The sequence below is a fragment of the Sciurus vulgaris genome (assembly GCF_902686455.1).
Source record: "Sciurus vulgaris genome assembly, chromosome: 5".
Taxonomy (NCBI): domain Eukaryota; kingdom Metazoa; phylum Chordata; class Mammalia; order Rodentia; family Sciuridae; genus Sciurus; species Sciurus vulgaris.
The window spans coordinates 122,863,899-122,935,987 of NC_136465.1; positions in this window are offsets into that span (position 1 = coordinate 122,863,899).

The following is a 72,089-nucleotide window of genomic DNA, read 5'->3' on the forward strand; positions in this document are numbered from 1 at the left end:
AATATGAAAATTAGAAAATTTTCTTTTTGAGAATGAAAATGTTATTCTCATATATGAATCTTGCTTTTAAATTAATGACTAAAAATACTTTCCTAACCAAAGTCATAGATTTTCTTTCATGATTTCTTGCAGAAAGTGTAAATATTCAGATCTGTGATTCATTTTGAGTTATTTTTACATATAGTGATGGGTACGGGGAACCAAACTTTTTTAAAAATATGCCTATCTGATTCAGCAACATATTTTAAAGAGAATAACTAGTCTAACTGAATTATCTTAACAACTTTATTGATTACTAAAAATTTCCTGTCTCAAAATCAGATACTATGGGTCTCTGTTTTGCTTTTTATAGTTGCTTAGGCTATTTCTGATCCCTTTATTTGAATGTAAAAGTTTTAAAAAGCTTTCCAATTTTTTAAAAAAAATTCTTTTGGGGATTTTGATTGACTGTGAACTCTAACTAGTTCCCTTAAACTATTGAATTATATTTAAACGTATTGAAAATACTGAATTTTCTTAATTATAATCACGATTTATCTTTCTATTTATCAAGAACCTTATTGCTTTCTCAGACATTTTTATTGTCAATTGCAGTATCATCATGTTGTGATTTTTCAGATTGTTATTAGTTATGTAGAGTGTAACCTTCTGACATTGCTCTTTTGCATTCTGCTTAATACCTTTGATATCCATCCAGGTTGTATACATCAATAGATTTATTCTTATTATTGAGTAGTAAGTCACTATATGGATATATCAGAGTTTGTTCATTCTACAACCAAAGATCATTTAGTCTTATTTTCAGTTTTGAGCTAATAAAAATAAAGTTTCCATAGACACTTCTTTATGTAAATATAAGTTTTAATTTCTCCAGGAAAATAGCTAGGTTGTGATTGTTAGTTCACCTATTAAATGTATATTTCACTTTATAAAAAAAGTCTAATTGTTTTCCAAAGTGGTGGTGCTATTTGACATTGTACCAGTGATGTAAGAGGGATCATTTGCTCTAAATTCTCACCTGCACTTGATACTATTGCTATTTTTAAATCTCTTTTGTCATTTCATTGTGACTTTAATTTGCATTTTTTAATCACTCCTGAAGTTGAATATTTTTTCATGTGCTTATTTGCCATCAATATGTCTTCTTTCAAAGTGTGATGGTTTGAATGTTTGTCCCCTCTCAAACTCATGTTGAAATTTAATTACCATTTTAACAATATTAAGAGGTAAAAACTTTAAGAGCTCATTAAGATAATGAGAGTTGTGCCTTCATGAATGGATTGATGTTTTTATAGCAAGAGTGGGTTTGTTATACTGGAAGTGTTTTTATTATAAAAAGAGGATGTTGGCTTCTTCTATTCCCAATCCTGTTTCCCTGTTCTTATATCAAGGGATGAAGCAGCAAAAAGGCCCTTGCCTTTATCTTGAACTTCTTGGATCCCAGAACTAAGAGTTAACAGATTTCTGTTCATGATAAATTACCCCTTCTAGTATTTTGTTATAATAGCACAAAACAGACCATTTTCTATTTGAATGGCTTTTTTCTTGTCATTAAGTTTATATTCTTTATATGTTGTTGATTGTAGCCCTTTTTAAAATATGTAACTAGAAAATATTTCCCCCCATTTTCTTCTATTTTTCATCCTCAATAACCTTTTTCACGTAGAAAAGGGTTTTAATTAAAACAAATTCCAATTTTATAAATTTTGTTTTTATGGATTGTGTGCTTTTGGTGTCATTTTTAAGAGCTGCTTAATCCTAGACCACAAAGTTTGTCTTTTAACTCTTTTCTAGTCTTACATTTTATATTTAGATCTTGGATTCATTTTGGGTTAATTTTTACATAAAGGGGAAGATTTAGGTTGGATTCATTGTTTTCTACCTAAGGATATATCATTTTTCCTATCAGCCCTTATTTTAAAATGAAATTTTCAGGGGACACAGAATTCTAATTTAATTTGAGTTCCTTTTTGTTGTTGCTCTTTCTTTAGGACTTAACACATATGCCATTTATGTTTACTGGCTTGTGTTGTTTCTGACAATAGTGAGCTGTAATTGTTTTCATTATTCCTTTGTGCACGCCAAAATTTTCTCTCTCTTTCTGATTTTTAACACTTTCTCTGTTGTTTTGGAATATTAATTATGATATGCTTATGCAGTTTTACTATGTTTACTGTGTTTGGGATGTGTTGAGATGCTCAAAACATCGACTTACAGAATAGTTTTTTAAAAATCTGCTTTGGAGAATTTTTAACCATCATTTAAAAATTTTTATTGTTGTTTTGTTCCTATCTTGCATCCTTTCTTGACTACAGAGAAGAGGCTGTATGAAGCTGTCCAACATTTTGCTGAACATGTCTAACTTTTTAATTACTTTCTGTGTTTTTTATAGTGTCTACAATTATTGGGTTTTTTTCCCCCCTTCCTAATCAATTTTTCCACAGTTGTTTGGTAATTTTTCTATTCTTTCTTTAATGTAGTGTTAATCATAGCCAATATATTTTTCACCTCCTACCTCACAGTATTTATCTCAAGAAGTTTAATACAATCTTTTTAAAATACTCTGTGAGTCTACTTAGCATTCTGAACATATGGGATATTGTTATAATGAACAACTTAATATGCTCACCTGTTAATTCTAACACTTGTGTTAATTCCGGGTGAGTTTATTAATTGAGAATTCAAGTCTCATTATGAATCACCTCATCCTACTTATTTGTATGCCTGGATATTTTTAATTTTATTTCAGCTACTGTGAATTTTGTCCTGTTGAGTGCTGGATATTTTTGTCTACCTACTCTTTGGCTTTGTTCTGGGATACAGTTAACTTGGAAACAGTTGTATTCATTCTGATCTTGCTTGTAAATGTTTGGCAGAATCACAGCCGTGATTAGTATAGGCTAAATAAATCCCTCTGATTGAGGCATGGATCTTCTCTGCACTCTACCCAATTCCCCATGAATCATGAGAATATTCTTTCTAGCTGGTGGAAAGAGTTATTATAGCTAGACTTTTAAGAAAATAAGGTGTTATTTTCTCTAATCCTTCTTGATGGTTCTTTCCCTTGGGTATTTTTCCTCAGTGTTTGAACTTTGTTGAGTGTTTCAGGGATCCTCTACAAATCTCCAGAGGTCTTTTTCTTTGAAACTCTCTCCTATATTATTCTCTGCCCAATAAACTCCAGCTTATTTATTCTCATTGAACTGTAGCTTCACGTCCTCAACTCAGGGAATATGCCAAGCCCTGCAATGACTCTTCCTCCATGTGTTAAGATCCAAAAACTCAAGAAAATCAGCTGGAGCCATATTAAGATCCATCTTATTTGAATCTTTTCTTAAGTCACACTGTCCTTTTATGCCTAATACCCATTTTCCTGAAGGTCTTTGTTTTAGACTTTGAACCGATGCTTCAGTTGTTTCAGGCAAAAGGATGATTCTTGTCTTGTTATATTATTTTGGGCAATATTGCTTTTGTTTTACAATTCTGCAAAGAGAAGAAAATTCTAGAGCTTGCTTTTGCCTTTTTGTATATAATGGGCTTATCGTAATTCCTTTATCAGAGTCTCAATGTGAATATTTAACCATCTGTGGAAAATGACTTCCAATTTCAGCATAGAAAGATTTCAGAAAATTTATTGGGCTCAAATTTCACTTTTGTCTTACCTCAATTTGCCCCCCCCTCAAATAACTGGTGCCAAAACTTTTGAGGTTTTAAGGGATTAACAAAGCAATGGTTCTAGAGATACTCAAATATTCCACATATTTCTCTCTACCTAGAGTAGATATTGTTAAATGGTTATAGGCAATTTGTGGGAATCTTTGATTGAAAATGTATTGTCTCTACTTTAAAGAGTATTGCTGTGTTTTCTCTCAAATGGACTCAACTTCTTCAAGGGAACAATTTTTCTGAAGATTGGTTTGGTTTGGGAAATTTAATAAGAGCCGAAACTCTCCATTGTTTTGACTCAATTCATATTTCTGTTTGCCATGTCCAGGAATTTTTCTGAGTTTAAATAATATTTTAGGGGCTAGGGTTGTGGCTCAGTGGTAGAGCACTTGCCTAGCTTGTGTGAGGCACTGAGTTCAATCCTCAGACCATATAAAAAAATAAAGTTATTTTTAAAAAATGAATAATGTTTTAGTAGATAACTCATGTATTTTATTAAACACACAAGGTGATTATTTAGCTAACACTAACGATCCCTGTGGGCAAAATATTCTAATTGCTATTCTAGTCCTTTTGCTCATGTGGTAGCCTCAAACACCTGACTTTTAAGCATTGCCATGTGGCTTCTAAATTTGTATTTATATATTTATTAATCAAAACCAAGGAGATCATTCAACTTAACAACTTCTTCCATCTTTTTTGACACTGAGAAAATAATAACCATAGAGCTTCTCAAGTACTTTGCTATTTCCCTGAAATAAGGCTTTTCTCAATGCCTGAGTTAAAGAAAAGCAGCTCTTTTTTCCCAAGGACATAGTCATAAGGGGAATCTGAGGGGCACAGACATTTTTATGAATTCTTTAATGTCTTTAGATTCCTTCACTTACATTATTTGATGGAAGCTCTGGCTTCTCAATATTATTGAATGAAGATCACAGTGAATGTGGGTTTTAGTCAGTCAACAAAGAAAATTGTTAAAATCCCTCTCAGGTGCTCAAAATAGTACAGTATGTAAGATCCAAATCTCTTCTAAAGGATCTCTTATTGGTATATTTGATTCATTAAAGCAGTTCATTTCACTTTGTTTGGTCTAATACTCTTTATCAGCATTTACATGTTCACAGTGCAGATTATAATATATGTATCACATAAATAAGTAATATCTTACAAGTTTTTTCAAAGAATATTAGCCATCTGCTTTAACGTGAATTTGCAAAGAGAAATGCACTTATGAATATGAAGACATTGAATGATATTAAGAATGGTGATTACTCTGCTAAAAGCAGAATCACTAAAAGACAAGGCACAATTCAGTAATGCTGCTGAAGGAGATGGTAGATGAGCAAAAGAAAGAGGGAGGAGGAGAGAGTGACATGGAAACCAAGCAGAAACAGAATCTCTTAGCTTGGGTCCTTTTTCCAATTTCCATTCTTCTGTGTGTGTCTTCTACTGGAAAATCTAATAGTAAGCCATCTGACCAGAAGCATAGGAAATACAGCACCAACATGATAGAACAGAATGCAGGAAGCTAGAAGGGAGGGTATGGAATAGAAGGACAAAAGAGATCAACAGCCTATTGGAGCCAATTGTAGCAGGCTTGTGGTCAGTTGTGTCTCATGCTATAAGAAAAGTCCAGAAGACAAAATTGTGCGCAAGTCTAAATAAGCCATATATCAACTTTTATTAACATTGTTACAAAGATTAGCATTAAACTGTCTGATAAATCTTGTTGAGTCCCAATTATAGCTTGGCAGTAAAATTGCCATGCCATTGATTATGAAACTACTGAGATAATGAAAATGATTTCCTAAAGAGCAAACATAAAAAAGCCTTGAAATTTGATCTCCATGGTACATGTAGTTTGATGTAAATGCATTTATAATTTTATAACTTTTGTGTGGGCATGTATGTGTGGATATGTGTGTGGTGTTGGGGATCAAACCCAGGGACTTTTGCATGGTGGGCAAGTACTCTACCACTGCACTCCAAACTCAAAAAACAATTTTTAAAGATTTGTAAAGATGCTGCTTATGTCAGGACTTTCCATGAAATTTTCAGTGTACTGGAATTGTTTTAGGTAGTTGGGAAGTATTCTGCTCAGTCTTTCTTTCCATACAGTTATATAATTTACCAAATATTCCACATAGTTAGTTAGTTATATATCTGTGGGAAGACACCATCCTTTTGTCAACTCTGTTTCTTCCCAAATTCCCAATGCAGCATTTTGCATGACATAGTGCCAAGTAATATTATTGAGTCAATGAATGCATAGATGAATATACCGTTCAAATTTTTTAGCAATTCTAAACATATTTGAGAAATTCTGAAGAAAAAGATGTTTCTATTCAAGTATAGCATGGGTGGTATGGAATGAGGTGGAAAGAATGTAATACATGTAGAATTATTAAATGGGTTAATTCTATGGGAAGATTAAGTTTATTTGAAGCACACACTGATTTTTAATGGACTAAGGATGACTGACCATTCTGTTATTACACATTAATCAGTTATTGGTTCTATGTGAACTTGCTTCTCAGAGCTCAATTTCTCCTCTTAAAGATTATATATTTAAATAGCATCATAATATTATTTTCACACCTATTTTTGAATCCATTTTTATTTCTACTTCTAGATGTATTTGGTGTCTGTCTTAGTCTGTTTTTTTTTGCTTGTTTTGCTTTTTTGGGTTTTCTATTTTGTTTTGTTTTGGGGTTTTGTGCTATAACAGAACCCTAAAGACTGGGTAATTTATAACGAACAAGATTTTTTTACTTATAGTTTTGGAGACTGGGAAATTCAAGATTAGGGATTTGGCTTCTGATGAAGGATTTCTTGCTGAATTCTCCCATGGCAGAAGGGCAAAGAAAGGGTGAAAGACAGATCAAGAAGGAGCCAAACACATGCTTTTGTGAAGAACATACTGCCATACAATGGCATGAGTCCTTCCATTGTTGGGAGAAATCCTAGTTCTTGGCTGGCAGCAGTGAATCTCAAGTGTATAAGGAAAACCTTCGCACATACAGGCCTGACAGGAAAACCTGTGGGGAGGAGCGTTCTACTCTGACCATCTAGAAAAGTATACAACTGCCCCAAATTGAAGTCAATGTGACTGAGGGAACCCATAAAGGAACTTGGTGGTCTGATCCCCCATGGCACATTATGATTGGGCAAGAAACCTATAAAATGTATAGCTGCTCCCACAATAAACGAGTTTGCAGGCTGCTTGCCACATGTCTCCTTCCACCCAACACCTGGAGTCTGGGTCTTGACCCCATGCCACTTACCCCGTGTCTGAGCTAGTCTGGCACAAGTAAAGCAACATTCCATGACAGTGGAACCTTCACAGCCTAAACTCTTCTCCACTGATTCTGAACTGGGATCAAGATTCCAATATGTGAACTTTGGGGAACACACTCAAACCATAACAGTATAATTTTGCTATATTATAAGTAACTATAAATATCAATGTCTTAAAAGAAATACTTGATCGAAGTCAGGGAAGATGGTGGAGGACAAAACAGCAGTTCATCTCTTCATCTGGATAATTGTTCTGGCAGAAATAGTCTGAAGTGACTAAAACTTTGGAGTTTATTTGAACATTCCAGCTTCTGTGGATCAGTTCTGGTGATAAATTTTAGTTAATTTCTGTCACTTTCACCAGTCGGGTTGGGGTGCTGGGTACCTGTTTCACACCCTCAGCGCTCTGCCAGGTAGCTGTGAGGATTACAAACATAGATGTTGGCAATTCACTGGCACCAAGGTGAGCAATAAAGGACTTCTCTTCCAAATACTGAGGTTCTGGATTCAAGTTGTGAATTGCTGTTCCAATGATGAAGGTGAGCTGTCATTGTTGCCCTCCCATCAGCTGGAGCAATTTTGAATAGTTTTTTAGTTTTGTTTTAGACAATCTTAAACAAACTACACCCAGGAGACCCTAGAAAGCAGCTTATATTTTGGGAGAAGTGACTGAATGATGAGTTTTGAAACTGTCCTGTGACAGAGGCTATGTCCCCCTGGGAATATTCTCGGTGTTAGGGTGCCAATTGAGATGGCCCAGTTGCATAGTGACAACCTGTTGTAAAGGTGGTTCTGTGTTAGCCACAGAGCCATTCAATTCTTTTTTTTTTTTTTCTATTTTTTTTTTATTGTAAACAAATGGGATACATGTTGTTTCTCTGTTTGTACATGGCGTAAAGGCATACCATTTGTGTAATCATAAATTTACATAGAGTAATGTTGTTTGATTCATTCTGTTATTTTTTCCCTTGACTTAGATTTAAAACACCAGCTCCCAGGAATAGAGGATTCTGAACAAGCAAGATATCAACAATGGTTCATCAGTTCTGTAAACTTTGAGACTGCCCACTGAGGAGAAACTTTGAACAATGGGCTTCCTGGATGCCACAGGAAGCCCCAAGCATTGTAACAGTGAAACAACTACAAGAATGTTTCCAGCCCTGTAACTTTCTAGTGCACAACCAACAATGCCTCTATAGTCCTTTACTTCTTGATTATGAGACCCTGTATAAACAAACTTGCTGGGTCAACTCATCTGACTCTGTTCCTCCATCAGAGAGCAGTGTCCCCACCTTATCCAAGTCGTTTATTCTTTGTTTGTGTTTGTATGTGTGTGTGTGTGTGTGTGTGTGTGTGTGTGTGTGTGTGTGTGTTTCTGAATTCACTCATTGCCCCTTGCTGGTTTCTCAGGTTCAGCAGTACAGGTCACTGCACACATGTCCGTAAAAATGTGCATCTTGGAAAAGACCTGAGAAGATGTTAGGCTTTTACCTCAGGCTGATCTGTAAAGATGTCATACTATGATTACAAATAAATAACAGAAAACTATGGAGATGAGGAATCTGATTTCTGGATTTAATGTATTATAAAATTAGATTTCCAGTTTTTACCAAGTCATACAAAGGAAAAGGAAAGAATGACCCACTCATAGGACAAAATCAATCAGCAAAGACCATATATCTATGAAAATCCAGACATTTGACTTATTCCAGAAAGATTTTAAAACCAATGTATTAAAGAACCTCAAAAAGCTAACTGAGGGTAAGGACACAGCTAAAAATGTCATGTATAAACAAAATGAGAATATCAATAAAGAGAAGATAGTTTTGGAAGTGAGCAATAATGGAGATGAAAAATATACTAGAGGGGTTTTAAAGCAAACTTGAATTAGCCAAGGAAAGAGTTAGCTAACTTAAAAGATAGCATAATTAAAATTAAGGTCTAAGCTATAGAAAGAGGATTGATTCCAAAATGATTATAATCTGAAGGACTTGGGAGATACTTTAAGCAGACCAACATATATTGTGGGAATCACAGGAAAAGGAGTAAGGAAAGACTGCAAAAAGTGTATTTGAATAAATAATAACTGAAAGCTTCTCACATTTCATTGAAGACATGAATCTGGGATGGGATTGTGGCTGAGTGGCCCTGTGCTTGCCTAGCATGCATGAGACCCTTGGTTTGATCCTCAGCACCAAATAAAAATAAAATAAAAGTATTGTGTCTACCTACAATTAAAAAAAAAAAACAAAATATTTTTAAATTTTTTTGAAAAAGACATAAAGCTACAAACTCAAGAAGCACAACAAACTTCAAATAGGATAGTATTTAAAAAAAAACCCTCATTGTAACAGAAACGTTGGAGGCCAGAAGGCAGTGAGGTTAACATATTCAAAACACTTAAAGAAAGTCTATCAGTTGATAATTCTATATTCAGAAAAAAAAATGTCCTTTACAAAATAAGAAATTATGATATCTCTAGATAAAAGTCAAATGAGTGTTTTGTTACTAGACATCTCTGGTAGAAATGACAGTAGTGATCTTTCAGGTTTAAGTGAAAAGGACTTAGGCAGTAATTCTGAGCAATATGAAAAATAAAGGCCTCCTGTAAAAGTTAATACATGGATAAATATTAATGTCCATATGAATTTAACAGTTTTCTAGAATTTCACTGTTATGGTTTAGGTCTTTAATGTCTCCCAGAAGTGTGGTTCCCAACACAGCAAGGTTCAGAAGTAGGCTTTCAGACATTGATTAGATCAGGAGACCTCTGCCCACAGCAGTGGATTAACCTTTCGATTAATTATTCCATTAATAGTTGAATTGACTACTGAAAGGTGGGATTTATTTGGAGGTACACATTCCTAGTTGGGAGTGTATCCTGAAAGGGTTTATCTTCTCCTCTGCCATGTCCACTCCTTGTCTCTGCTTCCTTCCTGATGTGAACTTAAACAGCTTTCCTCTGTGGCTTCCAACTACCATGTTTCTGCTTTGGAGATAACTGACCATGGACTGATTCCTCTGAAACTGAGAGCCAAAATGAATCTTTCCTCTTCCAAACTATTCCTGGCAAGTAGTTTGGCCTCAGACATATAGATCAATGGAATAGAGTAGAATGAAAAGCTAATCATCACATCTTTATTTATTTCTGCATGATTTTAAAAATCACATAAAATATATTAATTTATTTGAAATACAATGTAGAAAGATGTAATATGGGACCTCAATAATTGAAAAGGCAGCAAAATTGCACAGAAGCAGAGTTTTTGTATATTATTGAAGTTATGGTGCTATAAATTCAAATTATATTGTAATTTGGGGACTTAAAGTATAACTCACATGGTAACTGCATATATTTAAAGAATATGCATAAGAAAATGAGAAAGGAATAAAAATGTTTTACTATGAAAATCAACTAAACATAAAATAAGACAGTAATGAAGGAAATAAGGGTCAAAATGCTACTATACATATAGAAAACAAATGGTAAGAGTTAAGTTTCTCCTTATCAGTGATATTTTTAAAGTTAATGAATTAAACTCTCCAAAGGATAGATATTGGCAGAATGCATTAAAAAACATGGAATCCACAAAAGAGTCAGTTGGATTTAAAGACAAAATTAGGTTGAAAATGACAGGATGGAAAAAGATATTCCAGGCAAATAGTTCCTAAAAGAGCAACAGTGGTTATGCTAATATCAGAACAGTTGAATTTAAGAGTAAAAATGTTATGACATAATAAATATAACAACAGTATATACTAAGAAATAATTCAATATAGAAATATTTAAAATGTTTACGTACCTATTAGAGTACTATTGAAATAAGTGAAGTAAAATTTGAAAATTTGAAAGATTAAATGGAGAAATAAAGTTCTATAATAAAATCGGAAATGCCAACAATATACATTTGATAATGGAGAGGACATCTAAACAGAAGTAAAGAAATGGAGGATCTAAACAACACAATTCTTGTCTATATCCACTATGCATATTTAAAAGACTTCCAACAACAGTGAATCCACCTTCTTCCCAAACATACATGGACATTCTCCAGGCTAAATCATATTAGACCACAAAACAATTTTCACTAGTTTTAAGAAGATGTGTATCATGAAAGTGTATTCTTCAAGCATTATGGGATAAAGTTAGAAATTGATAACAAAAGGAAAAATTCACAAACATGTAAACATTAAACAATACTCAAACTTTGATGGGTAGAAGAGTTAGTGAAGGCAAATTAGAAAATACTTAGAGATGAATGAAAATGAAAACATATAATACCCAATGTTTGTGGTTTATTGAAAATAATGCTCCTGGGTAAATCCATAGCATAAATGCCTACAATAATACAGAAGAAAGACCTTGTATTAGTCAACTTTCCATCATTGTGACAAAATATTAGTGACAAACAATTTCTAAGGAGGAAAGACTTATTTTTACTCAGGATTTCATGGTGTCCATCTGTGATCACTTGACCCTGTTTTAGGTTTGTGGTAGCACAGTACATTGTAGAGGAACTTATGGAAGAGTTTTTAGACAAGAAAAAGAAAAACAAAGCAACCAAATGAGATACACTTGTAAAAAGATCCTATATATAAACTGCCTCACAAAAACTAACAGCTAACAAATTCAGCCAAGCTGGACACAAAAATTATTTCTGTTTTATACACTGTAAATAATCTGAAATGGAAATTAAACAGAGAATTATATTTACAATATCCCATAAAAGAATTAAGTAATTCACAATATGTCTAAGGAGGTGAAAACACTTGTATGTTAAAAGGTACAAATATAGATTTGAGGACACAATAAATGAAGGACATTTTATATTTACAGTTATGTGAGTTAATATTTTTAGGATATCAGTTCCACCCAAAGCAATCTACAGATTCTACAAATATCTATCAACATTTCCACAGCTTTTTTTTTTTCCCCCACAAAAACACTAAACCAATCCTTAAATACAAAGAGCTTTGCTTCCCCCTATCTTGAAAGTGAAGAATAACATCTGAGGGTGCAGTTTTTCAACTCCAAACTTACTAGAAAGCTACAGTTTTCTTTTTGTTTTAAGAGTACAGTACTGACATAAAAATAGACATAGACCAATGGAATAGAATAGAGTACTCAGAAAAAACCCTCACATAATTTTTAGTTGAGTTTTAATAACAGACTCAGATCTTTCATTGGAAAAGACAGTCTTTTCAACAAATGGTGCTGGGAAAACTAAAAATACACATTCTAAAGAATTAATCTGAACTTTGCCTATAACATATAAAGTATTAATCCAAAAAGATCAAAAACCTAAACATAGAGCTAAAAACTATAACAATTTTAGAATGAAATATTGGAGAAAACTTTCACAATGCTGGAGTTAGCAATTACTTCCTGGAGATGATATTAAAAGTAGAAAAAAACAAAAAAAATTCATAAATTGGACTTTTTCAAAATTGAAAACATAATTTCCATGAAAGGATACTGTTACAAAGGCAAAAATATAAAAAAACTGAATGAGAGAAAAGATTTTCAATTAACATATCTGATAAGATTAATATCTAAACATATAAAGTTCCTAAAGCACCAAAACAAAAATACAAATAACCCAAATAAAAACTGGGAAAATTTCTGCAAAGAATATACACAAATGCTTATAAGTATATGAAAAGATAGATTTTCATTATAATTAATTGTAGTGGTTAACTATATTACTAGTTAACTATTAACTATATTAACTATAGTTAACTATATATAAGCATATGAAAAGATAGGTTTTCATTATAATTAATTGTAGTGGTTAACTATATTAATTGTTAACTATATGGTGGTTAATTATATGAATAATTATAATATAATACAATTATATATGAATACAATTATATTCATAACAATTAACTATAATCAATAATTATTAATTATAATTGGTTTAGTCTGCTTTTTCTCTGCTGTTACTAAAAGACCTGACCAGAACAGTCGGAGAGGAGGAAAAGTTTATTTAGGGATTCACAATTTCAGAGATCTCAGACCATAGACAGCAGACACACTTCCTTGGGGCTCAAGGAGAGGCTGAACATCATTGCAAAATAATCCAGCAGAGGTAAGCAGCTCACATGGTGATCAGAAAGCAGAGATCTCCACTTACCAGAAACAAATATGTCCCTCAAAGCCACTCCCCAATTCCCCACCTCTTCCAGCCACACTCCACCTGCCTTTAGTTACCATTCAATCCATCAAGTGATTGATTAACTGATTGAGTTAAGGCTCTCATAACCCAATCATTTCTTCTCTGAACCTTCTTTCATTGCCTCACACATAAGCCTTTGGGGGACACCTCACATCCAAACCATAACAATAAACCTTATAAATTATTAGGTATAATTAATTCTAATATAATACAATGTGATTATTAGGGAAATGCAAATCAAAACCATAATGAGGTACCACTTCATGCTAACCAGGGTGGTTATAAAAGATAGAGGAAACTAGAAAATTAATGCTGGAAAGGATGTTGAGAATTTGGAACCCTCAGACACAGCTGCTGGGAATGTAAAATGGTTCAACTACTATGGAAAGCATTTTGACCATTTCTCAAAAGATCAAACATAAAAGCATCTTGGGAATTAGGAGTCCATTCTTAAGTATATATTCAAATGAAAGCAAGTACTTGAACAGATACTAATGTTCACAGCAGCTTTATTTATATTAACCAAAGGATGGAGTTAATCTGTGTTTACCCATCAACAGATAAAGGGTAATCCATTTGTGGCATATTCATTATTCCTACAAGAGAATAGTATCTATACCTCACAAAATGGAATTTTGATGTATGCACAATATGGATAGGTCATGAAATCATTATGTTAATTAAAATGAGAAGACCCAGGGCAAATATTTTGTAAGTCCACTTATATGAGCTCTCTAGAAAAAACAAATTTATAGAGATAGGAAGTAGAAGAAAGATAACTACGGACTTATGGAAGAAAGGAGAACTTACTATTTAGTGGTTACAGCCTTTCTTGGAGGATGATAAGATGGTTTTTGGAATGAAGAGTGGTGATTCACAACACTACAAATATATTTAATACTGTCGGTACACTTATAAATGGTTCAAATGATAAATACTTTACCACAATAAAACAACAAAAGCAACACCTGTATATTTATTATCTTCCAGTCCCCGTGGTTCAGAAATATAGGCCAAACTTCCATGGGGCCTCTGCTTCAGAATCTCTCACAAGTGGTGTGTTGTCCAGAACTGAAAGGTCTCTGAAGATTCTTTTGGGAACAGTCTACTTTCATACATTGTGTGGTTGTTGGGTACTGCAGGGGCTTGGGGATTGCTGGACTGAGAGTCTTGGTTCCTCACTGGCCAGTGACCCACTCTCATTCCTTGCCACATGGGCCGTCTCCACATAACCCACTGCTTCATTAAAATCAATAAAAATTGGAAAGCATACTATAAAGTCACAATATTTTATAGTGCACATCTTTTTTTGTGTGCAGTGCTGGAAATTGAACCCAGGGCCTTGTGCATGTGAGGCAAGCACTCTACCAACTGAGCTACCTCCCCAGCCCACAATATTTTATAAACTAATAACACAAGAGATATTTCTTCACTGTTGTTACATTACAGGACAGTGCAAAAATGATGCAGTGGTCTAGGTGCTAGCTTAGAAGTCTACTTGCTACAGTAAGATTGCATTAAATATGCCAAAATACCTGGATGCAAAATGTTAATGTCACACAAATATATCACTATGTACACCAAACCAGATATTTCAAAATATTTGGAAACAAGCTGGCAAAACTTTGAATGATTGTCTTGAAGATTCGCCTTTATTCTGATTTTTTTTTCTGACACTGCCAAACAATGCCAGGAAGATAAATTACTTAGTTTGCTACTTCCACCATTTGTTTTCAAAATATGGGAACATTTTGCATGTCAGCTTAGATAAATGACAGTTTTTGAAAGACGTTCAAACTATCTGGCCTTCTGAGAATCTGATTGCTTTATTATTGAACATCAATACCTTTCTTCCAACAATTTGACATGCCATTAATTGTGACTATAAATCTGTGCTAGATCCTTGTAGAATTGTAATTGATGCCCAATGGCATCTAGCTAGTGCCTAAATTGTTTATCAATAAAGTTAATCCTGGCTGACAAATTTATACATTAACATAATTGTATATTAATATATGTATAGATAATTTGTGCATGTTAGCCCAAAATAGGCTGATTCTTTTTAAGAAAAACAATGATAAATCCTAGAATTCTGACTTATTCTTAATAAACTAAAACATTTATCAACGTAGCTGGTCTCTCAGCTTTGAGTAATTGACTGATTTACTCATTCTCATAAGAAAGAAAATATACTTGGCTTAGCTATCTACCAAGAACCTGAACAACTCTCAAGTTAATTTGTGACTAAGCCCTGCTTCCTACATAAGAACGTTTAACTAATATTTAAAATGGATACCAAGAAAACATAAAATTATAGGAATTCACTACATTCTGGTGTGGGGCTGGGGTGGGAGTAACATGAGCATAGCAAGTTTGTTCCAAACATTTTAACTTGTCAAATAAACATGACTGTAGCTTCTGGTTTTTAAAGCAAGTAACAACAAATTCTTTCAGGTTAAATCAGTACCTTCTGTATCATTGCTCAGTCAATTTAACATTTAAGCTTCCTTTTACAGCTATTTTTTTCTTCTAATCACCCTTTTATTTTTTTTCTTTCCAGTATAGCTTCTTGAAAAAAAAAATCTATAACAATAGCCCTTATCCTTACAGTTATCTTGGGGACACAGTGATATTTTTTTTCTCCTGCTCTTCTGATAAGGTAGAAAGTTTTAAGGAGCTTCCATTTAGTTTTTCCTAATTTATAGTTCTCATGTGATAGTTCAAAGATCTAAAATAAGAATTTTACCAGGTACTGAATGAGTTTGTCTACTTCAACTCTGTATTACAAAATAAAATGGCAACTGGTATGAAGTATTAATAGTATTAATTAATGGTGGCCCATTAATCACATTTAGAGGCTGCTTTTCATAATCTTGAAAACCTTGGAATTTCCCTTTTTCCAGTATAAATCATTATAGCAAAAATCTTTTATTTCCTCATGGGAAATTTGAGAGAAAGATTTGCAATATGTGATTGTCAAGGATCTCAGGGTTCTGCTTGAAATAACCAAATCTTTCTTTCCTTCAAGGAATTTCAAGTCAATGAAGTGGCTCGTTCTCATTAAAGTATAATTCTTAGAAACTAAAAACCTGGGACCAGATTGCATTGGTTCAGACTTGCTTCACAATTAATTCACCAATTGGTAAGTTTTCTGTGAAACATTTCCTCCTTAATAAGAGTTCTGTCTCCTTGAACCAATTACCTCATAGATTTATTGTGAGAATTACACAAGTTTACAAACACATATCCTAAAGAAGGGGTACAAAATGAGCCAGTTTTTGAGAGACACAGCTCTCCTTTGAGGACCGACTGATTTAAAGAATCTCCAGGGAATTTTTTAGTCTTTAAAACTGTCCTATGGTCCCAAACATCCTTCCCTTTCTTCTTCACTTGGTTTCAGATTTCTATTGAGGCCTTATGATGGGATTTGTTTTTCCAAGATCTCTCTCCATTTATTCTCACAAACATTTAAATTAGTGGAATTCTTGCACATTTGTCTTGACCTCTGCTTTCCAGGATATATATATATATTATATATATATATATATATATATATATATATATATATATATATATATAACAAAGGGTCCCTTGTAAGTTTACCAGGAAATAGACTCTGAGACAGAGATTAGTATACATTCAATTTGTTAGGGAGACTCTTGACAGCTCTCTGTCTGAGGAAACTAAAATAAGAAAACCAGGGAGAGGAAGTTTTTGAGTTCCATGACAGCATCAACAAAGTTCTCGAAAGAACCTACTGGAAGCTTCAAATATGAAATCCCCCTTTTGATATGTCCTAGTTTGGGATTGGGGGGCAAGTTTTTACACTTTGAGTCTGTTGTCATTGCATGCAGAATAACCTAGGAATGGAGTGTAGCTTTAGGCAAAGCCACTAACTTTTCCCCAGGATAATTCAAAGACATAGTTGAAAGCTAAGGGCTATCATAACAGAATTTCTAGCATCCGGAAGAAGAATTTCTTCAGTCTTGACTGTACATCAGAGTATCTACTACAGCTATGGAAAGAGAGTCAGAAGGCAATTTTCACCAATAATGCAGCCTACCAAAACCTCCAACCAGTCAGAAATGTTATTATTATTTTATTAGTATATATTACCTTTTATTAATGGGAATGTCAAATATTCTCAAATACTGTTTACATAACAGCCCTTCCTTTTATGCTCAATATTGTTCTTCTTTTGGTTTAGGTTTAAAATGCATTTATACTGAGCATCCTGATCCTGCTTTTTATTTCCATTCTACAATAAAAACAACCAGGGAGAGATGCTTCCAAAATTGTCAAGTAAGAGAATTAATTCTTCCATAAAACCACCATGAACACAGGCAAATATTTTTCTAAGATGAACTTTCTATATCTCAGAATCAACAAAGAGCTTGCATTAAGGAGCACTTATTAAAGAAAATTGACTAAAACTGTTCAAGAAGAGTTATAACAAAATTTCAAATCAGCTAATTCCTATCAAACTTATCAAACTTTCCCTCACTAGTAACCTTGAAAACCCAGTCTTACAGAGTAGTAGTAAAAACCAACAGCCTTGTAGACACTGGAGGTGATGAAACATGTTTCAAGTTGCTCCAAAAGGCTTCTTACTCCAATATTTGTCATTATTTTATCTTTCTTGCAGTTCATTTCAAACACTGATGTACAAATGGGATTTACCTTTGTTGGATCCTGGACCTTAGAGTTTGCTCACTTCAGTCTTTCTCTGGGGTGCTTATGGAAAGCTGTCAACTGCACCTGTTTAGCATTGCAGTTAGAAGAGTCAATGCTAATAGTTCAAACAAGCAAGTACGTGAGCAAACATAAAAGGAAAAGCCAGGAGATAAGATGTTCATAGGATACTTTGAAAGTTAGGGTATCTTCCTGGGAATTTAGAAGACAACGTGTGTATATAGGCTGTATGCCTGCTCAGGAAGGAGTTTAGACAAACCTTTTTTTTTTTTTTTTCTGATCAGCATTGAGGCTTTGTGAAAGCAGGAAGAGAGGGCTAAGGTAAGTTGTAAACTGCTTGCTAGAATATTGCAAACATGCTGAAATAGGCATACGGAGTCTCGTGGTATAAACTGGAAGATTCATGGATTCAGAGCATTTAATGAGATCTTTGCTTATTGAACTGACAACCATTCTAAAAAGTCATGCTTTTATTAACTGCACAAGGCAAAGAATACAGATTTTTCAGAATTAGTTCATGAAAGTCATTAAACCAACAATAACAAGAATAATAAAAATAATCAGGCCTAGGAACTGGACAGACACTTTACAGAAGAAGATATACAGGCAATTAATAAATACATGAAAAAGTGTTCAACATCTCTAGCAATTAAAGAAATGCAAATTAAAACAACTCAAACATTTCATCTTACTCCAATTAGAATGGCTATTATCAAAAACACAAACAATAATAGATGTTGGTGTGGATGTGGGGAAAAAGGGACACTTTTACATTGCTGGTGGAGTTGCAAATTGGTGCAGTCACTCTGGAAAACAGTGTGGAGAATCCCATACACACAGAAAGAAAAAGAAATCTCTAGAAACTATCCCCCAGGGGAATCCTAGACATTGGAATTTCTAAGCAAAAACTTTGAATACTTTCAACAGGATATCAGATGGGACCCAGGAATAGAAAACAAAAAATGTATCATTAGGCAAAAACAGTGAAATATCCAGAAACATTAGAATTTAGTTAATATTCATAATCACTTTGGTTCATTAGTTGTGAAAAATATACTCTGATAATGTAACATGATTATAACAAGGAAAATAATGTTCTGAAGCTGAAAAGTTTATAATTTTGTTCATATCTCTAAACTTATTTATTTCCTATCTCCTTGTTTATTCACTAGTGGAAGAGAAGAGTGGAAATCCTGCATGTAATTTTTAATTTTTTTTGTGTGTGTGTTACAATTTTCACAGTTTATGACAGTTAATGGACTTACATTAACACACATCCATAGTTTGCATTGGGGTTCACTCTTGGGTACCTTCTGCAGATTTGAATAAATTTATAGAAAGATGTATCCACCATTATGGATCATAGTTTCACTGCCTTAAATGTCTTCCATGGTCTTCCTGTTCATCTCTAATCTCTGGCAACCACTTATCTTTTTATTTTTTTTTAATTTTGATTCATTGTACACAAATTGAGTAAAACAGTTGCTTCTCTGGTTGTACAAGAAGTAGAGTCACATCATTTGTGTAACCATACATGTACATAGGGTGATGATGTTTGTCTCATTCTATTATTTTTTCTTCCCCCCACCGCTTCCTATCCCTCTTTTTCCTCTGTACAATTCATCCTTCCTCCATTCTTACCTCCCTCCCACTCCTCATTATGTATCATCATCCACTTATCAGAGAAGTCATTCAGTCTTTGGTTTTTTGGGATTGGCTTATCTCACTTAGCATAATATTCTCCAACTGTATCCATTTACCTGCAAATGCCATAATTTTATTCTTCTTTATGTCTGAGTAATATTATACTGTGTGTATATACCACAGTTTCTTTATCCATTCATCAATTGAAGGGCATCTAGCTTGGTTCCACAATCTAGTTATTGTGAATTGAGCAGCTATGAATATTAATGTGGATGCATCACTGTAGTATGCTGATTTTATGTCCTTTGGGTATAGGCCAAGGAGTGAGACAGCTGGATCAAATGGTGTTTCCATTCCAAGTTTTCTAAGGAATCTCCACACTGTTTTCCGGAGTGGCAGCATTAATTTGCAACCCCACCAGCAATGTATGAGTGTATCTTTTCCCCCACATCCTCGCCAATACCTATTGTTGCTTGTATTCTTGATAATAGCCATTCTAATTGGGGTGAGATGGAATCTTAGGGTAGTTTTGATTTGCATTTCTCTTATTACTAGAGATGTTGAACATTTTTTCATATATCTGTTGATTGCTTGTACATCTTCTTCTGTGAAGTGTCTGTTCATATCCTTAGCCCATTTGTTGATTGGGTTATTTGTATTCTTGGTGTAAATTTTTCTGAGTTCTTTATAGATTCTGGAGATTAGTGCTCTATCTGAAGTATGAGTGGCAAAGATTTTCTCCCACTCTGTAGGCTCTTTCTTCACATTGCTGATAGTATCCTTTGCTGAGAGAAAGCTTTTTAGTTGGAATCTATCCCAGTTATTGATTCTTGCTTTTATTTCTTGTGCTATGGGTGTCATGTTAAGGAATTCTGGTTCTAAGCCAACATGATGAAGATTTGGACCTACTTTTTCTCCTATAATGTACAGGTTCTCTGGTTTGAATCCAAGGTCCTTGATCCACTTTGAGTTGAGTTTTGTGCAGGGTGAGAGATAGGGGTTTAGTTTCACTTTGCTGCCTATGGATTTCCAGTTTTCCCAGCACCATTTGTTGAAGAGGCTATCTTTTCTCCATTGCATGTTTTTGGCACCTTTGTCTAGTGTTAGAAAACTGTATTTATGTGGGTTTGTCTCTGTTACCTCTATTTTGTACCATTGGTCTACCTGTCTAATTTGGTGGCAGTACCATGCCGTTTTTGTTACTATTGCTCTGTAGTATAGTTGAAGGTCTGGTATTGTGATACCTCCTGCTTCACTCTTCCTGCTAAGGATTGCTTTAGCTATTAAGGGTCTCTTATTCTTCCAAATGAATTTCATGATTGCTTGCTCTATTTCTATGAGGTACATCATTGAGATTTTAATTGGAATTGTACTGAATTTGTATAGCACTTTTGGTAGTATGACCATTTTGCATATAATTTTAATGTCTATCCATTATTTGTTGCTATACATTTTTTGAAGTACTATTATTTATATTTAAAATGCACATTGAGATCATTATCCTTCTCTCTGAAAGAAGTTGACCTCCTCTTTTATGGTGACATGTTCATCTTCATAGGATAATGTATTCTTGCTCTGTTGTCACTTTGACATTAATTTAATCACTCTAGGTTTTTTTCATATTTAGTGAACGACAGTTTTCTTATTATTAAAGTTTGAATACTACAACTTGCTCCTTATTTAAAAATTTTCTACCAACTTTGTCTTTATATTTGAAGTTTAATTTTTTTTTAAATTGCATGTACTTAGTTAGGTCCTGTATTCCAATCCAATGTCACAATGTCTATTTCACAAAATTTAGAATACAAATATTGAGAGTGATGATTAACATGTTTTGATTTTTATCAAACATTTTGATTTTTATTTGTATCACACTTTTTTCTGTTTTTCCTATGGAGCTTCTTTCTTTTCTTGTAAATGCATAGTTTTTAAAAATTTATAGTAGATTTACTTTTAAGTGCATTAAAATTAAACTAATCTTTTAAAAGCAGTACTTGTTTGATTATAATTATATTATATATACTAATGAAATTATTATATTACATATTTACCATAGAATTAAATTAGTCAAATATTCATGATTTTTATACTTTAAATAAATCAACAACTGCCTATATTAAAGATAAAATTTTATATGATATGTATAAGACCATACAAGAAAAATGTATTTGTGTTCCAAATAGGCATCAAAACACTAGTTTTGGGTACATTTACAATTACATAATTTTTTTTATAATGCTCCTACAGTAAGGTCAAACAGATTCCAGAAAGATGCTTTCTAACCTTGTAGATTGTAGAATATTCTAGGAATTTCAAAATTCCTAGGGGATGTATTTGTAGGGATAAAATACTAGGATCATCTAGTTCATTTACTACTATGATCTAATATAATCTATGCCTAAACAGAATACTAAGAATAATTATACAAAGAAAGATTTCTCTTTCATTTGTTGTGGGCATTTTCTTAAGAGTGTTCAACACTAGGTGTTATTAATAATTCTATGAATTTTAGTAATTCAGATTCTGCCTTCAGTCTCGCAATTTCTGTAAGAACGTTTACATTAACAAGGGCTGTTTTGATAATATACACAATGAGGCTACATTGTGATAATGGATATACTGACAGGATATTTCAGTATTTTGAATTAAAATAGGTTGAGAAGACATTTCAGGGACTTTTAACTATGATTTGCTAGATGTTCCCTGGCCATCATTCTCTTGCATTTGATGGAACATGATAAGCACTCCCAAAAAGCAAAGTAATAACTTTTGTGCTTCCTATAAATTCAAGCTCTGGGGAAATAGATAACTGAACAATTAGGAAAGTGTAAAGGCAGATCAGTATTTTATTATAGGGCACTTTAAAGATCAGTTTGTCCTGCCCATTATAGTAAGTTTAAATGATTCTGCCTGAGTCTGCTCTTAGCAGTTGCACTGTTACATTATGCATGACATTTGACTATTCATAGAAAGGAAAATGCACTGTATTCCATTAGTGGTTTCCTATGAATGTATGTCTACAAATTACTGGGGATATTTAGGTTGATGTCTTGCTCCTTTGCATATTTATGATGCTCCTGCCACATTCATTATTGATATGAGTGTCATGTGAGGTACTAAAGATCAATATGATTTCTATCAATTTAAGTTTTTGTGTTGGTGATTAAAACTCATGCAAATGTAACAGCGTGCTTACATGCTATTCTGTTTATGCACAATTAGAAAATCAATCTTTGCTCTAGGTCTTATGTCATAGTTGGTATACCAAAGTATAAAATGAGACCCTGTAACTGTTTGCATATAAGATTTCCCCCTATAAACTCATGTGATAGACAATGAAGGAATGTTCAGTGGGGAAAAGATTAGATTATGAGAACTGTAAGGATTATTAATTTGAATGGATTACTGGGTGGTAACTGTAAGCAAATGGGACATGGCTGAAGGAATTACGTAATTGGGACACACCCTGGGAGATTATATCTTGTACCTATCTTATCTATCTATCTATCTATCTATCTATCTATCTATCTATCTATCTATCTATCTCTTCTTCCTACTGTTCAGGAGGTGAACAGCTTTCTTCCACACTACTCTTCTCTCTTGATGTTCTGCCTTACTTCCAACGCAGAGCAACGGAGCCCAAATAAACTTTTCCTCGTCTACATTGTTCTTGTCAGGTATTTGTATAAGATGAGAGTTTGAATAGTTGTTCTCTGTCTCCGACAGGTTGATTCTTCTCTTTATTGTGTCTGAGTATAAAGATTTTTGTTTCACATGCTCTGTAAAGAGGTCTAGATAATGGGTCCCTGAGGGAAGCTTGAGATTCGAGGATGCATAAGAATAGAATTATCTTACTTTGTCACTATGCCTACCACAAAATAGATTTGGGACATTTTACTCCTCTGATCAAAAAATTATAAAATTAATAATAGAACACTTGATTGAAGATTTTGTTTCTAGTTTTGACAGTATAGATGAAATCAGATCATACGTGATAGACAACTGTAAAAGGAAAACAATAAAGAAGGGGCAAAACCCCCACAACATATGTTTTTTAAAGGTATTGGACAGCAGATGGCACTTGACAATCCAAGATTTTAAAATTAGGTGACTCAAATACTTGCAGGACCTTTTTTCTTGGGACTTTTGGCCATTAGAAAGCAGCCTTTGTAGCAGTTTCATTGATTTCTTAAGGCAACCAGAACTTCAAGAGTCAATATTTCTAATCAAAGTGAATTGTAGTTTAAGATGCAAGCATATTTAAATGTTTTAAAATTAATCATGTACTTTACTGATTAGCAGACCAAATAATAAAAACAACATTTGATGCATAAAATATATCTGAAAAAATTAAGAATTCATTCATGGTTTTAGAAAACATAGTGAAAACAAGCCACTATGGAAAATCTTGTGGTAGCCAGGAATTGCAGACGTCTTTCTTTAAATAGTTTGTTAATACTAATTCTGAGCAAAAAACATAAATAAAAATGCAACTATGAGAAAGAAAGAAGAAATAAAACACTTTTGACACAAATATTATTGTTTATGTAGAAAATCTGAAAGAATAAACATCTAAATGATGAGAAATGTAAAATAAATTTAGCAAGATTACTGAATACAATGTCAGTATACAAAAATAAATTGTATTTATCTATATCTGCAACAAGGTATTAGAAAATAAAATAAAATAATACATTTGTAATAGCATCATTACAATAATCAAATACATGGATAAATGGTTAATAAAAATGTACAGAATTTCTTCCCATAAAACTAGAATACATTTCTGAGAAGAATTAAAGATTGTCTAATAAATTGAGATGTACAATTTGCATGGATTTAATTAATATTGTAAAAATGCCAATTCTCTTTAACTGACATTTAGATCCAATGCAATTTCAACTTAAGACCCAGAGTGATTGTTCTTTGGTCTGAGGAAATTGACAATAGTAAAATTTATATGGAGATGCAAAGAATCAAAAACAGTGAAGATAATTTTGTGAGGAATAAAATGTTAAATGACATGCTTTCTGTTATGGAGAGATATTTCTAACCTACAATAATTAAAACGAAGTGGCTGAAATAAGATTTGAAAAGTAGACAAATGGAACAGAAAGATAAGTAGAAACAGATCTCTGTATAGCCACATCATAGATAGCAAAAATTAGTATTGCATCTAGGCTAGATAAACCAAATATCCTGCTTAAGAAAAAATAAATCTTGGATTTTATTTTACACAATAAATAAATAAATAAATTTCAAATGAATAATAAGCCTGAGTGGAAAAAGAAAATATTTCACCAACATTAAAAAGTAGAAGAGCATTTTCATGATCATGGAATAAGAAACAATTTCTTGAGAAAAATAAAACTGTTAATAATGTAGAAAATATTAATAAATTGGATATTATTACCATTTAGAATTTGAGTTCATAAATATGTCACAATCAACAGAGTGAGAGTGGAAAGACAAGTGAGAGGTAAGAGTGTACAATCAGGCCTTCTTAGTCCATGGGTTCTTCATGTGCACACTCAACCTACCATTGGTTGAGAACAAAATTATATCTATACCAAATATACAGACTTTTTCCTCTTGGCAATATTCCCTGAACAACACATAACACAACTATCTACATAGTGCTTACATTTATTCATTGCTACAAGTACTCTAGACATGACTTAAAGTATATGGAAGGATGTGTGTAGTTGATGGGCAGATGTTATATTATTTTATACAAAGGACTTGAGCATTGATGGATTTTAGTTTTAGTATCTGTGGGATTCCTAGAACCAATCCCCCTAGGATATAAAGGGACAGCTGTATATTTAGAAAACTTAGGTCAAGAACATTCACTTATATTAGTATGCAAAGATTGTTACAGATCATGATAAAGGATGAACCAGGTAATAGGAAAAGAAGAAGAAATGACTAGAAAAAATGTCCTTTATTGGGCGACATTAAAATTGAATTTAAGCATGTAGCAGGTATTCAACTTCATTAGTCATAACCACAATTATTTAACTTTATATTCTCAAAATGTATTTAAACCAAAACATAATACTGAATATACTAAGTATAGGTAAGAAAATCGTATTACTGAAGTTCACATATATTGCTGGTAGGTTTGTGAATTGCACATGCTCTTTTAGAAAAGCAATATTAAATGTGTAAACACCCCGTAATGTAGCAATTCTACTCCTAGAGCTAAAACCAAAGGCTGTATATATTTGCACATCTTTACAACAAAAGAAATGTAAAATGGTATAAAGTAGCATTATCGATAAAAAAAATCCATATGGATCTAACCCAAATGATATCAGTAATAGAATGGTAGATAAATTGGAATATTTCCATATATAATATTGTTCAATAATCAAAATGGATAAATTGATACTTCATATAGTATCAGGGATGAATCTTATAGATCACTGATAAAGAAAGTAACATAAGTGAATCTCAGTATTATAATTTTGGGTAAAGGAAGCAGAAATCAAGTGGGCACATGGTGTGGTTTAATTTACATGAATTTTAGAACCAAAGAAACTGTGAATGGGTCTTGCATAAGTGTGTTCACACTGTGAAAATTAAAAAAGCTATACAGAGATCATGCATACATTTTCAATTCTGTGCACTGTATTTTAAAATAAGTAGTTCACATAAAATACTGGCCTAACATTGTTTTAAACAATTTATTACACAAATAATTGACATTTCTATCAATGGGAAAAATAACATCATACGAAAATATAGCTGCTGTACTATCATATCATGGCACACACTTTTCTGCAAGACTTTGGAGGAAGACGTGAAATACATGTTTCTCTTGTTTTTCTTTATTCACATACTAACCTCCATGTATGTGAGGAAGATATATCTGATTATGACAGGAATGAATTTCTGATATCAAAACTTTACCTTAGCTTCAAAGCTTATTTCACATGTTGTATAGTTAGTGTAGTTTCCCTAAGGTCTATCAAAGTAAATGTCTTCTTTTGTTTTTCCAGATTAATCTGTTTGGTTTTCATATTTTGGTTGCTATAATATGTCTCGAATTCTGTTGTACATCATATAGCACATTGATTGGCTTATAAAAGTCTTTTTCAGCATTGAATATCTCCTCTGTGTAAAAGATTAGTAAGTACAAGTATGGGTAATGTGGAGTTTTTCTCGTCTGGAGTTTTTATTTTAAAGGAGAAGTATGTATATTCAAAAGGATCTGTAGTTTTATGTTGCAACAGAAATCTATAGTAAGTACAACCATTGAGATGAAAGAAAGACACCTGATGAAATGAAAATCCTACCAGTAAGGGAAGCTTTGAGCCAGATCCTGGAGTATAATAAGTTGTTCCTGCACTTGTTCATTTCATCAATTATTCAAGATTTATTGAGTGTTCCTACAAGCTCAGCACTAAAATAGATGCTGGAGAAGTACAAAGGAATAAAATGCAACCTCTGCTCTAGAGAAGTTCTGAGTTCATTGGTAGAAATCTGTACCTTGATATATAACACCAGAGTGGAATGCATATACAAGTTTCATTAAAAAATTCTCTGAAAAAGTCTGGGTGCCGTGGTGCACACCTCTAAGACCACCCAATCAGGAGTCTGAGGCAGGAGGATCATAAGTTCAAAGTCAGCCTCAGCAAAAAAGCAATATTCTAAGCAACTCAGTGAGACCCTGTCTTTAAATAAAATACAAAATAGGGCTGAGGATGTGGCTCAGTGGTCGAGTGCCTCTGAGTTCAATCCCCAGTATCCTCCACACAAAACAATATGCTCTGAAAGTGTAGAGGAAGAAAAGAGAGTTGGCTATGTGGTCAGTAGACATAAAAGCAACATGCAGGAGATAAATATATAATATATATATTTATATTAAATATATATGTGTGTATGTATATATAAATATTCTATGAGTGAGTTTACCACACATTAAAAAAAAACTCTATGCAAAGTGTTTTCTATTCATGAGTTCTCTCATTTACAACTAGAATAAACCTGTCCAGTAGGCACTATTGTTGAATTTAATAGATAAGGAAACCAAGGGGTAAGGAAGCAAACTAACTTGCCTAAGGACACACATTAATAGTTCGCAGATCCAGGATTATAAACAAAAGTCATATTGCTTCAAAGCTCTGCAAATGCTGTCTTAACCTTTAATCATATAGTCTCTATGATGCACTTGAAGTGCTGCTTTTCTATTTTCAGGCATTAAGAACAGTGACTGAAAATAATTTATACAACTCTGTTGTACTAATCAGAGATTGCACTGGGATTCAGAATGTTTTTTCAACGTAGATCTACAGCCACTACTAATTTGTCAGTCATACTGTATTGTCACTTCCTCCTGGGAAGTCTTTAAAGGGAGCTCAAATCTGAACAGAAGTCCTATAGGAGAAACGGTGTGCAGAGTGGGAACTGGCACATTCCTAGCAAGCCGTGGAGTACTAAAGATGGGAACTCAAGTTGCTAACAGAAGATGGCTTATTCATGGGAATTTCAGCATAACAGTTTTGGAAATGCTAGGAAATGCATTTAAAGTGGAGGAAGATGGAAAATAAGCCTGATTTTAAGAGACATGGATGAGGGTGAAAGATATTCAAACTCGGTAATGAACAATGCAGTGATATTTTTTATCTTAAAGCTAAATATCTAGCACCTTGCACATGGTATGTGTTAAATACATGTTCATCTCCATGCTTCTTCAGATATTCATTGTAATCACTCTAAGGACACTGCAATGAATTATTTGTGCTGCTTCCCATGTCAGTTAGAGAGTGGAATAAGTAGGTAATGTAAGAGACTTAGCACAAAGAAGGTTGGAATTTTCTCTTAAGAGTCCAGGCATAATTATCCAAAGCTAAATACTGAAAAAGATTCAGTTGAAACAGCTCAATGTAGGTTTCAGTCACAAATTTAATGGAATATTTTATGTGCCCACATTAAAATATTTTCTTTTGTTTAAAAACTAAAGGAAATTCTCATTAAATCTTCATCTTGGAGAATAAAATATTCTAGATTTTTTTTATTGTGACTAAGAATTATATGAAATAAGCTATGGATATAGAATTTATTGACTCAAAAGTTAGAATATTATGGGGCACTGTGCAATAACACATACCTTGTTTTTCATTTCCATACTCCTTAAAGTAGTGCCAGAGTTTCAAACTTCCAATTGAACACAGTGAATGGTATATGTCTACAATAAAGTTTTTCCGGTATTAAAATTTAAAAAAAAATACATGTTCATCAATTCGATTTTTAAATAATTTTGCTTAGTGTTCACTAGCATATAAGTATTAAAAACTCAATATGTTTACTTCACTTAATGTCATCTTAAGTTTTTTGTTTGTTTTTCTTTAATTGAGAGTCAGTATCTTGCTATATTGTCCAGGCTGACCCTGGACTCCTGGGCTGGAGTAATTCCTCCTGCACTGGACTCCTGAGTATCTGGGACTGTACACATATGTCAGTGTACTCCTCGGCTTTGAAGGATTTTTGTTTTGTTTTAAAACAAAACAAAAGAATATATGTGTGTGTGTGTGTGTGTGTGTGTGTGTATTTATTTATATATATGCTGCACACTGATGTTTTCCAGAATTTTTATTCCTTTTGAATTTTATTATTAATCTGTCAATGTATAGCAGTAAAAAGATATGTAATCATATATTAAATCTCTATTTTCACATTGTATCTCTGCTTTATTTTAACATCTGGAATTAACATCAAGGGCTACTAAATTTAGAACTCAGAAAATGAGCAGTATAATTTAGCTTGTTCTATGTTACACATCTATTAATTGTGGATAATTCTAAGGCAGCACTGCTGTGCTGTTGTGGAAATCTTTTACTGGAATGTAAAACTTGAAGTCTAAAGGAGAATCAAAGCAAATCTGATGGGGATGGTGCGGCCTTTGCTGGGAACCAGGTATGAGGCAGAGTGTCACAAGCAAAGATGACAGGGACTCCGGTTCCTGGAAGAGCCTTTCACTTTGATAAACTATCTGCCACAAAGCATCCAACGCTCTTTCACATTGAATGCACGCAAATGTCATTTTGATTTTTGCGTGTGCATAAATTACAGAAAAGAAAACAAAACTGACAAAAGACAATAACTAAATCTCTAAAGTGAATCAAACAGAGTAAGCTTCAATTAGCCCATAAAAAAGAGAAAGATGAAAAGCATGGAAAGAATCTTCAGGGATTCCCAAGGACTCATTTTAGCTGATAATTTTAAAGCACTTCCCAACAGAACTATTTAATCAGGAATAATGAAAATTAATGGCCACCGGACAGCACTTCAGTTCCAAAGAGCTTTAGGAAAGTTAACACACTGTTATATAGACTCAGTGCTAATAGGCTTCTGAGTCATTGGTGAATATGTTCGAATGTGAATATGCCATGCTTATTAGTTTTGAGTCAGGTGTCTACCTTTACAAAGGTTGTGCTTTGGGTATTGTGCAAAAAGTACTATATAAACTGCCTGTCTATTAAAGGCTTTACTACACTACATGTGAATCATTTCAAGAATGGAGAAACTCCTCATTTTGTTAAGGAAAAAAAAAAAAAAAGCAACAATATGGGCGTGTGAGGGAATGGAGGGAATGCTGCAAAGTTTGAATATCTAAACAGGTTTCTAAATAAAACATTAGTTATGATGTTTCTGGTGTAGTTTCTCTTTACACCAAACAATTCATTGGATGCTTGCTTATTTCTCTACTCATTTTTTTATTATTCATCTGTGGGTATTTTCTTTCAACTCTGGATGACATCTCACTGCTGGTTTTTCAATTTTCACCTGCATACTCTCTTGTAATTTTTTTCTGCTTGTATTTTCCCATCTCCCACTGGTAACCACCTAGTTATTATAGATTAGTTTAGGTTTTCTAGAATTTTATATGAGTGGAATTGTACAGTGGGTCTGCTTTTGCTGACTTTTTATGTTGTATAATTATCTGGGATTAGTTCATGTATTGTGTATCTATATTTTATTCCTTTTGGTCCCTGTACAATCTCCCATCTTGTAAATGTCCATACACTTATCCCCCACAAATGCCATAATTTATTTGCTTTGTTTCCATGTTTGAGCAAAAAACTGCATTGAACGTTCACATTCTTTTACAACATAATGCTTCTTTTACAAGAAGAAATGCTTTCATTTCCCATGAAGAATTCCTAGGACTGGAACATCTCCATCATATAGTAGATATATACTTAACTTAGAAGCAAAATGAAACTGTGAAACTTGCTGCAAAATATTTTTAACATTTTGCCTTAACACCAACAGCATTAAAAACTTTCATTTGGACCTTATGCCATAATCCCAGTGATTTGGAGGCTGAAGCAAGAGGATTATTAAATTCAAGACAAGTTTCACAAAATTAGAAAGACCTTCAGCAACTGAGTGAGTTCATATCTTAAAATAAAAGATAAAAAAAAAGTTGGAGATGTGGCTCAGTGGTCAAGCACTCTTGAATTCAATCCCTGGTACCCCTCCCGTGGGAAAAAAGTTTTCATTGCTGGAGGTTTTCAACAATGTTTAACATGGTTTTTATTGTTGCTTTGGTACTTTTTAAAAAGTTCTCAGGCTTTTTTTTTCAATTTGCTCTTTTTAGTTTAACATGACATAATAACAAAAGCATGGTAATTATCATGTTATAGTTCAGACCCCAGGACCTCTCCTTCCCCTTCCCTTTCCCTACCCTCTGCTTCCTTTTCTCTACTGATGTTTTTGTTATCTATAGTTTTTCAAAAATTAATTTCTTGTGGATATGTTTGATGATGAGATTCACTGTGGTATATTCACGTATGTACATAGGAAAGTTACGTCTGATTCATTCTGCTATCTTTCTTTTCCAATATACCTTCCCTTTCCATCAATCCCCATGGTCTACACCACTGAAATTCTATTTACCATCACCCTTAATTGTGGGTTAGCTTCCATATATCAGTGAAAACATTTAACCTTTGGTTTTTTTTTTTTGGGAATTGGCTTATTTTATTTAATATGGATCCATTCATTTACTGGCAAATATCATACAGTAAGTCTTCTTTTTGACTGAGTAATATTCCATTGTGTATATATACCACACTCTCTTTATCCATTCATCTGTCAAAGGGCACCTAGGGTTGCTCCACAGAGATCTCATAAATGAATTCAGAAAAGTAGCAGGATACAAAATCAATATCTGTGAATCAATTGTGTTCCTATATTCCAATCATGAATCTGCTGAAAAAGAAATTAGAAAAATTATCTCATTCACAATAGCATAAAAAAAAATCCACTTGGGAATCAATTTAACAAAAGATATAAAGGACCGCTACAATGAAAACTACAGAACACTAAAGAAAGTAATTGAAGAAGACCTTAGAAGATGGAAATACCTCCCATGTTCTTGGATAGGCAGAATTAATATTGTCAAAAGGCCATATTACCCAAAGCACTATACAGATTTAATGCAATTCCCATTAAAATTCCAATGATGTTTTTCATAGAAATAGAAATAAATATTCATAAAATTTACTTGGAAGAATAAGAGGCCCAGAATAGCCAAAGCAATCCTTAGCAAAAAAAAAAAAGAGAGAGGGAAGAAGGAGGCTTCACAATACCAGACCTTAAATTGTACTACAGAGCTATAGTAACAAAACAGCATGCTATTGGTGCCAAAACAGGCATGAAGACCAACAGAATAAATAGAAGACACACATGAATACAGTTATCTCATACTTGAAAAGGTGCCGAAAACATGCATTGGAAAAAAAGATACTCTTTTTAATAAATGGTTCTTGAGAAATTGGAAATTTATATGTAATCAAATGAAATTTAACCCCTATCTCTTATCCTACACAAAACTCAAAGTGAATCAAGACGTAGGAATTAGACCAGAAATCTTGCTAATTTATAAAATCTCTAATATATCACAACAGGAAGTAAAATAAAAAATAAAATGCTTAATGGCATCAAATTAAAAAGCTTCTTCACAGGAAAAGAAACAATCAAGAATGTGAAGAGAGAGCCAACAGAATGACAGAAAATCTTTGCTGCCTGAATCTCAGAAAGAACATTAGTGTCTGGGATATGCAGAGAACTCAAAAAACTTAACACCAGAAAAATAAATAACCCAATCAAAAAAGGGGCAAAGGAAGTAAAAGAACAATTTGCAAAAGAAATATGGATGTTCAACAAATATGTGAAAAATGTTCAACATATCTAGTAATTAGAGAAATGCAAAATAAAACTACACTGAGATTTCACCTCACTGTAGTCAGAAAGGCAATTATCAAGAAACAAGTAACAATAGATGATTTTGTTCTCAATATAGTTTTTCTATTACATGTACATGTTTATAAATTATGGTATCATACTTTAAATTTGCATTTCCCCCCATGATTCTGTGATGTTGAGCTCCATTTCCTGTGTCTATTTGTCATGTACATAATTTCTCTAAGTGTCTATTCAAACCCTATGTGTTTGTGTATGTGTGTGTAGTTATGGGTTGAATAGTGTCCCCAAGAAAGGTATGTTGAACTCCTAACCTTAATACCTCAAATGTAATATTATGTAGAAATTGGAGTTGGCTAAGATAATACTGGAGGAGGGACTTCACCTACATCTTTGGTAAACAAAGAAACAGAAAGTAGTATCTTGTGAAGAAACAGAGAAACAGGAAGAACTTCATATAAAGATGGAAGGAAAAGATGAGGGTAACACATTTTCAAGTTAAAGAACACCAGTAATGCCAGCAACCACCAGAAGCTAGGAGAGAGATGTGAAAACGGCTCTGCTTCATGACCCTCAGAAAAAAACCTTGATTTTAAACTTCCATCACTGAGAATTGTGAAGACACCCAGGAAGTAACAGTCTGTTACAATAGTCCTAGGAGATGGTGCATGTACACCCACACCAGATACCGACTTGTCATGTTCTGATCTTCTTTTCCTAAAAAAAGTCTCTGAGTACCTCTTTAATTGATTCTCACAGATTTTCATGTACTATTTTCCAGTAGCATTCAAATAATTATTTCATTTCTTATTATGTTAGAAAAATGGAAACATAGGTTATTGAAAAATATATAATTTGGTTTCAAAACATTTGTTGTTAATTTGAATTTCTCTTATGATTAATAATTTTCAGCATCTTTTCAATTTTCTAATTAGTTGAGACTTGTTTTGTAGCCTATTTGTGGTCTATACTGGAAAATGTTCCAGCGATGTTGAGAATAATGTGCTTTCTGCAGAATTGAAGAGTCTCTTATACAACTCTATTAGGTCCATTTGGTCTGGGGTACAATTTAACTTGGCTGTTTCTTTGCTGGTTTTCTGTCTGGATGATGTGTCCATTGCTGAAAGTGGAATGCTTAATTCCTTACTAGTACATTGGAGTCCCTTATTTACGCATTAAAGTTTCTCTCTCCCATAGGTTTATTAATATTTCCTCTCTATATTCAGGTGCTTTATATTAAGTGCATATGTATTTACAAGTGGTAATTATGCTTGTTGAATCAATCACTTTATCATTACATAATGGCCTTCCCTCTTTCTTTGTACTGTTTATTCTTCAATCTATTTTGTCTAATAAGTATGGCTATTCCTGCTTTCTTTTAGATTCCACTTGCATGGAATATATTTTTCTACTCCTTAAATTTCAGTCTATGCTTGTCTTAAAAGTTTCTTAAAAGCAGCATATAGTTAGGGCCTTTATTTTAAAATAATGCAGTTACTATGGGGTTTCTTTGGGGAAGTCAGGGGATTGAACTGAGGGACACTGGACAACTGAGTCATACCCTATTTTGTATTTTATTTAGAGATGGTCTGGCTGAGTTGCTTAGCACCTCACATTTTTACTGAGGTTGGCTTTGAACTCAAGATCCTCCCACTTCATTCTCCCGGGCCTCTGGGATTACAGGTGTGCACCACCACACCCAGCCAGTTACTATGTCTAATCCAATCCATTTATGTTTAACACAATTATTATGGGTAAGGAGTTACTGTTATTTGTTTTCTAAACTTTTATAGTTTCTTTCTTTTTCTTATTTTACTATGGTCTTCCTTTATATTTGATTGATTTTCTCAAGTACTGTAATTTGATTCCTTGCTAAAGGAAATAGGGTAAGAATATTAGCACACACACAAAAACAAAAGGGCAATAAGTTTCACAGTGGTTAATGAGTTTTCAATTGTTATTAAAAATATCTGAAATAAACAATTTATAAAGAAAAAAGTTTTATTTGGCTCATGGTATTAGAAGTTTTAGGCCATGTCCAGTCCGTCCCATTGGTTTGATCCTGTGGCAGCAAATCATAGCAAGAGCACAAAAAACAAAACCTCTCACCTCATGGCCATGAAGCAAAAGAGGGGAAAAGGCTAGGGACCCAGGGTTCCCTTAACAGCATAGACACAACGAAAGGAATACCTCCTACTAGTCCCCACCTCTTGAAGTGTTCACCAACTCCCAACTTCCCCACAGGCTGAGGAACAAGCCTTTAACTTATGAGCCCGTGGGAGACTTTACACATATATTCTGGACTTGGAGTTGGAGAAGCTGGCTATCTTGAAGCATCAACAGTCATGATACCAAAAGGCCTCAGTGAAGTCCTGCTCTCCAAACAAAGAACCAAGAAAGTGGCAGCTGGGTTAAAACAGGAAAAGTTTAGACAACAAGTGTTCAGCTTCATTCAAATACATAACCCGCCCTCTCACCTGCAAAAAAAAAAAAAAAAAAAAAAGACCTCATCTCCACCCACACAAGAAAAGACCAAGGAGGGAGCATAGATTACATCCATAGTGAGGCAGAAGTAATCGCACGGAAGTTCAAGTAGGGAGCTTCGACTTCCACACCACTCAGTGATAGCAAGACATTCTTTCTGCTCCACACTGGGGTGATATCAAAAATCCTAGTCAGGACTATCATCAGTCGCCAGTGGCAACAATACCACCTCTTTATGTTTTCAGTGCATCCATGTTGGGAGCACTAAAAAGGCACTCTTGTCCCTAAAAACACGTGGAATTAGTGGAAAACCAGCAGAGAGCTAGAAATTCCAATTCTTCTAACGTTGAAAAGGAGTTCCTCTTTTCCTTAGATGTCAACATAGGCCCAAAGGAGAATTGACTTCCACCACCATCTGATGATAACAATATGGCTCAGTCTCTCTTTTTTTCTGCATGATCACTTTCAAAAGGAATAGCTAAATCAGAAGATTTAAATAAGACAACAATATCATGTACCAAAAATGTCCAAGTGTCCCATGAAAATGGTACATCATGCAAAATATCAGGAAAGCATCGACTTGAATGAGAACCTCACAGATGAGAGCAAGGAGATTACAGAGATAATAAAATTACCTTCCACATATATGAATGCACATACCATGAAACTAATGAACAATCATCAACATACTTAAACAGATGATAAAAAGAAACAGAAAGCCTCAGCAAAAATGTGTAAAATAAAGGATATCAAGTCAAAAATTTAACACTAAAAAGAAATGCAATAAATTTGTGAAAATAAATGGATTGTGGCTTAAAACAAAAATGTGGTATACATAGAAAAGAATCAACAAACTTAAGGAAATAACTACAATATAAACTTACCTAATCTAAACAGCAGTAAGAAGGTAGACTAAAAAATAAAAACAGTCTCAGGGTCATGGTGGATTATTTATCTGACATTTGTCATTAGAGTCTTGGAAAAATAGAAGAAAAGTATAGGACTGAGAATGTATCTTAATAAACAATGCCCTAAAAACTCCCACATTTTGACAACAGACATAATTCTCTACAGACTCAAAAAGTTGAACAAAATCCCAATATAATAATTCCAAAAGAACCACACCAAGCCATATCATTATAGTGTAACTTCTGAAAACTAAAGGCAGATAATCTTGAACATGTTGAAAACAAAATGGGGAAAAAATAAATAGAATGACAGCAACTGTCAATCAAATCTTATATCAAGTCTTATGAAATATCTCATAAGAAACAATGAAAATCAGAAGGAATTGTTTTCATAGTTGATGGACCTTTATTTTATTCATTTATGTATATGTGGTGCTAAGAATTGAACCCAGAGCCTCACACATGCAAGGCAAGTGCTCTACTACTGAGCCACAACCTCAGCCCAGAAGGAAATTTTTAAGGGCTGAAAGAATAGTACTATTACCAAAAGTTGAATATATAGAGAACCATTCAGGGTAAAGTAAAAACCTAGGCTTGCTCAAAGAAGAAAAACTATGTGAGTTTGTTAGCAGCAGATCTAACTTTTCTCATTTATTGTTCATGCACATTATCATTGCTTTACCTTCTCTTTCTAGTGGACCATACATGGTGCTTTTTCACTTTCCCCAAACCTCTGGTGATATAAAATATATTCCATTACAAGGTTCATCTTTCAAAATATATTTTGTTACTCTCCTTGGCAGAAATTGCTCTATACATAATTTGCTTTCAATAAATTTGTTCCCTCTGAGCTGTACTTACAAAGCTGAGAAGAAGATAGGGTGACTTTCTCTGTTTATTAAGAAGTAAGGTTACATTATACTAAACATATTTTTAAGTACCATATAAAAATAATCAAAACAGAGAAAAATATCATCAACACTAAAAGATGGACAGAAAGTTAAAAATTAAATAAAGAAAATAACCAGAGAATAACTTGAAGCAATTTAAAGTTTTGCTGTTTTCTTATTCAGAAAAAGGAATAACATTACTGCAATGTATTAGTAGAAAATTAACAAATGATATTTGTTTTGTATAATGTATAATTTTTCATTAATTAGTTAAAATAATTAATTAGTTAAAATAATAATAACTAAGACTACAAACATTTTCCCTTAAATATTATCCATCTTTATAACAAATGCTATCCTTTTTTCCCAAATGCCAACTCTGTTCTCCTTGCTTCTTGTTTACATAAAGCTTTGAGTTAATAAATTAACTCTAGTAAAATAAAATAGGATATAATACATTATAGACACCTCTTTAGAGTTTAGTGAACATCATAGGGGACACTACAGTACACATTAGCAGATGTTTAAATCTTTCAATTCTAAGAAAGGCTTAGATGGAAATGTGTGTCTGATTCCATTTGAGTGATGTGGTATTGAGTCTTGCAGAATCGTTTCAGTTTATGGCAAAAAGCATCTGATCACAAATGAAAGGTTCAGATAAAAAACTCTTGAGTCTTTCAAACACATATTCTTTCTTGTTAAATGCCTAATATTTCCAAAGGTAAACAGTAAAGCACTTTGTTCTGTATTTTCAGAAAGCAAACATTTTAGATCTCCAATCTTGGAGAAATTGAGCAATGATTTACCCATCAAACTAAGACTATGCAACACAGACATTTGAAAGTGTAACTTCAGTGTGATTTTTTTTAATCACGATATTAGTTTTCATTTTTAGTAGTGTTTGAATAATTTCACTATATAAAAAAGACAGTCAAGTAAGCAAAGTTATAGAGAAGCCATTGGAACAAAGAATTTCTCCTAGAAAAATGAATTCATTTTGATTAGGTTTCATTCTTTATTTCACAGTTAACTAAGTGGGTGAATTCCATGATAGTAAACTCAGATTTTCATCTTTTAAACCAATCTACTTCTCTAGATATCTGGTTTGGACTGTTTTGATAAAATCCAAGAGAAATATTGAGCTCTTTGTATCCTAGGAGTTAAATTCTAATTACATAGATTTTGAGGTGAGAAACTACTTGACATTCAAACTTTTTTGACTGGTGTTATGGTGTAGATGTGAGGTGTCTCCCCAAAGCTCATGTGTGCTAACAATGAAAGAAAATTTGGAGGTGACATTTTTGGATTATGACAGTCTTAACACAATCAGTGAATGAATCCCCTGATAGGGATTAACTGAGTGGTAACTGTAGGCAGGTAGGTTGTAGCTAGAGGAAGTGAGTCCATGGTGGCATGCCTGTGGGGTATATATTTTGTCTTGGTGAGGAGAACTAACTCTCTCTCTCTCTCTCTCTCTCTCTCTCTCTCTCTCTCTCTCTCTCTCTCTCTCTCTCTCTCTCTTATTCTTGGTGCCATGTTCTTAGCTGTTTTTTTGCTGACAAATTCTTCTACTGTGATGTTCTGCCTCCCTTCTAGTTCAGAGCAATGGAGTTGGATATCCATGAACTGAGACCTCTGAAACTATGAGCTCCCTAATAAACTTTTCCTCCTCTAAAATTTTTCTCATTAGGTCTTTTGGCTACAGCAACAAACATCCTACTTAAATGCCTTCAGATGATCCAATGGTTTTCACTCAGACAAGTAAGAACCAAAACAACCAACCAAAAGTGTTAACTATTTAAATAAGTAAAAGAAAATATTTGTATTATTTATTAGTATATTATTATACTTTATTTTATTTGTGACATTTTAAATCTGAAATCTTTTAAATGGTATTGTGAATAAATCAGTGATATTTAAATTGTAGTTTCCTTAATAATACTTAATTGCTATTCTCTGTCAATAAGTAATTATAATTGGAAGATTTGCTTTATAAAATTCAAATAAAACTATTTAGTATCTGGAAGATTCTAAATATAATATACCTAAACAAATTAATCTATGCTAAGGTATCTAGAACCAGAAACCAATGGCAGAGAGATTTGTAGAGGTCTTCAGAAAAGAACATCTGTGAAAGTATAGAGACAACCCCTACCTCTGACCCCAGGACACATATATTCCATCTTGAATAAATTCAGATCCTTGGTGAATTTGTTGGAAATTCCATAAAATCTGTATGTAATAATAATTCTAATATTCCTTTCTCTTACAAATAGCATAACAGAAACACATCTTTGAGCTAGATGTTTCACTACATTAAAGAGAGTGAATTTTTGGATGTGGGAGAGGTAATCTGGGATTAGTAAACATGTCTTATCAACAGTTCTGCCCCTTCTCTATGCTTTCAGCAAGAGGAAGCTCTGTTTAATGGATGTACTTGACAGTAGCAATCTATTATACATGTTTAAAAGCAGACATAAGTAAAACAACCTAAACCACATCATTGTTAATAATTGATGTTTATTCATCATTGGTCACTATTGATTATAGGCTTAAATGGAAGTTCCTTGGCATTGATTTTGGAGACTCTGTCTTATTATACAGACAACTGCAAGTAACATGAACTTAATGGAAGTGTGTCACAACTCCTTAAAAATTAAGTAGTCATTAAAGAAACATAGTGCAGTGTAAATTCACAGACTCTTGTGAAATAGAAACAGGTTGTCCTTGATAGATGTCATGAAAAAGTTCCCTCTTGAGATTTTTTTCACCAGTTGAGTGCAGTTACAAATAATACAGTTATAATTGGGAACCATGTTATTAAATGGGTTTCAAACCTGTATTACATTTTATAAGTTTAAGTTAAAACTGAATTTTATCAACTGTTTGAAATATGTTTATATCATGTCTTTTTTCTCATGACTCCAAACACTGTTGCATCCCAGGATGTACCAAGGGTTTCCCTGTGAGTATTCTAAAGGAAAAGAGGGATAAATGTATGGTTTCCATGCCTATTGTGGGCTCTTGATATGAGAAGTCACACAAGTAACCAGATAAATTAGTTGTAAAGAAAAGCAAACCAGGACAAGTAGTACATCTCTGATATACAAAACCCTAATTTGAATTATAATTTGAACAACTGTAATTGCATTCTAATTTTGGAGATATTGCTCATTAGCTTTGACCCTGGGTTTTCCACAGACTCTTGTTCCCCACAAGTAAAATTAGGGCTAGTGAAAATTATCTTAACTCTCTACCAGGATATTATAAATAATAAATGGCAATACATAAATGAAAACAAAAAATATAAAAATCAAAAACAATGGAGTCTGCTTATTACTTTTCTTGACCTGGTTATGAGAAAATGTGGGTCATCACAAATGAGAAAATTGGTTAAAAGCAAGTATAAAAGTGGTGTTAATCTTTTTTGAGGCTATTGCAAATGGAGTTGTTTTCCTCATTTCATTTTCAGATGTTTTATCGCTTGGGTATAAAAATGCTTTAGATTTATATGTGTTGATTTTGTATCTTGATATTTTGCTGAATTCATTTGGGAATCAATCTAACCAGAGGTGAAAGATCTCTACAATGAAAACTACACAACATTAAATAAGGAAATTGAAGAAGACCTTAGAAGATGGAAAGATCTCCCATGTTCTTGGATAGGCAGAATTAACATTATCAAAATGGCCATAATTCCAAAGGTGCTATAACAGACTTAACACAATCCTAATTAAAATTCCTATTACATTTCTCATAGAAACAGAAAAAGCAATCATGAAAGTCAACTGGAAGAACAGAAGACCCAGAATAACCAAAGCAATCCTGGGCAGGAAGAGTGATGCAGGAGGTATCACAATACCAGACCTTAAACTCTACCATAGAGGAATAGTAACAAAAAAGGCATGTTACTGGTACCAAAATAGACAGGTAGATCAATGGTACAGGATGGAAGACACAGAGACATACCCACATAAGTACAGTGATCTCATACTAGACAAAAGTGCCAAAAACTTACAGTGGAGAAAAGATAGCCTCTTCAACAAATGGTGCTGGCAAAACTGGAAATCCATATGCAGTAAAATGAAATTAAACCCCTTTCTCTCACCATATACAAAACTCAACTCAAAATGAATCAAGGGTCTAGGAATTAGTCCTGAGACCCTTCACCAAATAGAAGAAAAAGTAGGCCCGAATCTCCATCACGTTGACTTAGGACCAGACTTCCTTAACAAGACCCTCAGAGAGCAAGAAATGAAAGAAAGAATCAATAAATGGAATAGATTCAAACTAAAAAGTTTTTTCTTGGCATAGGAAAGAATCAATAATGTGAAAAGAGTGCCTGCAGAGTGGGAGAAAATCTTTTCCATACGCACTTCAGACAGAGCACTTATTTCCAAAGTTTATAAAGAACTTAAAAAACTTTACACCAAAAATACAAAGAATCCAATCAATAAGTGGGCTAAGGAAATGGGCAGACACTTCACAGAAGAAGATATACAGGTGATCAACAAATATATGAAAAAGTGCTCATCATCCCTAGTAATTAGAGAAATGCAAATTAAAGCCACCCTAAGATTTCATCTAACACCAATTAGAATGGCTATTAGCGAGAACACAAACAATATTAGATGTTGGTGTGGATGTGGGGAAAAGGCACACTTTTACATTGCTGGTGGAGTTGCAAATATGTGCAGCCACTCTGGAAAGCAGTATGAAGATTCCTCAGAAAACTTGGAATGTATCCACCATCTATGCCTCTCCTTGGTTTATACCCAAAAGACTTAAAATCAGCAAACTACAGTGATGTAGCCACATAAATGTTTATAGCAGCTCAATTCTCCATGGCTAGATTGTGCAACCGACCTAGATGCCCTTTAATTGATGAATGGATAAAGAAACTGTGGTATGTGTACACAATGGAATATTATTCAGCCATAAAGAAGAATAAAATTATGGCATTTGTTGGTAAATGGATGAAGTTGGAAAATATCAAGCTAAGTGAAATAGGCCAAGGCCAAAAAATGGAAGACTGAATGTTTTCTCTATAAGTGCATGACAATATTTAACGAGGGGAGATGGTGGGGGGGGGGAGAGAAGAATAAAGGAACTTTGGATGATGTATAGGAAAATTGGGTGGAACGGGGTGGAGGACTGAAAGATTGTAGAATGAAATAGTACTACCCTATGTATATGTATAATTACATGAATGGTGTGAATCTACATTGTGTACAACCATAGAAATGAAAAGTTGTAGCCCATTTGTATACAATGAATCAAAATGTGGTCGATAAAAATAAAAATGATTGTAATAAAAAAAAGAAAAAAAAAGAAAAGAAAGATTCTGATACCAAAAAAAAAAAAAATGTGGTGTTAATATCATGCCAGTAGGGTCATCAGTAATTTTGAATGTTAAGCTGTTGAGATAAAGTTTTTAGAAGAACATAAGATAAATGTATAAACCAAATTGTTTCACTATGAATTAAAATATGCTGTGGAGAGCAGTGACTTGAGTCATGGCTTCTGATTCTCTCATGGCTGTGTTTGCTTAGGAACTTCCTGTGTGAAGGTGCAGGTCAAGATGGCCCAGAGGAGGCTACTTGCAAAGACACGCAGGTTTATCAATCAAAACCTTGAACTCAGGCACCAACTCCCAGGAATAGAGACTCCTGGCCATAAGAAGATGATCTTGACGTCTTTCTTGTAAGTTTCACTGCATCCTTCAGAATGCCTGGTTTGCTGAAACTTTTCCTCAAATAACCTTTTTATTAAACCCATATAATAAACATGCTGAACTAGCTCTGATGCTCGTCAAGTCTCATCAGGGTTTGGCTGCTCACCTGACCCCAGCATTTTCTCTGTGTGTCTGTTTGTCTTTTCTTCATGCCCCATCATCCCTCCAGTTTCTGAGTTAAGAGCAATGCTGGTTCCAACAATACGCTATTGTAAACATAAGCAAAATACTAATAAAATGTATACTTTCTTGATATGCGTGAGTATTTTTTCCTGAGGGCATGAAATATGTGTCATTTTTTAAAAAGTGATAATATGATGTCATAATGTATGTTCATAATACTAGCAAGTATATAGTCTGCCTGCATATGCATATGTAAGATTCACATTTGTATGTAAAAAATTATCTTTTAAGTAAAATGTCATATATCTCTTAATACTGCTTTTGTGAGACTACTATGGTATAAATAAATAGAAATGATAAAGATCATTATTCACATACTAGCTCTGCTGTTTACTGATTATTTAATATTAGAAATAATCTATTACCATTGAAACCTAATTCACTTGTTAATAATTTAAATACATAATAGCAATGAAAATATTTAGAATAGTGCCTGGCAGATAGCAACTACTCAATAGGAATTAGTATTTTAATAAGCCAACTATTTTCTTAAGACATTTTTGTATAGTTCTGACATGATAGTCATTTTTAAATACATATGCTTTGTCTTATAGTTTAAATTCTAAAAACTTTTTTTTTGATCATTTGTAATAATCCCTTTAAATTGTTTTTCAAATGCAATAAAATAAAATACAACTTTGGCTTAAACTATAAATGGATTTTATTGCATCACTAATTAAATCCCCAGATGTAGGATAGGGTTTTGGTCTAGCTAGATCAGGGATCCAGTTTCATTTATACATGATTTTCCTGGTTCTGTTCCTCTTGCACTTTAGGTCAAGATTATGTCCTTCCATACAGAAAAAGTGACTTCTATTTATGAGTTTAATGTCTAAATTTTATATCATCCAGAAAGACATTTTGTGTATCATCAAAATGTTGAGCTTTATATTGATGGGCCCTGAATAACAGAGAAGTTATATCTGATTGAGCAAGACTTGAACCAATCTTTGATAGTAGAGATGGTACTGCTCTTATTGACTTGAAATTCAGTAGTGTAGCTGGAGGTGAGATCAATCTTATCCAAACTTTATACCGACTGCATGATGGAATGTATGCTGGGATAACAATCATAATGTTCAAAAGAAACATGTTGAATGTATGGGAAAAGTCTTCCCAGTTCCTTACCTGAAATATCAGAGTAATGGAGGAGGCATTCCAGATTGTCAGTACATCTTTCATCTCAAAACTTAGGAATTTTGTCGACATGACTCATTCGAGGTTCATAGGTGTGTGTGTGTGTGCGTGTGTGTGTGTTAAATGAAGCTCATTCTGGATTTCGTACTTGTGAAAAAATTTCCAACAATAACAAGAATGGAATCACTCTTAGACATTCATCAATCTATGTAAATATCACACATGATTTGAATGCCAAATAAATATCATAACAATTATTGTATATAAGTTATTAGCATTAAAATATATTTTGAAAGACAGAGATCTATTATGTTACTGTGTACCATTTCAGATTAAATATTTTCAAAATATTTTTTGGAAGTTAATTCCCTGTGTAAATTCTTTTCTCATGTACATTTTTAATAGTACAAGCATATATTCATTCAATTTTCAAACAAATTATGATGTACTTGTATGAACTATAATATCAGTCAAAATGACAAGAACAAACCAATATTTATGTCACCTCAATGTTCATAGAACTTAAATCACATTAAACATTTTATTATATTCACAACTGGAAATATTAGAAGTGCTACTGTAATCTGTTATTCAGTGCCACTAAGAGACTATATATTATTAAATATCTATTATTACCCAGTTAAGACAAAATTTTCAGTCCAAGATTGTTCAAATGATAATTCATAACAACGAATTTCCACATAGTTTTAACACCAGGGAACTCAATTAGCAGTGGCAGTTAATTCCCAACTCATGACTAGCCCTACTGTTATCTGTCAGTCTTTTCTTTATTGATTAATATTTTAAATTTCAAAATTAGTGAGAATGAAAGACCACAATGGCTATCTCCCATTGCATAACAAATTATGCCAAAACTTTGTGATTGGAAACACCATAATTCATTACCTTAGAGTTTCTCTGTGTTAGAAATCCAGGTGTGACTAGTTGGGTGCCAGGACTTCGAGGTCTATTGAATCATAGTCAAATGACCCCTGTTACCACCTTCAGGAGAGGAGTCTCACTGCATGTAGGACAAGAAGTTGTTTAAAAATATCTGCCATCTGGGGCAGTCATTCCAGGATGTCAACCTATTCCATGTGTTCAGATCACCAAGAAGGGTAGAACTCACACAGGCATTGCAGGGAATGTTTAACTACATAGAGAGAAGACAGAAGAGCAAGATCAGCTTTAATAGTGGGGCTTCTGTCTTCCATGGCCAGACAACCTTTCCTAAAGCCCAAAGCAGGGCAACTGAGTGCACACACCCTTCTAGAGCTGCAGGTGAAGAACCCTAACCCTTTCTCTATGAGATCGAGATGCAGAAATCTGGGGACATGCTTAAAGGAGATACGGCCATGCATAAGCAGGGCACAGGAGGACACACTGAATCCAGAACAGAGAAAGCTATCCCATAGAAGTCACAAGCCCAACAAGTGCTGTGAGGGCTCTTTTAAACTCTTGGTGAAGAAGAGTTCCAGGTTTGAGGCCCATTTTCATGTGGCTGAACAGGGGTGGAAAGTCTGAAAGCTGGAGTCTGCCTTTGCCAATATCTGTATAAAGTTACGTAAGTCCACTGAGGCTAGGTCTCCTCTGAAGACTTGATGGTGAGGCCACCCCTTCCACTCATTCCCATGGCTCCTGGCAGGTCTCAGTCTGTCTTCTCATTAGCCTTTCCACACCCCACTCATAATATGGCACCTGCCTTCTGCAAAGTGAAAGAGAGAGCAAGAGTGAGAAAGAACACCCCAGCCATATTCACAAATCTCTTGAGGTGTGTGCTTCATGAATTAGGCTCCAGCTAAGAGGCCTTGTGGAAACATACTAAAGCTTCCTAAATGTCTTGTGGTATGATTGAGAGTATCTATTGGCATACTCTTAGAACCTTTTGTGTAACTCAGTATTTCTCCAACATACTGCATTAGCAGAGATAAAGCAACATCCAATGTGGAGTTCATAGTCTTATAGTTTAATTTTGGAAGTGATACCCCTCATTTCTACTACATTCTATTTATTAGAAGTGAGTGTAGAGACTGACCCATACTCAAATACTCAGCAATGTGAATGCAAGTAGACTAGGGTCATCGTGGGTCACCTCAGAGGCTCCCTGAATTACACACCATGTACATATCTTAATAGAAGCTAAGATCAATGACAAAGAGTACAAACTCATTGAAGCATGCTGATTAGCTGTCGTGAACACAATTGATGATAATTTATAAGTTTAAATACATTACATGAGGTAGTAAAAGTAAGTATATTGTATGGGAATTTTAAAATCATTTAGTTAGGTATCTTGTCTCAGAATATATTTACAATTGATATCAAATGTTGATAATCTTTGAGTGTACAGTTTCTGCTAAAAGCATAATATAAATTTTTTAGTACACATATTTTAAGAACAAATTTTGGTTGGCACCTAAATAAACAATGATTACATAATTTATTACCCAAATTAGGCAAATTGATAGCAAAATAATTAATATTTAATAATAATTGTGGATTGAAATTGATGCTAGATTGTGATTTATCAGTGTATAATAAAATAACTATAATGAAATTGCAAGGCTAAACTAGGATTAGGGCTGATCCAGGCAAATCAGTACACACAGTTGTTTTACATCTACATGTTATTTGGATATATTATCTCTTTCCCATATTGCTCTAGACACAATAAAAATTAATTAGACATTTAAATTTCCAAAGTGTATTTTCTAATTATTTATTTATAAACTTACATTGTAGAAAAATTAAGAGGAAGTTAAAATAGTACTAAAGATAAGGTAAAAATTGGATCAAACCTAACCGAGTGCTAATATAACACTGAAGACAAATCTTAATTTACTTAAGAAAAACTGGTGATTAAATTGGTAATGGCATGTTTTAAAAGGGGGAGAATGTTTCTGACTTATTTTCATAGAACATATGAAGTTTTTAAACACTGAAGGATTTGCTCATTTTTCTACTGAAGGAAAGAGTAGGCTTGGACTTTCAACTGCTTGATGATACAGGGTGCTGTGTAGATCTTTAGAAATAGAATGCAATTTCACAGATTTACTTAGAAATAAAATGGGTTCAAACTTGGAAATAATTATCAAATTTCATTATGGCAAAGAGTCAAATGAAATATGCAGCTTCAACCATCTCCCTGCCTCTATAGTTCCTCTTTTAGATCATAAAACTCAATTAAATAGGTAAGGTACTAGTGCTTGTAATGGATTGTAGTTCACACATGAATTACTAAAGTGCTCAACTCTCATGTCTCAGAATATATTTACATTTGAATTAAAAATACTTTTACTCTTTAAGTAAGACAACTTACAGAAATGTTAAACTTACGTTTATTAGTCAAAGACTTCCTTTAATAAAAACAGTAAAATTTAAATCTTACTTTTGTAAAAAAAAAATAATAGAGGTTTATAGATTCCCCATTTTCCCCAGCAGGAAAATACATACCATCAAACTTCCAAACTTCAAATTCAACTAGTCTGGACTGGAATTTTACCAATGTTCTTCATCTCTTTTATTTGCTTATATCAGGGTATAAGCTTAATCCTTTCTTCATGCATGCAGGATTACATGTCCATACACACACACACACACACACACACACACACACACACACACACAGCAGGGCATAGAATACTTGCTGAGCATTCCTAATTTTCACTTTTGCATTAACTAATCATTGCTGTGCAATAAATCATCCCAATACTTAACAACATAAAGCAGTGATGATTTATTTCAGGGATATAAACTTTTTCTGAAAAGGACAATATAGTAAAGAGTCTTTTTTTTTCATCCATGAAGAGTTTGTTACAGCTATTCAAGGTAACATTTGTATCATTAAAGCAGGCCTAAATAATACATAAACAAACAAGTGTGCTGAAATGCAGTAAGACTTTATAAAATCAGGCAGTAAACTGGATCACTTTGGAGGTCATAGTCTACTACTCCTTGATTTACTGATTTAGTCCTGTGATCTACTTTTTATTCACTTTAGCAGTTCTCCAGTTTCTCTGCCCTCATCTGGTCATCCTCACATATCTTAGTGCACAACAGGTTAGCTAGGGAGTGTATGAGCTCTCCTTCAGTTGGGTGGGTTGTTTGGCTGTTGACTGGGGCATCTTGATAGTCTTCCGCAAGCTCTCATTATCCAGAAAGTTATTCAGGGTTGCATTTATGGTGGTGGGGATCCAAAACAGGGAGTAGAAGTGCGAAAGACCCCCTCAGTTCCAGGATTACAACTAGTGCACAGTTTATTCTTCTCGTTGTACTTGCTAAAGAAAATCAGGTCAGCCCAAATTCAAAGGAAGTAACTTATTTTTTTCCTTTTCCTATTGGAAGGTCACATTGCAAACAGTGTGCATGCAGGAAAGGGTAAGGTTTTTATAGTCATTTTTGTGATCAGTGTCTTGTGTCCCCTATGAATTCCATCACCTTTAGCATAGAGATGATTCTTTTCTCATTACTCCTGTTTGAAAATATCTTTTGAAATCTTTGATGAACTGAAATTGGATGACATGCCTATTTTAAACTAATCACCTGAATCCAATAGATGATGTTGAGTATATATATCCATATCTCATCATAAATTACAATAGTTTTTTCTTCCTGTGCTAATATTAGCAGCCAGTTACAAATATGAAAATCAAACATATAGCCTTTATATTACTGAGGTTCTTATTAATTTAATACTAATCCCCTGCTTGAACTATCCTTGCAATTTTAATATTCATAATTTCTGAAACTGTATTCTTATTTCTTATCTTTGTTCTTTTCTACTAATTCTACCTCTATAACTAAATCTTTAATCCTGATATATTTCTGAGTGCCTTGGTCAATCTAATCCTCTTTAAATTTTTTTCATTGTAAATATGTGTTCAGTTGAGAGGTACTCATCTGATTTTTTAATTTCTACTACCATCTGTATATTAATAGCACCAAATCTTTATTTCCAATCCATGCCGAAATTTATATTAAGTACCCAGCAAATGTATGCTAAATGCAAGAATAAAAGATCCATTAAGATAGTGTGTGTTACAGAGCTCTGTATATCCCAAGATTCTAAAATAACATGTAATCAAGTATACTGATACATGGGAGTTCTGCATCAGAGAATAGGGAACACTCTCTTCCTCCTCCTCCTCCTCTTCCTTCATTACAACCTTTATAATATAAATGACTCAATCACACTTTTTAAAAATTTTTTATTTATTTATTTATTTTTTGGTACCAGAGATTGAACCTGGAGCACAGAACCACTAAGCTGCCACAGTCCTTTTAATTTTTTATTTTGAGAAATCGTCTCACGAAGTTGCTTAGGGTCTCCCTAATTTGCCAAGACTGGTGTTGAACTTGTAATCTTTCTGCCTTAGCCTCCAGAACCACCAGGATTATAGGTGTGAGCCACTGTACCAAGCTCACTTTTATTCTTGTATAATCTGAAATATTCATGCTTATGATCAAAGGAATTGAATATTTTTTATTAAGGGAATTCCTTTTTTCCTCTTATGCAGTATCCAAATATTGATACTAGATATGCTTTTATTATAGTTTGAAGGATATAGAGTAGTTGTGACTAATAGTTTTGCAAATTGGAGGTGGTAAAATACCCACTGCAATCTTATGTAAATGAATTGAAAGAATTTCTGCTTTTAGAATTTTCAATATACTATAGTTTAGAATTCAGTCTTAGAAAGTAAGGCAGCTTTGCTTTACCCCATTGCTTTGAAACTGAGGTAGCAGGAGGACATTTAACTTTGCATGTTCCCAGAGCCTATCATCATGCTTCTCAAACTTTAGACAATATGTGCATGAGATTTGGTTTGCTGTGTGCTCTTTTAAATTAGTTACTTTAGCAAATTCAGCCAAGTTCAAAAATCATCACCAGTTACTCTAAGAATAGGGAGATGTAAAATGCATTGCCTCTGTTTGCCAAAGGTACAAGCATCAAAATGCTCCCAGTGAAGAGCATCACTTATTACACTGTAACATTACTTATACATGGATTATTTCTATTTCACATTTGAAACTTAAACTACTTTTACACGGGCCATTGTGCCATTTTTATATATTGTCAATAACTCTTTCTGGGTAAGCAAAAAACACCCCAAAATAATTTTTTAATATTTCATCATTGGAAATATGTCACATAGAAACCATTTAGAAGCAAGATTGCCAGATGAAAGCATTTAATAATTCTAGTAAGGAGACTAAATGTAGGGGCTAACAGCATGTGATACTCCATTTGAAGCATATGAAAAATGATCCTATAGACTCAGGTATATTGTGAAAAAGATTAGAAATGAACATTCCATAGTAGAAAACAAGAATAAAAGGTCAGTGAACATCACCCTTTAAATCGAATTTTCATTAGAGGCAAACATTTTTTACTAATATTTGGTTTTAAGACAGAATGCTAAAGATTTTATAATTCACCTTATAAAATGATAATCAGAATAAACTATCAAAATTAGCTAATACTTCACAATAATATTAATACTAATAATAGTTAACCCTTCACAGCTATTTGAAAGAGTTTTGGTTTAAATTGGAGGACTTGGTGACTGATGGCAAAAAAGATCTACCTAATTTGTTATTCCCTTAATCAAAGTAGGCCTAAATTGAAAGAATATTTCACACCATGCTGTAAACAGGCTGAATATAAACAGATTTTATTCCTTTTCGGGGGCCAAAAAGAGAATTCAGCAAAAATAATCTACTCTATTATAAAATATTATGAATTTGAATATCACTTAGAAGTCACAGAATATAGCTAGGAGTTTGATTTCATGGTTTAACTGAAAAGGAAACTTTTTGGGTGTTACATTCAATTGTCATTCCTCAAGCTATGAACTATTTGTCCCAGAAGTACACAATGTAATTCAGTGGTAACTTTCAGCAAAATGTAGGGGTTTTTGATTAGAATTAATGTCATCCTATTCTTACTATATTTCAAGCACTTTCTGTGGTTGACATATTGAATGCATTAGCTTGTTAATCCTCATGTAGAGTTGACAAGTATTTACACTATTTTACATAGGCGGAAACGGCCTTACAAAAAGAAGTAGCTTTGTTGTGCTTTAGCTAGAAGGGTAAACTCGCATGCCCTGACAATGTTGTCTTGAGAGACATGCTATACAGTTCCTTCTTTTCCAGGAAATGCTACCTGCCATTGAAGGCAAATGGTTTCTAGACAGATGGAGTTCTGATACTAGCTCTAAAAATATGGAAAGAAGTTAAGCATGGCCTGAGTACTCCTTTTCACTCTTACCAGATTTTTTTGTTGTACATTTAAATATTATTTTAATTTTTAATTGACACAGTAATTATTGATAATTTTGATATGCAGTGTGACATTTCAATACATGTATACAATGTATAATGATTAGATCAAGGTATTTGGCATAAGAGCTCCTTCTAACATCTGACTGAGGAGTATGCTTCAGAATATATAAATATGCCAAGAGGATTTAAATGAGAGAAACTGCAAAGCTGTACCTGTAACTGTATATTTGACATTGACAGTTCCACCCAGTTATTAAATAGCCATTTGAAACTTAACCTGTTCAAAATAAATATCTCCACTTATTTACACTCTATAGCAATATTTCCCCCATATGTACTTTCTCTTCTTAATAAGTACTTACATAATTCACGTAGATCTGAAGTATACAAAGAGCGTTGGAAAAAGGCAACTCTGCCTGGAATATTCCTTCCCAGCAAGACTGAACCAGAGGAGAAAGAGTTTAAATCTAAGAACAAGCTATCCCTGATGTTCTCCTGCTATGGCCACCCAAAACGAAGGGGGAAATTAAGAGGAAAATTAATTTCCCCAGTGCAGAATACTCTCATACTCTTTCCCAGATTGGCAACCCACACACATATCTACTTATTTTATTCAAATAGCTCAAAAGATCAAGAAGTATTGATTATATGCATTTCTTCTCAGGTTTAAATGCAGTTATATGTGATCTGGTACCCTATAATTGAAATGTAGGTTTATGGGTCTCCACCTTCTCTTATTACAAACACACTTATACAAGTGCTCATTAGTGAAAGGGAAGAATAATTGCAACACTTGCATTAGGATGAAAGGATAAAACACTGTTATCACTAATCCCTGACAATGACACACTCCTGTGATGGGTTCTGATTTTATGGTCATAGGTCAAGTTTCATATGCATCCCTCAACCCTGCTTTCTAGGTTGACTTCCTCTCTTTTTGGACCTTTGTGTTCCAGGCTCACTAGTCTGGTAAGTTTTCCTTGCCCATTATCCTCTATAGACAAATTTGAGGTAGATATTTGGGATGACCTCTCTGTAACTGCCATTTTGTGGTCCTGAGGGCTATTTTAAGATTCAAATATTCAAAAACTTATTTTACTCAATAATTTATTTGGTAACACAACTCCCTCAAAAAATATAATAATCTTGTGATTATTTATTTCTAGTATGCTCTAGCTCACAATAAACACACACACAAAAGTTCAATCCAGGGCAGAAAATATTTCCCAAACTATTTTATTTCTGTATTTCTTAACTCCTCCAGTTGTTTTGTTTTGGTTTGTTTTTTCTTTTTTTTTTTTTTTTTTTTTTTTTTTCAGAACATAATGGATGACTGCTAGAAAGAACAGGCTTGGATAAAAAGGGTCATTCTTAATTTGGTCTTTACCATAGGTATAGGACTCAGTGACCCAAGTCAACCAATAACTTTTTCAATCACATATCTTAGTTTTTGAGGTCTAAATATAGTTGACATCAAATATTTGAGGATTCAAATTTCTGAGTTCTATTAACTTTTGTTATTTGCAAGGAAATTTGTTCAGTCTTGTTGGAGCACATCTGTTTCCTTTAATACTTTCATGGTATAGCCAATTATACAAATGCATGCTTCAATTTTCTGTTTCACACACTTTCCAGAATTAAGTTCAGTTAGAAGCACCTCATCACCTTTGTATTTCTTACTCTTTTACCAATGAAGAGATTCTGTCTCCAAATTTTCAGCTCTGCTATCAGGTTGTTTCTTAGCCTAATGATCAACTCTTAAGCCACTAACTAACTCATTTTTTAGGTTTTTAAATTGTCACTTTTGTTATAGCAGCATCAACCTTAGTATCTAACATTGGTATCACTTAAAATAATATTAGCAGGTATAAAAAAAATTTTAGTAAGCTATTCTATTTCAGACTTTTTTCTCTGATTCATTATTGTATACCAATGCTCTAGTCTATTAATATTGATTTTTTCATATACAAATTAGTAATATATGAAATATGTTAAATAGATGAATAACGAAGCAAGTAAGCCAGGAATATCATGTCAATAATGGAAATGCAAATCCATGAATGATGGCACATACATATATAATTACTCATTTTAATTAATGATGCTAATATTTAAAGCACTTCGGAGAAAGAGTTCATAAATTAATTATTAAGGAAAATGTATTAAAAGCAACCAACATAGAAAATAAATATCTCAAAAAGGAGAAAAACAAAAAGAAACCCTAAAATGGTTTCAAATTTTCTCCTTTTTTGACATATTTCTTTAATTTCTTGCCAAAATTTGGAAAAAAAAAAATCTGTGTCCTGAATGACATTATTTCTGTGACACCTTTTTAGGAAGAAAGTTGCAATGTTTTTGAATATATAAATACTCACTAGGTAAACCATTTGTATTGAAAACTATGTGTGCTCATTAGCTTCCTTCATTTGCCTGTGATTTTATTTCCTCAAAACTTAAAATTTAGAAACTTGTCAGAAATTACATATATATATATATATCTACCTAGTATATTTCTTAGCAACATTGCTTTAATTTAACAAGTGATTGTATCCTGTTTTAAGTTGTTAATGTATGCTTCATTTCCCTCAAAAAGAGAATTAAACAAAGATGACTATATGAAATGTAAACATTAATTTTGATAGCAAATGCAAGCGTGTATGTTCTGGAGATAAAGATTTTAGAATGCTGACTATGTAGATCATATAAATAACAGAAGTTAAATAAATTACGATACATCATTTAATGCAATATTATTCTGATATTATAAATAGTCTGTCTTATATTTAACCACTTGGAAAATGATTGCAATATAATATCAGAGTGAAGTGTTTAAACTAAATTCTGCAAGTGGGTGTATGTGTGTGTATAATTTCTTTTCTCTTTTTCTTTATTTTGTGATGTCATGTATCAAACCCAGTGTTTTGCTCATGCTAGGCAATGCTTTGCTACTGAGCTACATTCCCAGTCCAATGTATATGTATTTATATATGATAGCACACATAGCACAGTATTATTTTATATCGTATGTAATAAATGACATAGTATAGTGTATACAATATACTATGCATGTTCTCTATCTTGTATGATAAATGATTATAATTTATAACTCATGCATAATATAAACCCATTTTCATGAAAACATAAACATATCTATAGAAGGCATTGTAATGTGTGTGTGCACACATGTATATGTGTGAGGACAATAGGATGACTTTTATTTTTCATTTTCTCAACCATATTGATTTTATAACATTATTAATATAAAATCAGCAAAAAGCATCCACATGTAATTCAAAAACATAATTGTTTTCCCACTCCCACAGGGATTACTTCCTTGGTACTCAGGCTTGAAGATAAATATGAGAATTTTAATGGAGGAAAGGCAAGGCCATCTGCTCAGCAATAGGTATCCTGGACTTATAAATGTAAAGGAGGACAAAGGAATGACACAAGGAGGCAGATATATTGTGTCAAGCATTGTGCAGAACATTTTGTCCATTTTATCTAAATTTGTCTTTGTCACCACATGTGAAATTAATTCTCTTATCCCACTTTTACAAGAGAGGAAACTATAGGTTGACATACTTGTCCATGTAGGCTAGCTGACAAGGATTTTGAATGCAAATTGTTTTCAAGAACAGTGCCCTGCCCTTGATTATCTCAAACTATATTTAAGGAGTTGGACATAAGTTGAGAAAAATCATTTGTGATTTAAGTTATAAACAAATAACAGGTAAAATGGTATGATAGTACAGATTAAGAAGAGATAAATTATCGTAAATAGATCAAAGACTGGGGGAGAATGCATACATGTAATACGAGCTGTGTCTTCAATGACAGAATGAGTACAATTTGTCGAGCAGAGAGTTGAAGGAAGTAAGATTTTTAAGCAGAATCAAGAGCATTGGAGAAGATAGAAGAATGAGATATAACTAGATGAGCATTTTGTGGCAAAAACCTTACTTTCTAACAGTCCCCCTCCCATCCAAATGATGCAGTTGCTCTTTTATTGCTTTTTAGTTGACATCTCCATTATATTTCAACGTTTTTGCATTACATCAGCCTAGTGTCTTTCCTTTCACAATAAAGAGCTTTTATTTTGAAAAAATACTTTTGAGGGCAGTGAAAATCTATATTAAGTTCTACTGTAAAAATCTCAACAATTGTGAAAAGTGAGTCAGTTCATATTTGGCCAAATGAGACATGGCCAAAGATAGAGAACTATTTAGTATAACCTAAAAACAATAAAATTTATTTCTGCCTCATTCCAAAAAGAATAAAAAGGGAAAATTACTTTGTTTGTCTCTCTTTCATAGTAATTAAAACACAGAAGAAAAAAATACCTATTATAGATTACATCCTTTTAAATTCTATTAAAAATCTTCCTATTGCAAACAAATATTAAAACATATTTTTTCCATTAATAAAAGTACAATGTATTACTCTAATGTTCAAATATTTTCCAGTTTCAATTTATAGTTTCCTTTAATGCAATTTGAAATTATTATTGCATTATTAAGATTCAAAGAAAATCCAAGCATTAAAACACTTACGTTTTAATGTCATGCTCTAAATTCCTATTTCTCAAATACTTAAAATGTTCATGTTTACCTCTTTAACTTGAAAGCATCCAAATGCATTCCACATTTCAAGATCCCTTGTGTCTATTGATACATGTTTTTGTTTCCCCACTGCAAACTCCATCCATATACTTTCCACCTTCCACATTGTTGCCATAGAAAGATATTTCTTGTCCTTTAACACATTTTCTTTAAGACAAATTGACATCACACTTATCATATGAAGCCTCTTTCAAAAAATATTTTTATGAATTAAAGAGTTTGTTTTTCTAGCTTAATATTTTAATTCATACAAAATAAATATGTACCTGTTAACAAAGTCGCTAGTATCCTACATATAATACTCTGATACAACACAATAATAAATGCCTCAAGATGAGTTCAAAAAGAAAATAAAAATTGAGAATCACTGGAAGATAATGTCTAAACTCTTAATCCAAATTTTATGATATTATGTTCATAATTCATATATAAAATATATGACATGGTATTATGACCATAATTTTTATATATATACATATATATATGAATTGGAATGTATATTTGTATATATATAGGGTATATAATTATGTATAATAAAATCCCATTTGGGCCTATACTTCTTCATAGGTATACTCTGGTTTTAATCAGCTATTTCCCTGCTGTGACTAAATAATCTGAGCAGCACAATTATAGAGGATGAAAAGTGTATTTGAGGACTCACAGTTTCAGAGGTCTTAGTCCATAGAAGCCCATTTCCATTCCTCAGGAAGCAGCTTGCATCATCCGGAAGCAGAGAGAGAGTCTTTACTCTCCATACACAAAATACATTCCCCAAAACCATGCCCCAATTCCAATCTCCTCCAGTCACACCCTACCACTCAATTAATCCCAATTCACTGATTGGGTTAAGACTCTTACAACTCAATCATTTCTCCTCCGAACCTTCCTGCATTGTCTCATATGAGAGCTTTTGGGGAACACCTCACATCCGAACCATAACACTGTTACTTGTCTCAGAGATCTTTCAATATGTTAGATTAGATATTGTATTTGCACAAAGTTTCACAGGGAAAAGTATAAAAATGATCCTCTGTTTATGTTTAAATGTACAGAAATATTTGTATGTAAAGATGAATCCTCTTAGAATTATTTTATTCAAGTAATAGCACAGAATTTTGCAGTTAACAAAAATGTACTGGGATAAAATAAAAATATGCAGAAGATTATTTTTCTTATGAAGTTTTTTTTTATTTTATGAAGGACACTAACTTTCTAAGATATATATCTATAGCTGTGTACTACTTACATAACTTTTTATCTCTTTATGGGAATTGCTAATTATAGCAAAAATGAAAGTTCCATACACTGTAAATTTTTAACACATGTAGTTAAAACTAAACTGGTTTCATATTGTGGAGACAGATGAGTTTCTTGTTTTAAGGATGATAGGGAAATTTTGTATCATTCTGTTCAATAAAAATAATATATTGGGTACGCAGATTAATATTTTTAACTTCATAGAATTTTACTTGCTATAATAATTATTGAAAGTATGCTGGATTAAAATACAGGACTAGGGTTTTGAAGGACTTGACTCTAAAATCTTATTTTTTAAATTTTTGGTTTAATTTATATACTCAGAATTGATTGCTTAATTGTATTACACCTATATTTCTGATTTCAGCTTTTTTATATCAGTTCTTAATTAATCTCAACTCAATAACCCTTAGTATGCTACAATTTATTTAACTGCTTTAACACCATAAAAAATTCTGAAATTTAAAAAAAATTGCAGTTTTCATGTTCAAGCTTTTATAGATATGAATGATTACATATATTATATATACTATACTGTAACTAGTCTCAGTTCAAGTTTTGAGATACAAATATTGATTATGCATAATATACTATATATGATCACATGTAGATATGATATTTATATATGTGTATTGAATTATATAATTTTTATATAATAATGTGTGTCCATAATTATATATTTTATACAACACATAATTCTGTATATGTTCTTCTATGTACCTATCTGCTTATTTTTACAAAACTATATTTATATATTATATATTTTCTATCTTTAACATCTACTTCCAAGTATCACCAAGCATTTCTGTAATTGTGATTAACTGTATCCCAATATTGATATTATTGAGAAAATGTAATATGGACACTGAACAGAATTCACAATTCCCTGCTTGGAAGAAAATAATCCACGGTTTTTGTGAAAATGAGTATATCCAGAACATTTAATACTGTTTAGAGAGAAAACATGAATTTAAATAGATAACTTTCACTTCTCTACCATACAAGATGGTGAAGTAAAAGAGAAAGGTTATAAAACACAGAGGCACAAATAGTGAAGTCACAATCTCTATGATTTTTTAAAATAAATTTATCTCATGTATATTTGCAGATGTTAAATTCAGATTGTTAGATTAAAAGAAGTGCATTGTGGAGATTAAATTGCTTATGAGACAGTGGCAGGTTGAACAAGTAGTATTTCATGTTAAGTATAAGGCAGGGTTTCTCATTCCCCAGCCTGTCTCCAGATGATAATAGCTGTGAAGTGTATCACCAAGATTGTAATGCAAAGAAGCCAAGTACTCCATTTGAATTTCCCTTTTGCTCTAGCAATAGGGCATACTACTAAATGTTAAAAATATAACATGCATGCCTTATCATACCAAAAACTCCTCAGTAATCTCATTAAGAGTGTATTATACCAGAAGCATCCGGTGTTCACAATGAAATGAAATTCACATAGAATTCAGAAAACTCTGGACTGTTTCAGATTTTTATTCTCTATTGATATTTTTTTTTCTTACAACAATTTTTTTTTCCCTTTACACTAGGGTTGAAATTTTAAACTAGCAAAAAGGAGGTCATGGAAAAATATTTAAATTTTTTTTTTCAAATGATTAGCTTTGATATTGTACCATTGGTCTTTGTGAAATTATGATTTTTGTTCATCAGAAAGTTGCATTTTCAAAAAAAAAAAAAAAAAAGAAAGTTGCATTTTCAAATTCCAATACATCTCATTGCCCATTTGCTGGCATTGAGTGACACCTTAGTGCTAGTGCAGGGACATAATTGGAGACCACAGCAACAAAAATCACATATAATCTTTGCAACTGTCAGCATTTTTCACTTTTCACAGGAGAATGGGTTTGTTAATTGGATTAAGTCTGTATCTAACTGTAATCTCTGTGAGCATCAGTGAGAGGAAGAACCACCATGTCACAGCTGGGTTGTGTGCTAGAAGGTGATGCACATGGTTAATAAGAATCATTTAAAGCAAAGTCCATGTGTCTAATTAACTATGCCTTATTTCCTTGATTAAAAATATGCTTATCATGGGTAATTGTTCAACTAAATCTTTGGGGATATTAGAGTAACTACCTGTAGTATCTAAACCAAAGATAGATTAATAGTGCCACAGAGTATTTTAGTTAGAAGGCAAAAATACTGCAGCTAACTTTACAGGATTTAAAAGGAGTACAAATACTGGCCTGAGAGTGAATAGTAGGTGGCAGAGAATATCATTCTGAATATTTTTAGTAATGAAATACATGCGTGATCCAAGAGAAACAGAAGGTACCTGCTGCGTATGAACTCTATTTGTGAGCTATTTTTAATGATTTGAACAGTGTAATACTTATTTTAGCAGTTATTTACCAATATTAATAATCTCTTTTGGCTAAGAAACTTCCAGACTTCATTCCCCAGGTTTTTGCATAGGTATGGAACCAAGTGAACTCTTTTTCAGTCAATGAAAAGTGAACAGAGAAGGCCAGCCACCAAAAATGCTTCTGAATATCCTACAAAACACCTCTCTGATGTTAGCAAGGGGGATTCAAATTTTCCAGTGAAATTACGCTAAAGGCTACAGAAAGATCCAACCATTAGACTAAATGAACCTATGTCCCAAATGATTGCATAGAAGAAAGACCTTCCTTCACCTCCACAACTGACTCATCACATTGAGTATGGAGTGAGAAATACACCTTGGCTAACTATGAATTACTACTATAAGGTAGGGGAAATAAAAATTCTGAAAAAAAATATGTTTTGGTAGTTAATACCATTTGACATTTCTCTTGCATGTACTATTTTCTTGTCTGGTTACTATTGCTGGTACTTTTCCCCTGACAGTAAAAGAACCATAAGATTTCCTGTATAGACTAGAAGTTCTTTTTTAGTCTCTGATATCCCTACCCTCACCTTTATCACCATGAAGCAGTTGTTAGTACCCTAGGTAAGTGTAAAGTGACTCAACTGGATGATTCAGAGTCCATGTGTCATGGCTGATCAACTTAGAAAAATCACAAAGAACTCTAGCCCTTGCCGCATTTTATCTGGACTAGGTTCACTTCCTGGTGTTTATACTCAAATGCAAAAGTCTCCAGCAGTGGCAGCCTTGTCAACTCAAACTAGTAAGTATACGTTTTGTTCCTCCATTTATTTCTCATTTCTCCTTTTATCTATTTCACATTTTTACTCAAGTAAAACTCCTAACATCAAAATGAGAAGTTTAAGATTATTTTGTTATTGGCATTTTTAGATATTTGAAGACACACATGTTGCCACACATGTCAAACCATTTGTGGATCTTGTGGTTTGTACCCAATTAAACCCCCAGGAAACATGCAATTGATAGCATGTTTTTTTCTATTGTGGATTTTCACAATAGGTTGCAATTAAATAGATACTAAAGCATATTTGTGTACACTAGATTCTTTTGTTTTAGTAAAAATATTTATATAAGGTGTGATGGACTGACAGATCTGACTCCATGAGAATGTTATAGGCCAGATTCTAAGGGAAATGACTAAACAGACTCCATTTTGCTCTGAGACTCCATGTTATGTAGGAAATAAGCTTCTCCCATGGGAACACCCACCTCTGTGCCCATCATCAGTTACTTGGTGTGACATGTTTAATAATATACAATGGCAATTCCTATGTAGTAAAGAATTGCTCTCTTTTGATTCCTATTGCTCTTAACCAATGTACCATGTAAATGGTAATTGTTAACAACCATTCTTTAGTTTGTATCTAGGTAAGGGTCAGTTTGACCCACTTCCCCCTCTGTCGATGATCTCATGATGTTAGTTTGTAATTTTGAATCACAGCAACAGACACTTATGATTGATATGATTTTTGATATAAGAACCCCTACAACCCTGTGGTTGGGGCTGTTCTCCCAATAGCCATTTTTTTTGGGCATTATGTGAGACAGCTGGCCAGCTTAATAAAGACCCTCAAATTTGGACTTCTTAGTGGTGATGGGTCTGTTATTAAACTGTGCCCCATAACAAAGGAATATGAATATATAGTAATTTATTACTAATAAACTTATAAACTTTCTGAACTATTGTGAGTTATATCACTTGTGGATAATGCATTTAGGGAGGATTTATTATACAAACTGAGTTAGATGAGAAAATTGAGAAAGAAATATTAAGTCATTTGTCAAAGTCCCATTTGGATGAATGTTACTTTAAAGAAGGATTCTTTATAATCATTCTAGTTTATATACTTTTGGTTATAGTGAGTGATTATAATAATACTTATAAAGTATAATTTCTTTAATCCTTCTCTGTTGTTAAGAAATATGTACAGTGTTATATAGGAAACCAATGTTTTACAGTGAATAAAAGGGTGCTTAATTAGGAGTGAAAAAAACATATTCAATCACTACTTACCCTTTTGCTGTTGGACTGTTCCTTACTATCCCAGGGCCTTGGTGCCCTGGGATAAATCACTTCTAAGATCATTTATGCCATGAGAAGGGAATTTGAATAGTTATACAGTGCCTCTGAATTGTTTTGTATCACTTTAAATATCAATGATTTTTAACTCCTCACCCTCTTTTTCTATGCTAAATATCTCAGATCCTACATAATTTAGATTAAATTTCTAAACATCTACCAAAATTGTTCATGAAATGAATCTCAGGAGAGGGAAAGGAAGTATCAGTATGATGTCTTCATAAGTCGCTTCTTAGTTCACTGTACAAAAGTTAAAAGATTTTTCATCCTTAAGTTTTATATTACTAGATAACAATTTTAAGGAGTTAATTTTTTTGAGACATTCAATATACTACTGAGATGGAAACATTTTAAATACCCCACTCTTGCATAGAAACACATTCCACTTACGTTTGTTTATAGCAAGTGAATTTATAGCATGAGGATCCCATGACAAAAAATTAAAAGGAGTAATTAAAGACCTAAAACCAGCCAACATTTTATTAATGTTCAGAAGAAGATTATAAGCCCAATTGACAATAAAAATAATGTAGAGAAAAATGAAACAAATGGACATAACCTTAGTCATGCAAGTTTTAAAACACTGTTTATATATAAGATCCTATAATAAGTAGGATTACATATTTTGTTACTTCAGGCTACATCAAATAATCCTAACTGAAGAAGTATATCACATCCTATCTTCCCAGACCCTCTTTGATTTGACACTTATCTTCTTTGCATCTCTATTTGCATTAGGACAGGTTTTCATTCTGTTAATAAACACATGTTTTTTATAATAAAATCCCTGCTACTGATATGAGTTTTAACCAGGTAATTGGGATGAATCTGGGTTGTTAACAATAAGGTAATAATACCTCACAACTAGAATAATTATAGTAGATATTCCAGTTATTTAGAAACAATATTTAGAATGATTCAGAACATAAAGAAGTATGTGACTGTGTGTGTATATATTTCATATTCATAAAATGTGTTCGATGAAACAGAAGGTCATCCATATCAGGAATGGGGTCACTGAAAAATTAAGCAAATGTCTCACATTTCTCCAATAAAGGTAAATGGTATTATACTATCTTTCCACTGTGGCCCAAACATATTGTGACAAATTAAGTGGCTTAACACAACATCAATTTATTATGTTTTAGCTCTTTAGATCAGCAGTCCGATACAGATATTCCCAGGCTAAAATCACAGTGTTGGAACTCTGTGTTCCTTTCCTGAGATTCTGGGGAAGAATATTTTTCCTTGCTCATTCTGGTTGTTGGCAGTTCAGTGTCTGCAATTGTAGGTTGAGGTCTTGCTTTCTTACTGGCTGTCTGCTTTTAGAGATGCCACATTTCTTGGACCAAGACCTTGATTCCCATGCCTTAGCTCATTGTTCCAACTTTCTATTTCCATTTTCTTTATTTAAGAATAATGTGATTAGATTGTTCCACTCAGATAATTCAACATAATTTCCCCATCTCAAGGTTTTTAATATTTTCACAACTGCCAGTCTCTTTTGCCATAAGGTTGGCACATGCCCAGTATTCTGGAGCACATCATGGACATTGTTGGGGGCTGTTACTTTTTCTACCACAGATATTAGATATGAAAAGTGAACTTCATATTACAAATTAAGCTTAATTTTAGGATATAGGGGAAAGAGTATCTAATTAGGAAACTCAAAATTTTTCTGTGCCCTCCAGAAATGTTATGAAAGCTTACATATTCTTATTTATATCCATTGTAAACAAATTTACACATATTTTAATATTTAAGAAACATGCAGAAATGTTATTTGAATATGCTCAGAAAATACCCTTTTACTGAGAAAATATTTCTTCCTTATTTAAAAGAAAAGAAGCTGTGAATTCTGTTTTAAGTAATTGGACTTCACACTTTGGAAAAAAATTGTGGAATGTTTTGATGACTGCTTTTTGATTTCAAATGATATAACTTCTATAGAAACTATAAATATGCAGAAAGCCCTGAACTCATGTCTTTAATAAGTCAGCCATTCCTGATGTTTTATCATAAGAACATGACTTGTAATTTTGAAAGTTCTATACATAGAGTAATTTTGTAGGACTTGACAATATATTTTACTGTATAATTTTTATCTTTGCTCTTTAACTTTCTGCTGGCTTTAGTAATTTACATAGTTTTACATTTCCTGAAGTATTTTCAGTTTAAAAAAATGAACCTGGAGCTACATATTATATTGGACAGAGATTATAAATATCCATGTTAAATGTCATTGTTTCTATTAAGCTATAAGAAAATGACTTTATATATTTATTATTTAGATTTAGAATAATATAGGAAGCACATGAATTATTTAACCTGTATTATGATAAAGTGAAGATTAATGTAGATAAGTCTATAATTATCTGTCCTAATTATTGAATGAAAGGATATTTGGTGCTACAGGTATACAGATAAAGGAAATTTAGAAATGGGTCTCCAAACCATTTAACATGAATGTTGACCTAATATCACCATGGTCACAGTATAATTGAATGATGTATTTGAATTTTAATGTATTCATTTTGGTCTTTGATCTTATAGTGGAGATACCAAACCACAACAATTAGCAGGCATAAAAAAAAATAATTCTCCAAAAGTTTTATTATTGGTTTACAATGATAAGCAAATATGCAAAAAAATAAAATAAAACATAGTCTTTTAATATAAGGAAACAGTAAAACTGAATGAGATACTTGTTAGGATTATATTTCTGAAATGTAAAAAGACATAGCATTTCTACAACTTTAAATTCTTCTGAGCTTATACTAAAAATAAATAATCATAAATGAAGTAGTCCTAACAGACATCTACAGAACACTCCACCTGGCAACAGCAGATTAGATATTCTTATCACATGTATATGAAGCATTCTCTAGCATAACTGTCATGCTATTCAAAAGAACAAGAAGATTCAATAAATTTTATGTAATTAAATTGTACAGAGTATGTTCTCTGACCACAAGAGAATTACTTTAGAAATTAAAACCCAAATGAATTTTGGAATATTCCAAGTAAATGAAAATTAAACAATATGCTTCTAAGCATCAATGGATCAAGAAGAAATCATAAAAAATGTTAACAAATGAGGTGAGATGAATTAAATGACATGACTCCAAAAATTATAAAATGTAGTTTTGACAGTGTTTAGGGGAGATTTGTACTTGTAGATACCTATATTCATTACAGAGAGAGACCCCCAAGTCAATACTTTTTGACTTTCACCTTATAGCATTGAAAAAGGAGAGCAAATTAAATCTTTTGTTTTTAAATAATTAAGAGAAAATATAGGAAAATAATAAGGATCTTAATGTAAATTTATGAAGTAAAGGAAAATCAATGGAGAAGAAAATTAATGGTTTCTCTGAAAATACAAAAAAAAATTGACAAACTTTGGGAATGACCATAGAAAAAAAACTATTGAAATCAGAAATTAACGAGGGTTCATTACAACTGATTATTTACAGAAATTAAAAAAATACATGAGGGATGCTATGAAAAACTGAATCCCAAAAAATTAGATAAATAGTGAAATGGACCATTTTTTTGAAAAGATACAAATACTGTTACCCACACAGAAAGGTCCAATTGTAGATTACTTTATTAATGAATCATACCAAACATATACAATGGAATCAACTCTAAGTCTACATAAACTCTTCCAAACAACGATAAAGAAGGGACTATTTCCCAGTTCATTCTCTGAACCCAGTATCACCATGATGTCAACTGAAGAACAGAAAGTATAAAGCAATATCACTTACAAATGTGAATAAAAGAATCTTCAACAAAATACTATGGAAATGAACAGAAATACATGCAAAGAATTAAATACCACAGGTGAGTGGGTTTTATCCAAGGAATGCAAGGTTAGTTTAACATCTGAAAATCAATTTATGTAATACACATATAAAACATGCACACAAGTACACACACAAACATCAATGCATTTTCTAGTTCTTCTATAATAACTCTTACAGTTCTGACAATCAAAAAATATGAATCCAAGGTGGTCAGAAGGCTGTGTGCTCTTTTCAAAGGTTTTAGATGAGAATTATTCCATGCCTCTTCAACCTTCCAGTCATCCAAGACATTCCTTGGCTTGTGACTACAATGTTTGCCCCCATCTTCACAAGGTCTTCTCTTCTGTGTACGCTTTTGTTGTCTTTTCTAAGAACAATTGCCTATGGATTTACAGGATATCTGGGTAAACCATTGTGATTTCATCTCAAGATTCTAAGCTTAATCACATTGGCAAATAATGTTTCTCCACATAAGTTCACATTCACTGGTTCTGAGGGTTAGGACATGGACACATTTTTGGAGGGCTACCATTCATTATACTATGATAGTACAATGAAAGACAATTCATCTACTCAGCTCTCGAGATGCAGAAATATTTTTGATATCTATAAAAAAGCCTTATAGATAACATCATAATTACTTAGTCAAGAAATGATACACAGAAGCATACATAGGACTATATAACATTTGATCATAATGGAGTAATTAGTCAAAAGGTCAGGAAAGTGGTTCTGAGAAAGAGATAATCTATCTGTATTTTAGTGTATTTTCTCACCCCATCCTTCAAGACCAAAATTCTTTTGTCTTCATTTTATATACTATACAATATATAGAACCTTTTTAGGTGCCCCCTCATATAGAGTGAAGTAAGAATGTTAATTTCTTTAGAAAAGAATTAAATACAGAGCAATTTCAGTAATTTTGACATTAGGGCTTCACTTAAAATTTATATCATCAATTTCTCAGTCAATTAAATTTGGAGAATTTACTGTATCATTATTTCTTTTCATATTTTAGAGTTTTCCTGGATAAATACTGCTCTATATAATTTTAGCCTGTTCTCAATTTTATCAGCTGAAACTTTCCCTCATGTTAAGAAGAATGAAAATATTATGTCCTTAGATTATAAAAGGATCGACCAATTTTTTCCTTTTCCAAATTGTGATTTGTAAATGTTAAGTCAATTTTTAATTATTATAACCAAACAATAATATGGAATTTAGAAATTTCTTTCTCTCAACCTAAATTCAACTTTATGCATTTTCAAATATATGCTGTGATAAGTGATGGAAAAATATAATGATTCAGTAATTCACTGTTTAAGGTCAATAAGACTGTCCTAATTCTCACACTTTTAAAACTGTCTGTAATAAGGAATACATTTGTATTACAGCGATATTGGGCAAACATGAATTTCTTTGATATCAAGTATATGTCAAACTATATTCAAGATGCTGTTGATAAAGAGATAAATACATTAGAATTCTAATTCCCAGAGAACATAAAAGTCTGGATAGAAATTGTAAAGGCAGTTTTTTCCTCATAAAGGTATTTCTTCTCAAAAGCCTACAGACTTTAAAAAACTATTTATGTTTTTATTAGTGTAAAATTGCAGATACATTTGTAAATACAGAATTAGGTTTCTCACCACAACAAAATTTAGGAATTTGTGTCCTGTAGTAGTGGAAAATAGAATATAAATGAATGTTTCATGTTCAGCCTCAAGATTAGGCCTGTTTACACTAGTGATTACAATTTTTATTCTATCAACCTCACATCTGCTCCTAATCAGTCATTATAAAGTCACTTATTTCCAGATTGGTAATAGTGTTAAGGTAAACAGCCAGTTGTCACCCAATTAATGCTGTCCAATTGTAAATACCATAAATATATATAAACATTTACATAAGATTATTTTCAAGATCATATAGAGATGCTGTACTGTAAGGAGTTATATTTCCAGTGAAGGAAAAAAAATCTAGATTCATCTTCCTATTGGAGAAGGAGATATGAAAAAATAATTGGGGGTGGGGGTGTACAGTTTTAGCAGATCTTTCTGGCCTGTATCTACTCCATTTTCAGTAATATTGATATGTGCCCTTAAAGGGGGACCCAGTTTGCAGTTAGAAACAGAGATAAAATTTAGACCCTAAAAATAAAGTTTCAAATGTAGTAGGCAGATTAACTGGATCCCTGTCAACTGGGTTAGTACACAGTTATTCAGAACTGGACTGTAACTTTATTTTGGACAAGAGAATAAAACACTAACTAGAATAGAATAATAGCTACTTGAAATTGTCCTCCCCAGTGGACATTAAAAGAAGCTCTGCTTCAATATGTTATGAGTTTAAAAGACAAGAGAAAATGCTGGGTATATGGCCCAACACTAATTTCAGATTCAAGTCAAAAGTAATGGTGTTTAGAAGAGAAAAAAATTTATCAATTTACAGTTTATATTTAAAGAAAATGAAATGTTTTTATTTGTTAAGAACTTACAGGATTCTTGAAACTGTGTGTATATGTGTATACATGCAGAAACAGTATGTATGAATTTTTCTCTTCTAACATCAATTTTTTTAGTTTATTTTCCTGTTTTATAAACAAAAAGTTGGAGGCTCAAAAAGTAAGTGTAAATGATACAAAAATGGCACACATTTGAGTTTTTTGATAATACATTCACTGTGAAATGTTATACTCTCTTATTTGAGTATCAGAATAAATTTTTTATTGTACATTTAAATGGTTGTGACTGATAGTTACAAGTTCCTATGTGACACTGAACAATTCAACTGACTTTCATATTAACACTCAGCAAAATCATTTAATATGCTTGTAACCAGTACATATTCTATGCCACGTACTCTGATACCCACTTTTTTTCCCCTCATTAGTCATAATTATGTCTGAAACAGGTACAGTTTTATCTTTCTACCTTCTGAGAGAAAAATGAAAAATCAGATGTTTGTATAAGTGAAGCTTTTTTTCTAATGGAATCATCATATTTATTTCTTTTTATTCAATGACTATACTACTTTGTGAAGTTGAATGCTTTGACAGATGTTTTCAAAATCCTAATGTTTTCTAAGTGTTTGGAATCAGTGTGATCCCCTTTCAAATATTTGTTCTTTCAAAATCTTGCAAATAACGTGGAACCCTAAGCACTTTGTAAAAATTTACCTCAGTAATTTTAATGATGAGAAGAGAATTAACTCATCTGTTTAATTGCTCATTAGATTCTTTTTGATGCTGGTTTAAAAATATTCAACCAACATAGTCCTTGAGAGATTAATTCTCTTGTGCCTTTGCCCTTAAGAACTTTATGTGGAAACTAACATGATATTAACTGAAAAACCTGCAAAAGGAGGGGAAAGCACAAAGGTTTCAGTTCATAGTCAGCTGACCATTGCTTCGGGCTGGATGAGAGGCAGAACATTATGTAGAAGGGCATGGTAAAGGAAAATCAGTCTGTTCATGGCAACCAGGAAGAAGAGAAAGACAGAGGAAGAAAGGAGGGGCCACAGATAAGATACAATCCCCAAGGACATACACCCAGTGACTTCCTTCCTCCAGCTATGCCTCAACTGCCTACAGTTTCCACCACCTCCCAGTAGTTCATTCGGTCAACCAACTATGGATTAATTCAGGATGAGCTCAGAACCCTCAGGATCCATCTCTTCCTAAAAGCCAGTCCCTGAACATCACTGCATTGGGGACTAAGCCTTTAGCACAAAGGGCTTTGTGGGACACACCAGATCCAAACCATAACAAGATTTTTGTTGTTGTTGCTATTGTTTTGTCTCATAGCCATAACAGTAGAGGTGGTATTTTTCTTTGGTGCTCAGTTTTTATCACCTGAGATGTGTTTTTTAGTTAATTCAGCATCTTGTTGATGTAAATAGCTTTATTGATGAAAATCTTTAAATGGATTCTAATCCATTAAAATGTACCTATTAAGTTGTTTTTCACAATACAATACACATACTTCCTTATTACATACATCTTTGGACCTGTATTTATGTATATTTAGCTCTATTCAAGGGCAAATTCCATTGCTTGCCATCTCCAAATGTTTTTCCACTTTTGTTCTAAGATTTAAGTTGTTCTAACATTCATGAAGCATTTCATTTTACTGTCAGTTTAAAATTAAAGTGATGTATAAAAATATAAGACAGGAGGAAAAACACTAATGTATAGTACATCAAATGTTCAAAATACAGGGAGTCCATCACTTATTAAAATGACAAACTACCTTGACAACCCTAACTTTTTTTTTTTTTTAACTCATACATTTACCTTTGCTTTATGGGCATAGAAGGTCATCAATGAAATAATCACATTAGAAAAAAATTTAGAATGTTATTCCCCTCTGAAAAGGCTTCTTTTTTGATTGTATGTAAAACAAATCCAGACTTCTTAGTATATCCCTTCTGATCTTGAGAAATCAGGCATTCTCATAACCTCATTTGCCACATTACCCAACATCCTCTACTTTGGCTCCAGTGGTTATTTGCCCATTCAGATAGCATGGCTAATTTTTCAGGTACCTTCTGACATCATCTTTTTCTCTGCCTGGTGTGCTCTAGGGAAGCATGTTTGTCCACTGATGGACTGCTCACTGTTAGCAAATGGTATGTTACAATTCAGAAACTAGGTTCATTTTTTTGAGCCAGAATGTAAACCAATCACATCAGCAGATTTTCATTTGTTTTGTGCTGTTTGGTTTTCTCCTTAGCAAAGCTTTTTCCATGGAATGCTTGAGCTATCTATTCCATATCAGTAGTTGAATAATAGTACTCTTGACACTTATCCTTCCCTTCCCTTTCTACCTCATCTAACACATTTATAAACTCCACAACACAAAACCAGTTTTTTTTTATATCTATGTGTTCTTTCTTCTCCTTCTCATTTTTGTTGGAGAGTAATCTCAGGAAGAATTTGTTGACATCTCACTAAAGCAAGTTGCTTGATGCTCTTGGTATTGGCTGTCAAGAAATCTTAATTTCTGTGTGATAATACAACTTGGAATTTTACATTTATAGGTTTGCTTTATTGTTTGTTATTATAGCTATGTTATTATTTGGTGTTATTATATTATATAATGTTATTATATTATCTATGTCATTATGTTTTATTTCTGTAGTTGTTACTGCAGGTATGAGTATAATGAAGAGACAATCATGTCATTTTGTGTACTATGCCCAGTGCCTAGCACATTGTATTAATAATCTAAATAAAAATACTTAACATAGGAATTTGGCCAAGTAACTGCCATCTACTGAGCAGTAACAAGACTGTCTTCTGCATTGTTTTGCCCTAGCTCATTGACCCATCATGTAACTTGGTTGCTATTAGTAGATGACTTTCATTGTCTAGATAATTTTTCTTTAAGATAATAACTGATGTTACAAATGTATATTTTGTCTTAAGTTATAGCTTCTGAATATGTCTTCTCTGACTTTCTAATTTGGGTGAGATAGCCCTCACATGTGTATCATTGCAATTTTTTGCTACCTATATTATAGAAAATATCACTTCACATTAGATGACTACTTATACATGTTACATCCTCTGTAGGGAAATATATTACTTAAAGATAGGAACTATTCATTACTGTATTTATATTCCCATTTTTCAAAAATGGCTTGAGGACTAGGTGGTAGCCCCTAAGAGATTTTTTTTCCATTTAACATATAATCATATAACAACCATTGACAAAAACTCTCTTTCTATTTATTTACTGCAGTGCTGGGGATTATGTCCAGGATCTAGTGAATACCAGGAAAATGCAGCACCACTGAGCTACACTTCCAGTCCACTTGACCAAGCTCTTGAAAAGCTTCTCTGAACCTTTTTACAACAGGCCCCAGACTTGAAGCTTGGCCTCAAGAGCTCAGTTGTAGCAACACTGCTTCTCAGTCAGTTTAATAATAATTCCCCACCTCTATTGGCTGATCAAATTCCTTACCTGTTATCATCTCCCAGGTGGAATATGATCACTATGACATGATTCAGCAAGAATCATTTTAGGACAGTTTTACAAGAATTTCCTCTACCCCTGATATATCCTCTTAGAAATATTCTGTCCATCAACCCCTACAAACTGTTTTTTGTCGTCTAAAATTCCATTTTTACATGTTGTACAGGAATTGAGCCTGATTCTATGTTGAGGTCTTTTTTCTCTACTGCTATAATTCCTGAACACAGTCTGTTTTTATCACTTTACTAGTGAACAGCTCTGGTTTTCTTTGACAATGTATAATCTATTTTTAGAATTAACTTCTAGAAAGATCTTTCATGCTTATTGTGTTTTTATCCTATTACAATCTGGACTCTGTAAAAACAGGACACTAATTGCATTTCTGTCTTAAATCCAAATACTAACTTAGTATAGGTAATACTATAGAACACACACACACACACACATGCACATGCACACAGACCCACACACTTTCTGTGCATTCCATAATGGAAAACAAGTAATATTAAATGATGAAGAAGTGCTTAAAATGATCTAGTTATTACACCCTTCTACTCAGAGATGTGGAAATGTTCCTATGGAAAGTGTGGTTATCTAAGATCACAAAGCCAATTAGGGTCAGGAACATAATTAGAACT